The 72089-nt window shown below is 31.6% G+C and overlaps 7 protein-coding genes, 1 long non-coding RNA gene and 3 other non-coding genes across 12 annotated transcripts; 7 read left to right on the top strand and 4 right to left on the bottom strand.

Moving 5' to 3' along the window:
• The first annotated feature begins 12778 nt into the window (after window positions 1-12778).
• Window positions 12779-14781, top strand: LOC112422543 (uncharacterized). The gene is made up of 2 exons (XR_003012924.2): window positions 12779-13265; window positions 14509-14781. It is a non-coding gene; the product is annotated as an uncharacterized lncRNA (long non-coding RNA).
• A 12892-nt stretch (window positions 14782-27673) lies between these two features.
• LOC11420090 (arabinogalactan protein 21) lies at window positions 27674-28168 on the top strand. Its single transcript, XM_039835130.1, has 2 exons — window positions 27674-27971; window positions 28017-28168. The coding sequence occupies exon 1, from the start codon at window positions 27781-27783 to the stop codon at window positions 27958-27960; it is 180 nt and encodes a 59-aa protein (XP_039691064.1). The 5' UTR covers window positions 27674-27780; the 3' UTR covers window positions 27961-27971; window positions 28017-28168.
• A 2001-nt stretch (window positions 28169-30169) lies between these two features.
• On the top strand, window positions 30170-30301 carry LOC112416140 (small nucleolar RNA U19). Its single transcript, XR_003006454.1, has one exon. It is a non-coding gene; the product is annotated as a small nucleolar RNA U19 (small nucleolar RNA).
• A 175-nt stretch (window positions 30302-30476) lies between these two features.
• On the top strand, window positions 30477-30561 carry LOC112416146 (small nucleolar RNA snoR138). Its single transcript, XR_003006459.1, has one exon. It is a non-coding gene; the product is annotated as a small nucleolar RNA snoR138 (small nucleolar RNA).
• Window positions 30562-31087: 526 nt separating this feature from the next.
• Window positions 31088-31168, top strand: LOC112416139 (small nucleolar RNA Z122). Its single transcript, XR_003006453.1, has one exon. It is a non-coding gene; the product is annotated as a small nucleolar RNA Z122 (small nucleolar RNA).
• A 2060-nt stretch (window positions 31169-33228) lies between these two features.
• Window positions 33229-35139, bottom strand: LOC11414497 (uncharacterized). Its single transcript, XM_003618905.4, has 2 exons — window positions 34368-35139; window positions 33229-33628 (listed from the first exon to the last, which is right to left on the bottom strand). Exons 1-2 carry the CDS (start codon window positions 34932-34934, stop codon window positions 33509-33511), a joined length of 687 nt encoding a protein of 228 aa, XP_003618953.1. The 5' UTR covers window positions 34935-35139; the 3' UTR covers window positions 33229-33508.
• A 2186-nt stretch (window positions 35140-37325) lies between these two features.
• LOC11412534 (5'-adenylylsulfate reductase-like 5) lies at window positions 37326-43353 on the bottom strand. 2 transcript variants are annotated; one of them, XM_003618904.3, is made up of 4 exons: window positions 42994-43353; window positions 38896-39077; window positions 38217-38341; window positions 37326-38058 (listed from the first exon to the last, which is right to left on the bottom strand). In XM_003618904.3, the coding sequence occupies exons 1-4, from the start codon at window positions 43324-43326 to the stop codon at window positions 37637-37639; spliced, it is 1062 nt and encodes a 353-aa protein (XP_003618952.3). In that variant the 5' UTR covers window positions 43327-43353; the 3' UTR covers window positions 37326-37636. The 2 variants fall into 2 exon arrangements, with proteins under 2 accessions (XP_003618952.3, XP_024642436.1); XM_024786668.2 differs by having other exon boundaries at window positions 38217-38344; window positions 42994-43334.
• A 2621-nt stretch (window positions 43354-45974) lies between these two features.
• On the top strand, window positions 45975-50678 carry LOC11413020 (eukaryotic translation initiation factor NCBP). Its single transcript, XM_003618903.4, has 6 exons — window positions 45975-46204; window positions 48197-48289; window positions 48381-48485; window positions 48621-48698; window positions 50049-50168; window positions 50257-50678. The coding sequence occupies exons 1-6, from the start codon at window positions 46052-46054 to the stop codon at window positions 50386-50388; spliced, it is 681 nt and encodes a 226-aa protein (XP_003618951.1). The 5' UTR covers window positions 45975-46051; the 3' UTR covers window positions 50389-50678.
• Window positions 50679-60512: 9834 nt separating this feature from the next.
• Window positions 60513-64537, bottom strand: LOC11417511 (superoxide dismutase [Cu-Zn] 2). The gene is made up of 7 exons (XM_003618899.4): window positions 64382-64537; window positions 63781-63885; window positions 63416-63511; window positions 63278-63309; window positions 62833-62908; window positions 61179-61232; window positions 60513-60743 (listed from the first exon to the last, which is right to left on the bottom strand). Exons 1-7 carry the CDS (start codon window positions 64473-64475, stop codon window positions 60715-60717), a joined length of 486 nt encoding a protein of 161 aa, XP_003618947.1. The 5' UTR covers window positions 64476-64537; the 3' UTR covers window positions 60513-60714.
• Window positions 64538-65555: 1018 nt separating this feature from the next.
• Window positions 65556-69234, top strand: LOC11416880 (tubulin alpha-3 chain). The gene is made up of 5 exons (XM_003618898.4): window positions 65556-65706; window positions 66544-66761; window positions 67206-67405; window positions 67736-68244; window positions 68803-69234. The coding sequence occupies exons 1-5, from the start codon at window positions 65594-65596 to the stop codon at window positions 69107-69109; spliced, it is 1347 nt and encodes a 448-aa protein (XP_003618946.2). The 5' UTR covers window positions 65556-65593; the 3' UTR covers window positions 69110-69234.
• On the bottom strand, window positions 69183-70416 carry LOC11417172 (ethylene-responsive transcription factor ERN2-like). Its single transcript, NM_001424634.1, has one exon. The coding sequence runs from the start codon at window positions 70336-70338 to the stop codon at window positions 69397-69399; it is 942 nt and encodes a 313-aa protein (NP_001411563.1). The 5' UTR covers window positions 70339-70416; the 3' UTR covers window positions 69183-69396.
• Window positions 70417-72089: the final 1673 nt, after the last annotated feature.

Raw genomic sequence — 72089 nt, 5'->3', positions numbered from 1 at the left:
ATGTGAAGTAAGAAAAAAAAGATGGATAAAGGTTTTTGACCTTTTGGTGAATATATCTTAAATTATATAAAAAAATGTTTCTTTAATAATTAATTTAATAGTTTCTTTTAAAGATGTTGCATGTTTCTTGTCTATAAATTCAGTCAGTTACAACTCACATTTTCCATTCATTCATCCACTCCTCCTCTCTTCTTTGCTTTTACTCTTTTTTCATTTCATAGCTATTCTCTCTCATTTTTCACTTTTTCTTTGTTGTTCTTTTTCTCCCATGTTCATTATCTTTTTTTAAATTCTATATTATTTTTTCTGTACAAAAAAGAAACCATTCCTATAATGAAATTCTCCAAAATGCTCATAAACCCTCATACACTCTCAAACAAGTTCTCATTCTCTAGATCTTAGAAGTCATCTAGTTCTTATGGGAAAGAGATGAATTTATAATGTAATAGATTATATTAGTTCAATGCGTTGAAATTCCGTTGATCTTTTCCTTAGAAAGTATAGAGTCTACATTATGGAGATAGGAAAATGCAACTGACATTATTTTTTATCTCTAGATGAAACTATTTTTCTAGGGAATGGTTGGAGGAATTTCATCATTTGAACTATAACAACGAGCCAATTGTGCGAAAGTTGAACAAAAAATGCTTCAACAACTTGACAAGAACTAGCACATTGTAAGCCGACACACATCAGACAAACATATATCTTATTAATTCTCTTAGATTGTTGAACTTTCTTTTAATTTCCTTTTTGCTGTAATTTTCTTTTTAAAATTTGCACATTAACTTTGTACATCATATTGATACCTTGATTAAGTTGTTCACATGTTATCTTAATTAGTTTCCATTCATGACATCATTATGTTGCTGTTCCTATATCTATTTCTTCATTACATTTAGTAAGTGTATATTGTTAGAGTAGCCTATGCAATAATGACTTGGGAAATCCTTCACAAATAAGTTCATTTATTAGTTTGAATTAAGCTGAAAGAAGCTTTTATCGATTAAGAGTTGAGTTGTGCTTTTAACATCATTTTGTCCATTGTATATTTGTATTGCATCGTTTTTATATGGATTAAAGAAAAGAGTGTGCAATAAGTTTGTATTTTACTATTAGAATTATATTATTTCTATATATTTCCTGTAAAATGAGCAAAGAAATTAAAAAGGATAACAACAGCAATATGGCATTTGTGCATTATTTCTATGTTTGATGTGCTACCGTCCGGGTCATAAACAATGGAGAAGCTAATATATTGCAATATGATCCATTGCATAGAAAATAAAACAATTCGACAGAAACTATCTTTTAGAACATACAACAGTTGTTCAATCATTTTGAAATATTTCTTTATAAACTACATTTGAAGTGGTTAGTAACTTCAGCAGGTGCGGTTGCGGCATCGGAATTGACAATCTTTTTCTCAAAGCCTTTACGCTTACGTTTTCAGCAAATAAAAATACGTATGTATTGTGTAAACAAGATAAAAGACCAAGATCATTGAAGGATTGATTGATGCAGTAGTAGCGTGAAACAAATTCTGACCACGAAAAAAAAGGCTCGACGGAAATCGGCATGATATCAAAATAAATAATACTTGATTTTGTTCTTTATGTTCATTAAATGGCTAACATTTTTATCAAGCAAAAAAGCATAGAAACACATGAGTAACACTTTCAATGATTAGATTATTTTTTGTGTTATCTTGCGCCGTAGATTTGTCTATTCCATGTAGTAGTAGCATGAGTAAAAAGAGGAAATATTTAGTTTTTTTTTTTTGACAAGAGGGAAATATTTAGTTAGTTGCCAAGTTTATATATATATATCATGAATGAAAGGTGAAGATAATGTTGCTGATAAAGAATAGAGAATCAGTGAAAAGAATTGACTATCAAACAGTTATTATTTGTCTCAAAATGAAAAATATTTAGTTCGGAACTATGAGCATATTCATATCTGAGCAACATCTCACAAAATATTTATCCAATTGCATAGCTTCAAAAAAACATAATATGCTTGGACTCTCAATAATTTGGATAGACCGATTATTACAACCAAACATCACAAAAGTTGAAAGTACTAAAAAAAATACACCATTACAATTTACATCACATGACAGTTGACAAAATTTGAATGCAAAACACTATACAATTAGGTGCCTCATTCAGTTGAATTCTTTTTAACACACACTATCTTCGCATGTTTGGTATAAAAGCTGATCATTGCACATTGCACATTCTCAGCTGATCATTTTGTTCCAGATTTATAATACCAGTTAAAGTGATGCTAGCCTTGTCATTGGAATCACTACATTCTATGCCTTCCTGAACATAGTATGGTGTATTAAGGTTTTAAAACCAAACAGTATGAAAATGCATACGAAATGCTTACAGAACATTTATACAATTTATTTGTCAAACTTACCAATAGAGGAATCTTATTTTGCAAAGTTGTTTCTTCATTGTTGGACTCATCGTCATCTTCTTGATTGCAAGTCTATTTGATAACAATTGCTTCAAATTTATGAAGTTTTGGATCAATCAACGGGACACAAGGTTGGAGTTTGGAACCAAAATCCTCAATCAACAGACCAGGAATTTCCCTACAACAATAATGAAAAGAATGAGTGTTTAAAAAAGCACTTACGTTGGTAGGATCAAATTCAACCGGATATGTTCTGAATCTAAGTTTGAGTGAGTTGATAAAGATGTCTCTATCGGAAGTGGCAATGTGGCTTGAATGGGTGCTAATCACAATTTACATGGCTTAGCATGCATTGATCTTCATAGACTATATACATCAGAGACCTGATATTCAATCACAATTTACATGGGTGGATGCAAAATGGTTATTGGTTACTGCCATTCGTTCATAGCATGCAAAACAAAGAGAGACATTTTTGAGTTAGATTGATCTCATCAAATACATAATATATATGAAACCAGAATTTATTTTTAAACCGTACAAACCTCTTAAACCGCTAATCGACAGAGCCTTGTTGACACCAAAATTATCCATTTGCTGAAACGTAATTGCTGGTTGTGACAGGAAATTCACAAATTCAACCGATATATACGATGGTATGAATATAATCTGATGCAAATGAATTTCGATGTTAGTAAGAAGGATATTTATAGGAGGTTCTCATCTAATGATATGAATCGAATAGGTTGGTGGTTTATGTTAAATTTGGTGGTTTACCATAAATACACTCCAGACATCTTTGCACATTTAGTAAGAGAAAAAAAAAACTTATAGAAATTAGACACTGAATTCAATAATATAATATCTCAACCAAATCTTTACATTTGAAACTTCATATTTGAAACAATCTCTTGGATAGAAAGATGTATGCAGGCATAAGACAGTAATCAATAACCACATGAAAGCATTATTCAGAGCACATAATAAATCAAATATAGGTTCTAAACGTGGCTTAAAATAAATAATATAAAAGGAGAGTTCCAAATCATTGTTTGATACTAATTTTCGTTCAAATCACTACTGGTTGGCAATACGATTACAAAAGCAAAGTAGCACCAAGCACCATCAATCTCAAAATCATCTTAGAGGTGGAGAGTGATTAGACTCAAAACACAATTCAATTCATAGAAAGGGAAAAGCTATTACCTTGAGAGAAACTTTGCAAAATTAGCAAATCTGAACAGTGATGGGTTCTTTCTCTTTATCTGGAGTGGAAAAATTGTGCTGTTCTTTTTGTTTGCCTGGCTGATACGATGCCGCAGACGACAACGACGAAGGTGATGTCGGAATCGAGAGCATTGGTGAAGGGCGACGACAGAGAGAGCGGCGACGTTAGAGAATTTTGTTTGAATGTCTGAGAGTGAGGTGGAAGATGAACAACTTAAAGGGAAGAGATTTTTTTGAGTAAAAGCAATTTGAATTCCAACACATAAAGAAGGAATAATGGGAGAGGAGAGAACTTAAAAATGAAGGAGAAAGAGGTGGACATCGATAAGTGTGGAGTCAATTTGGAAATTGGAGGATAACTAATGAATCAAAACTTGGATAGGTGCATAGGAAATATACATCAAATTTGAAAGTTTGAAAGAATGAGATGCATGCTTAGCCAAATGATGAGATCCAACGGCCTCCCTTGTTTTGGAGCCAAAACCATTTAGATTTAGGGTTTGCAAAGTCATTAACAATGTTAACAAAGATTAGATATAAGTATGATATGATATGATAAGTTAGGACCCGTTGACACCAGATGTAAGTCATAAGACTTACACTAAATCTCAACCATTAAATTTAGTTAATCGAATAGTTCATAATCATCTTCAAGTTAAGACAAAAAAACACCATAAATGACTTACACATGATGTCAACAGATCCTATATATATATATATATATATATATATAGGTGTACTAAGAGAGAGGCTTAAAGCGTTACATCAAAGTTTAACAAACACAATAGAAATAGAAAAGGAAAAAATAATCATTCACCCCTAAAAAGAGTGAATACTCATTCTGGTCTAAAACAATTTGATAAAATGGTTGAGCGGGACACACGTGATGGATTCATGTGTTGGTCCTTCGCGAGAAATAACATTTTTTTTTCCTTAAAATGTTCATCAACTTTTGTTTTTCAAATTTATAAGTCTTAACATAAATTGTTGTTTTTCCCACTTCAGAATTTGCTTCACACATCGAAAAATTAAGCAATTTCGAACCACGTACAATTAGCTGTCATTAGAGAGTAATTTCTGAAATGAAAAAAAAAAAAAAAAAAAACAATTTTCCTTAACACAAGCGATTTTCAGATGTCCATGTGTGTGTATATATATATATATATATAGTTTCTACGGTACACCTTTAAATTATGGTGTACCGGTACACCTATTTCATAAATCAATAAATTAACGATAATTTTTATGTAATAAAGTGATATTTATTGACTTTTATATTTTAGAAAATATTATCCTATAAAAAATAACATCATTTCATTCTTTATAAGAATTATACTAAATTTTTTAACCTTTTATTAAAAAAAATAACCAATATTCACTATTATGAGTAACAAAAATTAAAAAAATTTGAATTTTGCTTTACCGACACATTTGAGAAATAAAATATAGTTATTATAATTTTAAATAATATAAAATGTTCATTTCTAAAGTAAGTAATTCATTAAACTATTCATTTAAATACACGGATGTAGCGGTACACTCAAAATGTTCGAGTGTACTGAGAAATTGCCTATATATATATATATTGTCTCCCTTTTCTGCCTTCTGGCGATGCTACTTGAACCCATGGATAGTATTAGAATATAAAATATTGTATAAATTATTAATATATTGTATAATAATTAGAGATAATTGAGGCACAAAATATCAAGGCTAAAATATGATTTTAGTCCCTGTAAAAAAAAAATTGTTTTTCGTCCCTGCAAAATTTTTGTTTTAGGAACTATTTTCAAAAACAAATAATTTTGCAGGGACCTTTTTTAAAAACAAAATATTTTGCAGGGAACAAAAACTATAAAATTGGTTCAGTTATAATGTGTCACGTATGCAAATCATCATAAAAGTGGGGTCATGGACTATTTTCAAAAACAAAAAATTTTGCAGGGACCAAAAACAATTTTTTTTACAGGGACTAAAACCAAAACGAAACATATTTGCAGGGACTAAAACCATATTTTACCAAAACCATATTTATAATCCATTGGATTGATTTTTCACAATGTATTTCTTAATTGGTTATTTTTGGGATAGGTCTAATGTTCCACCAATCTATGTATCTCTTTCTTTTTATTTTTTTATTTGGCCTAAAAAAATCAAATATTTACCAAAACCTCTGTTCTTTATTTCTATATAGTTTAACAATGAAAGAAAACAAAACCAGGTGCAATCCTATTCACTTCATACAATGACCATGATCCATGTGCGTCCTCCCACTTGGGTAGCACTTTGGTGATATTGGGATGTCAATGTCGTGTGATATTGGCCAACCACAATATCTTTTTACACATTTGTGACATTGTGGTTGGCCAATGTCACACGACAATGTCACACGACATTGACATCCCAATATCACCAAAGTGCTGCCCCTCCCACTTTGTTGCATTATCCACATGCCAAAGAATCTTTTCTTCAACGTTTTTTTTTCTATCTTCAGTTTAATTCAATTCATCTTTCTCACTTACTTTTTCACCTTTTTCCATTTTCGTGTCTCATCTCTAACAAACAAGCACACTATACTATTTCACATTCATCTTTGGCGTCTGAAGTAAGAAAAATAAAATAAGTTTCTTTAATGATAATGAATTAATTTATAAGTTTGTTTAAAGTATGTTTCATGTTTCTAGCTTGTCTATAAATTGAGTCATTCACAACCCTCATTTTCCCTTCATTCATTCCTCCTGTTTTCTTTGCATTTCATTTCATATCCCTTCTCTCTAATTTTAACTCCATTATTTTTCCTCTCAAACATCCAAAGAAACACTCTAAAAAAACATTAAAATGCTCACAAACATTCATACACTCTTAAACAATATCTCATTATCTAGATCTTGGAAGTTACCTAGCTCTTATGGGGAAGATATGAATCAATATTTACAGGTTATATTAGGTTCAAAGCGATGAAATTCCTTCAGCTACTTTCTGGACAAAAATAGAGTTTACATTTTTGAGATAGAAAAATGCATTGGTAGCATTTTTTTATATCTAAATGTAAGACTATTTTCACTGAAATTGGTTGGATGAATTACATTTTTTGAACTATCCTAGCATGCCAACCGCGAGAGTCGAACAAAAAATCTCATGCAACTAAAACAAACTAGCACATCGTAAGCCGTCATAAAACAAATAGACATATATCAAGTTAATTCTCTTAGTTTAAGATATTCACATCTTGTGTCTATGAAGTTTGTTGAACTTTCTTTTTTAAACTATAGTTTGTTGAAGTTTGTTCACGTCTTCTTTACTAATTGATTAACTTTATACCTTGTTTCCATTCATGACATTTTGTTATTTGGTTTTGATTTAAAATTTCAGAAGCTTCTCCATTTTTGTTTAGTTGCTGGAAAAGAAATGATGGACATAGACAATAATGTGGACAGAACTCTATGAGTTATTATACCATTGTCATTTATGTTTCCTCATGCAGGACTAGTTTAGAAGCATTTCAGTTAAAATTATGGCACGAATTTTAGATGTCTAGTTGAGTGTTAACTTAGATTGCTGGAAAAGAATTATGAAGAATTTCATGTTTCCTAGTGTGCTGGTCGCTAATATATACATACAAATGAAATATTGAACGTTCCCACTCTTTTCTTAGAAATTGAAATATAAAGTCAATTAAGTTTTCTTATTGAAGGAACAATCTGTTCTCGTATCTCTTGTTCTTCGATGCAGCCTTTTCACATTTTTATTTAACTTTGTTATTATATTTTTTTTTTTTTTCAAACATATGCCTCCAAATAACTAAACCACTACGGATTACAAATATCTTAGTTATATTTGGATATGAATGTTTTAATTAACATATTTTTAATCGGTGTGGAAATTGATGGCAACCACGCCACCAATCTCAGGTCCTCTCGTGCGGCCAACCACACCAGGAGAAACTACATCTCCGTCATTTGGAGCCTGAGTGGATAAAAATACACGCCTAGCTTTTGTGATTTAGGTAGAGTTTCTTCTTTGAAACATCTATTTTTGCGAGTTGCTTCCTAATTTTGTTAAGGGCTTCTTTCTTGGCTTTCAACTCTCTCATGTGAGTTCTCTCTTGAGTTCTTATGGTATTCTAGATTTTAAGTAAGTTCAAACAAATCTTGTACATTAAAAGGGATATGATTTAAGAGGAAAACCTCAAATTCGCGGAGCCATGATATTTTGCTCTAAGGTGTTTTCAGCTAAACAAGATATCAACGAAAGATACATCGTCACTCTCCCCATTTATCATATGATGATAACGATTATTAACGACCTTGAGAGAATGGTAAGTTTAACAAGGATACATTCAACATCCTACCTTGGAGCTATTTAAGGTGGAATGTTGGTTGCATCCTACGCCAAAGCTTGCAGCCCTATTAAGGTCACTATAAATCATATCATCTCATGGATGAACGGGAAAAGGATTGTGTTATTTTGGTTGATCTCATGTCTACGCTGAGAAATTCCTTTGGAGCAAAGCTATCATTGATCAACGAGGTTAAGGTTTTGCTCTCAAATCACATCCAATAAGAACTCAGATGAAAGAACGAATATCCAATAAAAAAAATTCTCAATAAATCAAGAAACCACTAACAGAACTGAGCTCGCAAAAGATTGTAAGCATGTAGTTTTCTCAGCTCATGCTCTAGGTGGTGGCACTATTACATAATTTACATTTTGTTGCGAAAAGTTTTGCGATAATAAGTGATTTCACTTATGTTAGACATGTAGTTTCATAGAACAATATCTCTATATTATAATTTGATAATAACAAGACTATTAATAAAGGAACAATTTGTCTACTAATTTTGTCTATGAGCATGCATGTTAGTACAAGACAAATGAAATATTTATTGTCATTCTCTGATCTAAATGCAATGGTTGGACGTCAAAATATAAAGAAGACAAACAACTATCTTTGAGGTAATGATAAAGTGGCGTCCACATCAACATTGACCTGGTCAAAATTGACCAGGGGTCCCAAAACTGTAAAAGGGGCAGTACTTAGAGGGCTAAATTGTATTTTATTCTGTTAGGGGGCCAAAATCGTAACTCCGTGATATTTAGAGGACCAAAAATCCTATTAAGCCTATTAACAAGTATGCAAATCCTTTGATAAACTTATTGTCAACAAACACATAATCTATGCCAAGTGTTCAAACCATCGTATGGACTTGATGATCATCTATGTGGTCAGTGGTATTGAAGCCTACTTCATCATCTGACCTAACCCGAATTTGGATGGTTGGGTTATTATAATGGCTTAATTGCACTTTTCCCCCCTTTAGTTTGCCAATTGTGCGATTTTGCACCCCATAGTTTTAAACGAGCGATTTTGCCCCCTATAGTTTTCCCCCTTTCTGATTTTATGGTCTCATGACATTTAGTGCTGATATGTTTGTTTTTTATCGATTAATGTGTGCCACGTGTGTAATTCCATTTTTTAAAAAATAAAAAAATGGTATTTTTCAAATTTTGAGAGAAGGGGGCACGTGATTTTTCAAATTTTAAGAAGAAATATCACGTGCTATTATAATATCGAATAATCATCCAAGATCAAGTACTGAATATCACATGCATAGCTCTAACAACGTTGAAAGGTACAATATCTTCAATTACAAAAAGGAGTGGATCTTTCATGCTCATCAAGTCAGAGATGTCATTTCAAGGGAATAAAATTTGTGTATATATCCACATGCGGAATTAGTTTAGAAACATTGAATATATGAGTTGGTTGTTACTCATTAGAATTTTGGTCGAGCTTTTAGATGTCATAGTTGAGTGTTACCTTAGATTCTGGCATTCCTAAATCTCATAGTTGTGAGAACTGTCTAAAACAAATTTTTATTGTTCTTTTAGTCCACTATTAAATTGGGTGAATTTTTTTTATTCTGCTGCCCAAATCTGATGCATGTTATAATTGTTATATAATTGTTCTCATTTTTCTAACTGAAACCGTAAACTAATCTCTACATGCACGCCATACTTCTACACGAATATTTGTACCCTCAATTCAAGCCTAAATTCTTTTGATTTTTTTTTTTTTTTTTTTTACTTCTTTCATTGGTTTTCTTTCATAGATAGACATATTGAAGAAACATCCTGTTCTCTCAAGAAGTCTTTCAGATTTTTATTTAGCTTTCTTGTTTTAATTTAATATTTTGTATTTTTTAACGTATGCCTCCAAATAACAAAACGACAACATATTATAAATATCATTTAGTTCAAGCATGAAGCATAGGTGTATGTATATCAAATATCAAATACCGTTAAATATTCAAATTGATTTGAGGATAGGAAACTTGTTTTATTATGTTCCATTTCCATACCTAATTAATTTTGGATATTCATTTCATTTTTCAATTTTGTTTTTGAACTAACATATTTTTATTGGATTTGTTTTACAAGGAAAATGTGAACAACGGAAGTGGTGTGGGTTGGCGGAGCAGCTTGTTGCAGTGTAAAATGTTAGGTCCTCCACCATCAATATCCACCATAGTCAACCATCTCAAGAGCAACATCAGCCATATTTCCTTCGCTTGGAGCTTTGAATAGAGAAAAATACAAGTATATGAAGCTTTATTTTCTTCATTTGTTGCTTCCATCTTCAGCTTAATTCAATTTCATCTTTATCATTTACTTTTTCACCTATTCCATTTTTGTGCTTCTTCCATTGAGATGTTTCATGTTTCTTGTCTATAAATTGAGTCACTCACAATCCTCACTTTCCATTCATTCATTCCTCCTCTTTTTGTTTGGCTTCTAACTGTTCAGCATCACATCACATACTTTTTAATTCTATTAATTTTTTCTGTTCGAAAAAAAACTATTGTTTCGATTAAATATCCAAAGAAACACTAAAAAAAATCCAAATGCTAAAAAAAATAAACCACCAAATGTTCATAAACACATGCACTCTTAGACAAGTTCGTCCCTACATCTTAGAAATTAACTAGCTCTTATGGGAAAGATATAACTTATATTCTTTAAATTATTTTAGTGATCATCCTTTCCCTATTTATACACAATCACTAGCCACATGTCCATTTATCTCAACCAATTATATTTTTCAATGTGTATTTTCTCATGTGCTATTTTGAATCATAACATCATCTGTTTATTGTTAAAGTAGCCTGCTTGGGAAATCCTTCATAAATAAGCTGATTTTTGAGTTTGAGTTAAGCTGAAATAAGCTTTTACAAATAAAGAGTTGAGTTGTAGTTTTTAACATCTCATTTTGTCCATTGCATTGCATATAATATCAAATAGGAAATGATATGAACAAACGTTAATAAGTGAAGACAAATTTTTATCTCACAAACCAGTTTTGTAAGGATTAATTAGGCTCAATATAAATAAAAACCTAAGAGGGATCATATTTGGTTTTGATTTATAATTTATAATTTATGAAGCTTCTCCATGTTTGTTTACCATATCTTTTAAAGAGGCATTTTTATGATTTGCTAAATTAAATAATCTACTAAAATGATCCCTTATTTTTTTTCTTCTGTTTTTGATAAAGATTGTGTCCTCGAACTATTTTTATGTGGACTTTATCATCTAATTATTACCATTTACATAACTTTTAAAATCATTATATTTTTAGAATGATACAATTGCATTAAGGTAAGGCTAACAAATCCTTTGCTTTAGACCCACCAACAAAAAATCATGTTTCATTAATTTTTTAATCAAAAATACCTCATATACAGATACAAAGAGATTGTATATTAAAATTTGATTTAGCTTTCATTGAATATTGAAAATGATTGATTACAACAAGCATTCCACCTTAGTGATTGTGGGAGGTAAAAATAATTAGACGATTATGAAGGAAAATCTTAATTAGAACTTAATCAGCAAATATGCGTTGGCAATTTTTTCTGATCAGTGAACGATGAGAGGAAGAACTTATTAACAAACAATTATATTTGTTGTTAGTACTGTTTGTTTCTATTTATACTAGTGGTTATATTTTTAATCATACATGGTCACTAGTATATATATAAATGAATAGTAATCATATTAAAAATAATTGTTCACCATTGTTTCTTTCTTTCATTATTTCGCTAATTAGAAAATTTTGATTAACAATTTTCTCTGATGAACTTCTTGTTAATCTTGGATGTTGTGAGTTTGTTGTTGGCAGATTCATCTTTTACGATTTTAACGACGTTGATGATGTTATTCTATCTGATGTATTCTATCAATTTGAATGAATGAATATTATTTTTGTCAACAAAAACAAACACATTCCTCCGAATAAATAAACCACTACAGATCGCAAATATCTTTTTTTTTTTTTAACAAGAGAGGAAAAATCATATCAAATACTACTATTAAAATATTCAAATCGGCTTTGAGGTTGGATAACACCTTTTTTTCCATTTTTTCCCTATTATATTTGGATATTCATGTTTAACATATTTTTAAACGGTGTAGAAATTGCAGCGGCAATTCTAACGCCAACATCATCACCAATGGTACCAGATGACCAACCCGTGAGTGGTGACAATTTTTGTAAAATAACATAATCAAATGGTTGGTCGATACCTGTAACAACATTTTAGTGGCGGCTATGGTTGTGATTGAAGATCATTTTAGCACTCGAACTTGTATCATGAAAACATGAACGCAGGTTGTTACTCATGATCTAGTTAGAGCGGCTATATATATGGTTAATCATTAAGTCCTAAACTTGATGCCAAATTGTATTGTTGATGTTATTGCAAATGATATGAGATACAATGAAGAAATGTAACTTTGAATATTATGAGAATGAGGAGGAATTATTAGCATTTAATTAGCAATCCGTAATAATCTTCAAAAGCAAGCAATCAAGTAGTAGTTTACACTACTTTTTCACCTTTTCCAATTTTGTGATTTAGCCATTAAATCCAACGGGTGTACCCTCTTTAGCATGTGAAGTAAGAAAAAAGATGGATAAAGATTTTTGACCTTTTGGTGAATATATCTTTTATAAAATAAAATAAGTTTCTTTAATAATTAATTTAATAGTTTCTTTTAAAGATGTTGCATGTTTTTGTCTATAAATTGAGTCAGTCACAACTCAAATTTTCCATTCATTCATCCACTCCTCCTCTCTTCTTTGCTTTTACGCTTTTTTTCCATTTAAGAGCTATTCTATCTATTTTTCACTTTTTCTTTGTTGTTCTTTTTCTCCCATGTTCATTATCTTTTTTTAAATTCCTATAATGAAATCATTCCTATAATGAAATTCTCCAAAAGGCTCATACACCCTCATACACTCTCAAACAAGTTCTCATTCTCCAGATCTTAGAAGTTACATAGCTCGTATATGGAAGAGATAAATTTATATTGTAATAGATTATATTAGTTCAATGCGATGAAATTTCTTCCATCTTGTCCTTAGAGAGTATAGAGTCTACATTATGGAGATAGGAAAATGCAACGGGCATTATTTTTTTTATCTCTAATTGAAACTATTTTTCTAGGAAAAGGATGGGGGAATTTCATCCTTTGAACTATAACAACGAGCCAACTGTGCGAAAATTGAACAAAAAATGCTTCAACAACTCGACGAGAACTAGCACATTGTAAGCCGATACACATCAGACAAACATATATCTTGTTATTTCTCTTAGATTGTTGAACTTTCTTTTAATTTCCTTTTTGCTATAATTTTCTTTTTAAAATTTGAACATTAACTTTGTACATTATTTTGATACCTTGATTAATTTGTTCACATCTTGTGTTTATTAATTGATTAACTTTTCACATTATCTTGATTAGTTTCATGACATCATTCACAAATATAAGTTCATTTATTAGTTTGAATTAAGCTGAAAGAAGCTTTTATCGATTAAGAGTTAAGATGTTATTTTAACATCTCATTTTTTTCCTTTTATTTTTTTTAGGGAAATCTCATTTTGTCCATTGTATTGCATATAATTCTAAGCATGTACGTTTGTGCATATAAGGATTAAAGAAAAGAGTTCAATGGGCAAAGATATTAAAAGGATTATTGCCACAGACATTTGTGCCTAAATAAAAAGCAATACAAGTTGACAATATAAAGACTACACCTTCAGGCATCATTTCTCGTTCCTTTCAAGAAAAAACAAAACACTCTATTTCTTGTCAAAAAATGTTAACAACTCTATTCATCATCACTAACTGTTTCTTCAACATTAGTTTTTTTTTTTTTTTTTTAAGTTTCTTCAATATATTAATTCTTTCAACCATAGCTTTTAAATTGAAGCTATAAGGTTAAATTTTCCTTATAATCTCCTTTCTCTTCATGTGGTCTTCTCACTAATGACCACATTTATCTTTTCAAGTTGTTCCATGATTTAGTTAAGCTCTTCTTTATTAATGTCTTTAGCTCTCTCATTTGAGTTCTCTCAAGTTCTTATGGTATTCTCACTTTAAGGCTGGAAATTTCTTGTGCATAAAATCGAATATGATGCGAGATAATAGCCTCAAATTTGTCAAGTCGTGATATTGTGCTCTAATGGAATTTTCAACATAAACATGAGATCTACCGAAATAATTTTTTTATCACTATAGACCATTTGTATGGTGGTACAATACTTAGCAAACCTTAAAAGCACTGCAACATATGGTGCATGTGTTGCAGCTTGTGTCCTACCTTGGTGCTATTCAATGTGGGATGTTGGTTGCAAAACATACATTATTGGTGTGGTGCTATTAATTTGTACTTAGAATTGTGTGCCATCATTGAGAGTGTTACTGTTAATTTGGTGATTCTCATGTCTATAATTATTATATCTACAAAAGTATCATGCAATTATTAATTTAAAAGGTCAATTGAACAAGGTGTTGGGCAGCGGAGTGGAAGCCGACAAAATGTGAGGGCTCCTCCAGTGTGTGATGATGATGCGGACGACCCCTATGAAGTGTATGGTGAGGGCGAAGATGATGATGATGATGACGGGCTCGAGATGGATGATTGATGCTTATGATGCTTGTTGTGTGTTTTCTTTACTATTATGTTATGGTTTGTATGACTTTGGGAGGTTTTCCATGCTTCCCGACACAATATTTAGTTTCCTGCACGGTTTGTAATATTATTAAGTACACTTTCTATTTCATGCCTATTAATTAGACTTAGTAGTGTTTGTGTGACTAAACTTTATTTTTATGCATTTAATTGTGTTTTAAAAAATATTTTAAATTTTTTTAATTAAATTGATTTTTTAACCATTTAGTTGTATTTCAAAAACAATTTTTTAAAAAAAAATCGATTTTTAAATTAATTTAAATATATTTTATTAATTAATAAAAAATTCGTTTTGATAAATATAATATTTAAAAAAAAAAATATGGACGTTTGCCAGGGGTTAAACCCCTCGCATGTCCCTGGTTTTTTGCTGTTCTGACTTGCTTTCCGTCAGTCACTTCAGAAACTAAGTTAAAAGATAATTTGTTGTTTGTTTTAGAAACTAAGTTGCAAGAGTAAAATTTGAGAGTAATAAGGCGTAAAAACGTTGGAATTAGAGTTCCTTGATTAAGCGTCAAACATAACCTAATAATCACATATATGGATTCTAGCGTTTTACCGATATTATCACATATCGCTCAACAAGATTATTCGTGTCCAAATAATCTTGTGAGATCAATTGTATTGTTCAATAGTTGATTTCCCAAACTATTAAAAAATCCAATTGTCGATCGTATCGTTTAATCGACGATTTCTCAATATATTCAACGATCCAAAAGCTTTACGTATCGATACCTTGTGTGATTATCAAAACATCAATCCTATGTCTAGAATCATTGTTTTGATAGATGAATTATTCTAAACCTAGATTCAAAAGTACTTTTCAATAACAATTAAATCAAAGATGGAAATGAATTGCAAGAATAACTTCAATATCATGTAAATTGCTAGAATCATATATTACAAGATTAAAAGATTACATTCTAAGCTCAATCAAGTACCTTTAATCCCAACTAAAGAGATTTATTTCATCATTGTCATGAGAACATTACAAAAGTGGAAGGAAAGTTGAGAATCCATGCAAGGAACTTTATTTCTTCAAGAATCTTGATGAATCCACACTCAATCACTATTGCCCAATGTAAACAGTGTATTTCGCCCAATTCTCTCTTCTAAAATGTTATAAGATAATGTCTGAAATGAGGGAAATGAGCTTTTATACATATGCTGAAAAAGTAACATTTCGCCTGGCGACTTGAGCTTTCTTTGCCAGTGGGTTTCTGCCACGTCACAAGGATCAGATGAAACCGCCTTATTTCACCTGGCAGGACTTTTTCTCGCCATGGCGAAGTGCTCTCGTCCTGATTTTCCAACTTTCTGGAACTGCTCGCCCTTTGGCTCGCCATTGCTTCGCCATGGCCATCTCTGTGGCAAAGGAGCCTGGAACTCTCTGGAGTTGCTCGCCATGGCGAGATGGCCTTTGCTCAATTTTGTTGTTATTGATTCTTGCTTGATGTCTTGACACTCAATTCCTGCACAAATGGGTAGAGTAAGATGACTAAAGCGTAATAGGTCAAAATTCACTTTTCTCTCAGCTTTTCCCTAGATAACTTGTGAAACAAGTAACAAACGTGCCGTAAATAAGCATTTAAAATACTACTTCCTGGCACTTATCAGTCAGTTAATTTAAGTTTTAAGAAACAATTATGTCCAAACTCAATTGTGAAGTTTACGAAAAGACAATCTAATGTTGTTTTCTTTTAGGGAAAATAGCACTTGATCTAATTAGGGCAGCTATATATATGGTTAATCATTAAGTCCTCAATTTGATGCCAAATTGTATTGTTGATGCTATTACGAATGATATGAGATAAAATGAAGAAATGTAACTTTGAATATTATGAGAATGAAGAAGGAATTCTTAGCATTTAATTAGCAGTCCATAATAAATCTCCAAAAGCGCAATCAAGTAGTAGTTTGATTAATCCTATTGATCAAAGTGCATTTTTCTTAGCAAAAGAATATTTTCTTTTTTGATTGCAAAAGAATATTTTCTTCAATGGTTGTTTTCCATTTTCAGCTTAGTCCAATTTCATTTTTCTCATTTACTTTTTTACCTATTCCATTTTTGTGATTTAGCCATTAAATCCAACGGTTGTACCCTCTTTAGCATGTGAAGTAAGAAAAAAGATGGATAAAGATTTTTGACCTTTTGGTGAATATATCTTAAATTATAAAATAAAATAAGTTTCTTTAATAATTAATTTAATAGTTTCTTTTAAAGATGTTGCATGTTTTTGTCTATAAATTGAGTCAGTCACAACCCACATTTTCCATTCATTCATCTACCCTTCCTCTCTTCTTTGCTATTCTCTCTAATATTTTACTTCTCCTTTGTTGTTCTTTTTCTCCCATGTTCATTATCACGTGTTTTTAAATCTTTTTTTTTTTTTTTAATTCTATGATATTGTTCTGTACAAAAATGAAACCATTTCTATAATGAAATTCATCCAAAAATGCTCATAAACACTCATACACTCTCAAACAAGTTCCCGTTCTCTAGATCTTAGAAGTCACCTAACTCTTATGGGAAAGAGATGAATTTATATTGTAATAGATTATATTAGTTCAATGCGATGAAATTCCTTCGATCCTATCCTTAAAAAGTATAGAGTCTACATTATGGAGATAAGAAAATGCAACGGGCATTATTTTTTATCTCTAAATGAAACTATTTTTTCACGAAGAGGATGTGGGAATTTCATCATTTGAACTATAACAACGAGCCAACCGCGCGAGAGTTGAACAAAAAATGCTTCAACAACTTGACGAGAACTAGCACATTGTAAGTTGACACACATTAGACAAACATATATCTTTTCAATTCTCTTAGATTGTTGAATTTTCTTTTAATTTCCTTTTTGCTGTAATTTTCTTTTTAAACTTTGCACATTATCTTGATATCTTGATTAATTTGTTCACATCTTCTATTTATTAATTGATTAACTTTTCACATTATCTTTATTAGTTTCCATTCATGAAATCATTCTGTAGCAGTTCCTATATCTATTTCTTCATTACATTTAGTCAATATATTATTAAAGTAGCCTATGCAATAATGACTTGGAAAATCCTTCACAAATAAGTTCATTTATTAGTTTGAATTAAACTGAAAGAAGCTTTTATCGATTAAGAGTTGAGTTGTACTTTTAACATCTCATTTTTTCCATTGTATTGCATATAATTTTAAGTATGAACGCTTTTATATGGGCTAAAGAAAAGAGTGTGCATTAAGTTTTTATTTTACTATTAGAATTATATTATTTCTATATCTTTCCTGTAAAATGAACAAAGAAATTAAAAGGATTATTGTCACAGGCATATTGTAACTAAATAATAATGCATTAAAATGACATATGTGCATTAATATGACATATGTGCATTAATAATGAACTAAATAATAATAATTCAAATTCAACCCTTTCAGACTATAAGATTAAGCTCTTACCATTGAGCTACCCCTTCTAGTGTACTCTTGTTTTATTTTAAGAGTTGTTTATGTTGAATTTTTCTCATAATCTCCTTTCTTTTTATGCAGAGCTACTATCCATTATTTCATCGAGTGTTTAACCCTTATTACACTAGACGTAATCCTATGGAAATTGAGATTCATATGTGAAGTTTTCTTTCATAGATAGACATATTTGGGACAATATGCTCTCTCTCATTTGAGTTCTCTTTGAGTTCTTAGAGCATCAACGGTGGAGACTCCCATTTTTTATTATTTAAATGGATCTCACATGTGCACATCACTTATTTATAATTTTTCAACGAGAGTATCTAATAACCACATAATCCCTTCAATCCAACATCTCATGCAAATTTGAGGATGGTACCTCAATTATCAATTTTATATCATTACATTTCAAATTTTTAATATTAAAAAAACTGGGTCTTATAAGACCAAAAAAAAATTCCCCATAATAAGGATATCTAATAGGTACCAAGTCTTCAAAATGTGATACCATCCCATTGAGGATGGTCTTATGGTATTCTCATATTTAAGTAAGTTCAGAAATCTCTTGTGGATAAAATGTTGAAGCATGATATTTTGCACCAAAGGCATTTTAGGGTAAATATGAGATCCATCAAAATAGAATTATCACTCTAAGCCATTAATATGGTGTTACGATTCTCAGATCATTTAAAAGGAATGCAAGAAGTTCCCGCTAGACTATAATTTGCATCCTACCTTGTTGCTATTCAAGGTAAGATGTAGGTTACATTTGATGCGCGAAACTTGCATTCCTATTAACACCTACTTAGATCGGTACCATTGTAGAGATTGAGAGTGATAGTGTTATTTTGGTGAATCTCATGTATTACTGATAAATGCCTTTTGAGAAAAAAGATCATGTGTCAACGAGGACTATTGTCTTCAACTACTTTCAATTGTTTCTTTGATGAATTTACGCAGGACTATACTTTGTTATAGCCCATAGGAGATTTCATGGTGTTGATGAAAGTTAATTTAGTTTTAATATTTCATTTTGAAATTATTGTGTAGCCTGATCTCATAAATATAAGTAAACAATTTAAATCGAAGTGAAACAAGCACATTATTTTGATATCTCGATTAATTTGTTCGCATCTTCTGTTTATTAATCGATTAACTTTTCACATTATTTTGATTAGTTTCCGTTCATGACATCATTATGTACGTCGTTCCTATATCTATTTCTTCGTTACATTTGGTCAATATATTGTGAAAGTAACTGTTGTGAATTCGGACAAAATCACACTAATGAATAGCGAAGATGTGTGGAGCAAAGGAAGTGGTAATCAATAGATAAAGTGTCTCCAAGCAACAACAACAAAAACAGACCTAAATCTAAGTGTAGAGCAACACCACAAGCATAATCAAAGCAATAAAGATAAGCAATGAAAGAAAGGAACAAACACACCAAGATTGTTGACCCAATTCGGTCCAATATGACCTAATCTGGGGGAGAGAGCAGCCCTCCAATCCACTATGATGAAAGTGTTACAAAAAAGTTACAAGAAATTAGCTTATAAGCTTACAAAAGAACAAGACCTAATTTCTACCCATTTTGTGTCACCCACACTCAATGAATCCTAAGATAAAACACAAAAGGAAGCTTTTTGATCCTTCCAATGGTCAAATCTCACTACCCAAGGTGAGATCCTCACTACAAAGACACTCAACCCTAAAGTTACCTCCTTTGTAATCCAAGTTTCTCTCTCTTAAAGCTCTCCTTCAAAATCTGCACAAGAACATATATATAGCAATCTTCAGCTGTCAAAGTCGTGTCACGTTTGTCCAAATCGTGACACGATTGGTGCGTACGACCCAAGGTACGACCAACCTTATCCTGAAAACGTAATCAGCAAGTTAAAAATCGTATCACGTTTTCCCAAAATCGTATCATGATTGGGCACCCTGCAAAACAGCTCTCGACATTGCAAAATCGTGACACGCTGATGAAATCATGTCACGATTTTTCTGTTCTTTCAAAACACAAATTTAAAGCCAATTAACAACAATAACCTATGCAATAATGACTTGGGAAATCCTTCACAAATAACTTCATTTATTAGTTTGAATTAAGCTGAAAGTTTTTTTTTTTTTTTTTTTGTGTCTAATAAATGTCAAATATGCTAACTCTATGTTTTTTTTAGTAATAACTTTCTCTAGTTCATGCAACCTATGAGAAAGAAAAAAAATTGCTCAATTTTCTTAAAGTTATTCCCTGTATGAAGGATTTGTAGCAAGAAACACGTATATTCATGTAAAATCAAATATGCGTTGTTCAATAACTTTTATAAATTTTAGAAATGAAAATATTTAAAGTTAAAAGGTTATATGGATTTTCTGACAATTAAAATTGTTGGCAATACCCCACAAATCCTAACACGATAAAAAATACTGAAATTGTTTGGTCGAACGATGTGATCAATTTGAACTCCAACTACTGTGCTTGTGGGTGTGAATTCTCAAATGGCTATTGTCGTTTCATCTATCTAAAAAAATTGTTTGGTATAGAATAAAACTTTTTTTATATTTAATGATAGAGATTTTCTCATAGCATCCTACTTACTTCTTGTGCGCTTTCTTATTTTTAAATTCTTCCCCTCTTCGAATTATATCATCCAAATCATACTAATTTAAAAGCTTTGCCTAACTTCCATTTCACATTTCTTCAATTACAGATTTTGCTCTAAAATACTCCCTTGTCTGTTGTTTTACAATTTCAGAAAGTTGCTTAACAAAATCATTTCATTTATTTTGGGATGACAATGACTTAGCCTTCATATACATTTCTTTAGGAGGTACTTTGTCCTACAACTTAATCAAACTTGTAATAATTGTTTATGATACAAAAGCTTATTAAGACCAAACATATTGTTAGACCATATTAGCTGTTTTAATAAATTATCTTGGAAAACTTATTAAGATGAATTGAAGAAATTATGAACAAATCATAGGCCTCTTTTATTTACTCTTTCAAACAAGTTATTTCAAAGACCCTTAAAAGTTAAAACCTCAACAAAGATTACGCTCTTTGGCGTGTGAAGTAGGAAAAAAGATGCATAAAGTTTTTTGACCTTTGGTGAATATCTTAACTTATAAATTAAAATAAATTAGAAAAATAATTGCTACTACTCAAGTGTACTACTCAAGCATAAGTTAAGATATCAACCATGCCCTAAGTTATGATTCATATTATTATGTACATTGATTACTCACTTTAATTTTTATATATGTTGATATGGATTTTAATTGGATTATGCAATATATTTGTGATTTTTGTTATGTATGGTTAATGAATTCATCCATACCCTTTTCTTTGGTAATTACACAATGTATTCTCTTATTCTCTTCTTGTTTATGATGTTTTTAAGGCTTAATTCAATTTCTCATTCCAAATCTAATCTAAACCGTGAACATGTACAAATTGAAATGGAGGATTGAATTAATGTAGGATTCATAACTTGTGAATCATGAGAATTTTCATGGATAATGTAATGGGTTTTGTTAGAAGCCACCCATAAAGGTGTCTTTTAGCAACTCACACCTCAAGGTGTGATTTCCACTTTTTAATTATAACTTTGTTAAAAGACACCTTCATAAAAATTAGTTGGTGTCTTTTAACAAATATTCATAAAATAACTTGTTAAAAGACACTTTCATAAAAGGTGTCTTCTAGCAAAAACTCAAATCTAATCTAGTCATTACATGTAAATTATGAAACAGTAAAGAAGTATCTCTATCCAGTGAAGCCTTTTGTCATGTAAAAAAATATCTTTGAATTTTAAATGAGATGTTCTATTGGATTGGTGCCCTTGAACGATCGATGGATTGCTAAAGTTAAGTTTAGATGGTTGGCCTTATAGTCCAAAAAAAATCTTTTCCCTTTGTATTTTGTCAAGATTGTGAGCTTTTTTCAAAAACTAAATGTATCCCTCACGTGCAACCTTATAGATTAACTCCCGTAAAGTATCTTGTAATATATTTTTTTTTTTAACTACTAATCTAATGACTGAAACTCACCTTTTAAAAGTGAATAAAAGAGGTGTTCGAAGTTCAAACTCAGACTCATGCATATATTACGCAATGTCTCTTTCAACTGAGTTAGGATCGTGCAGATGAATTGATGGACTCACACTTAAGGGGGAGTGTTGTGTGCAAGTGTGAGTTAGAGGTCCCACATCGGATAGAAAAGTAAAGGTTGAACACCTTATAAGTAAGAGGACCCATAAACTCATTGCCTTAAGGTTTTGGGTAAGAGTGTGGTGTCTCTCTCACTAGTGTGGTTGTTCTAGCCTCGATGTGGATAGTCCCCCAGGCTCCCCTTGTGACCCAACTCTTGTATCAGAGCCCCGGTTCGAAGAAGGGTACGACCGAGGCCGCCGGTCAGTTGCGCAGAAAGTAGCAACGACGGTACAAGCAGCAAGTGGCTCATTGTGCAACAACGGCGATACAAGCAAGTAAGAGCTTCCGCTTGAAGGGGGAGCATGATGAATTGATAGACTCGCACTTGAGGGGGAGTGTTGTGTGCAAGGGTGAGTTATATATCCCACATCGGATAGAAAAGTAAACGTTGAACACCTTATAAGTAAGAGGACCCATAAACCCATTGCCTTAAGGTTTTGGGTAAAAGTGTGGTGTCTCTCTCGCTTATTTGGTTGTTCTAGCCTCGACGTGGACGGTCCCCTAACTATCCTCAATGACCCAACAATGGTATCAGATCCCCGGTTCAACGAAAGGTACGACCGAGGCAGCCGGTCCGTTTGCGTAGAAAGTAGCAACACGGTACAAACGTGTCGGTCCGTTGCGGAGAAACCATCAACAGTGATACAAGAAAGTAAGACCTTCCGCTTGAAGGGGGAACATGATGAATTGATGGACTCACACTTAAGAGGGGGTGTTGTGTGCAAGTGTTAGTTATATGTCCCACATCGGAGAAAAGTAAAGGTTGAACACCTTATAAGTAAGAGGATCCATAAACTCATTGGCTTAAGATTTTGGGTAAGAGTGTGGTGTCTCTCTCACTAGTGTGGTTGTTCTAGCATCGATGTGGACGGTCCTTCAGGCTCCCCTCGTGACCCAACACGTTCGACTCTTCTAACAATTGTTTTGCCATATGCATCGATTACAGATCAAACCATTGATCCACGGATAACCATTTGGATGTCAAGATTGTGAGTTTTGGTTCCTTGATAAAATTTGAATTTACCCTTTTGATCTCTAATAACTCATATTTAGAGCCCGACACATCTTGAATTTTAAATAAGATGTTTTATTGGATTAGTGCCCATTTTGGAGATGTGTCAGACTTTAAATAAAAGGTCCTCTCTGGCTTGATCCAACTATTATTCGTTATGATTGAACTTTTTAGTCAACTCATTCAATTTTGAATCGACCGAAACTTTTATCAAAATAAAAAAGGTAACAAGTGTCCTTACGACATTGTTTAAGTAGTCAAAAAAGTGACTTTTGCATTGATAATTGTGTATTTGACTTGCATTTCCAAATGTTATTTTCCTTAATGCATTTCTTAATCAATATCTTTATGACACTTGTTAGCATGATCTTATATAAAAACGGTTCCAACGAAATTAGGATAATTGAATTACACAAATAAATAATTAGAATAATAGTGGTGAATGCATAAATATTTAATTAGCATAATTTGACAAAATCAATGTTTTTTAGGCAAAATGAAAATTAAAATAAATTAAAAGAAAGATACAAAGATTAGGGGCATAAAACCTGATCCACGTCTAATTTTGAGTCAAACTCAAAATCAATGCTATCAAAATGCATATCACTTCTCCATTGGATCCAAGTGCTTCCTCCACCAAGTTGCAAGTTGCATTCTCCATCGTCGATTAATTGATATCTAAAGGCTAACAATTATCATGAATCCTTATTGCTACCGATCACCACTCAACAACAACAAGAACACGTGCAAAAGAATCTTTTAATTTCTTCAATGGTTGTTTCCATCTTCAGTTTAATCTAATTTCATCTTTCTCATTTACTTTTTCTCTTCTTTTTTTCCATTTTTGTGCTATACAACAATTAAAAATCTTGTACCCTTTAACGTGTGAAGTAAGAAAAATATGGTTAAAGACTTTTGACCTTTGGTGAATATATTAACTTATATATAAATCAAATAAGTTTCTTTAATATTAACTTATAAGTTTCTTTAAAATATGTTTCATGTTTTTTGTCTATAAATTAGGTTTATCGCAACCCTTGCATTCCATTCATTCAACCCACCTCTTCTTTTCATCATCAAGTGTTTATTAATTCTATTATCATTTCATCAAATATCCAAAGAAACTCTCAAAAAACATCAAAATCCTCATAAACAATCATAGACAAGTTCTCCTTCTCTAGATCTCGGAATTTACCTAGCTCTTATGAGAAAGACATGAATTAATATTTTGTATAGATATTATTAGTTCAAAACGATGAAATTCGTAGCACTTGATCCATGGAAAGTATGGATTCTATATTCAGTGATAGAAAAATGCTATCAATAGCATTTTTTGTCACTATATGAAGAATTTTTTGTGGATTTGGGTTGACGAATTACATCATTTGAACTATTACAATGAGCCAACCGTGCTAGAGTCCAACAACAATGCTTCTGCAACTTGACAAGAACCAACATCTTGCTTAGTACCATGCTAGACAAGAACTAGCACATTGTTGATTCTCATAGGAAAAGTTGTGTTCACATCCTGTTTCTTTTAATTTTCTTTTTAGCTAAAGAAAGAGAGGATGATTGCTACCCACACATAATGTAGCTAAGGTAATAACTAAAGCAATGTCATTTGTGCATTATTTGTCTTATGGTCTCGTTCATCTGTGTAGAGGAAAATACATGCTTATGGAGCCTTTTACAAGTTTGGCAGAGTTCATTCTTAACATCTATATTTTCAAGTTGTTCCATGATTTAGTTGTGTTCTTCTTTCTTGGATTTAAGCTCTCGTTTGAGTTCTTTCTTGAGTTCTTATGGTATTCTCACATTTAACTAAGTGCGGAAATCTCTTGTGCATAAAATTGGATATAACACTAGAGAAAACTCTCAAATGTTGAATCATGATATATTTTGCTCCAAAGACATTTTTAGGATAAATATGAGATCTAGCAAATTAGAACTATCAATTATTTATATGGTGCTACGATTCTCAATAGACTTTAAAAGGAATGGATATGTTTTGTGTGAGGTACAACCTGCATCCTACCTTGTATCTATTTAAGATGGGATGTTGGTTGTAGTTCAGGCAAAACTTCTATTCCTATGAAGACATGTTGAGTTCAGTATCATCATGAATATTAAAGGTGATAATGTTATTTTGGTGGATCACATCTATAGCTGAGAAACGCCTTTTGGGATGAAGGATAGTGTCAACAAGAACTATGTCTTTAACTACATTATATTGCCTCTTTGATGACTTTATGCATGACTATACTTTGTTATAGCCTAGGAAATTTGTTGGTACGTACCGGTGAAAGTTTAGTTTTAATAGTTTATTTTGAAATTATTGTGTAGTTTTTTATCTCATGAATATAAGTAAAAAAAGATTATTGCTTTAATTTATGGCCCAGACTAATTTTGTGTTTTCTTTATTAGTTTGTTCAAAAACAAAAACTTCATAGTTAGTTCATCATACCTTTATATACCGGCAACGTATATGTTAAGACTTAAGACATTAGACATGTAAATTTAAAAAACGAAAGTTGAGCAACATTTTCAAGAGGATATAGGATGTGTTGACACCAGATACCAAAATTTTTTAACATTTTTTTTAACTTTTCAAAAATTATAAATGTAACACTTTTTTATTGTTACTAATGATACAAAAAGTGTTACAATAATGTAACATTTGCGACACTTTTAAATTGTTACAAATAATACTATAAAATGTAACTAAAACTTTTAGTAACACGGACTTTACGTAACAATTATTTGAGTGTTATTAAATTTAATTAGTAACAATTTTGTTGATTTAGTTATAACTTAAGTGTTACTAAACGTCAATATTGTAGTAGTGTGAGAATGACGTTAACCATATATTTTCCAACCTTTCTCAATTATCCGTGTCTTTCATTATAGCCTTCTCAATGCATAATAAAAATTAAAACCAGCATGCACTAACTTGATGGAAATTTCCAAAAAAAAATTAATCAAGAAAACTTTGAATGAAGAAGTGTTGGCTTTATCTATCTATTTCTAATAAGTGTTGATTTTATCCATTTGTAGGATCGAACGTCAATCATTGGCTCATTGTACCATTGATCCTCTTTAGATATAGATTTTTACTAATATCAGTTCTTAGCATCCATTTAGATATCGATAAAGAAACCTCTATTTTCATGATAATATGTTTTTTTTATCAATCTCTTTCAACACTGAATAATATAATTATATAGATAGACTGGTTTACTATAAAAGAAATAAAGAGTGAGATTCGCCTTCACCAAAAAAATTGAAGATTTCTTGAGATCTTAAATGAATAATTATGAGCTTTTGATTAAACATATATTGATAGTTGAGATTCAGTGTTGATATAAAGTTTGACACATGATTTTAACGATCTTATCTCTTTAAAGAAAACAAGCTATTACAAACGAAGGAACAACACTTATTTATCACGTGTGATCCGGTCAACCACAACTTTTTTACTTTCATTTATTTCTTCCAATCTTCCATGATTGTTGATCCGTTCGTGATTGTTGCACTCGTTGTATATAGCATTACTGTATTTTAATGGGTTTTTTTTTTTTTTGTTACTTTTAATGGGTATTTTAATGTTCATATTTTGTTAACCCTTTATATAATTTACATTATATTCACTGTCTTTCATATTCCCTATTTCATATTATAAAAAGATTTAACTTCTTCAATGATGAAACCGGATATACTAATTGAATGCAAAAAATAAAGTAATATATAAACTCGATTATTTTACTCAAAGAACTATTAAAAAACCTTGGAAAGGAAGAGAACATTAAAGAAAATGAAACAAGAGAGATGGGCTGTAAATTGTTGTGACACTCTGTCCAACCACCAACCGGGCAGCTGTGGATGACTGAAAACTTTTGATCGAATTTTTTTATAAAAAGGAATAAAAAAATTGAATTAGAGTTAACACAAGTCTAGATCCGCTCCGATAGTTAGATGGTTAGTGTAGGCCTCGATCGTTCAAACACCTTTGACTTTTGAGTATATATTGTAACACAGGTGAATGATTAAGATCAGAAACAACATAACAAAGAGGCATGTGAGTTTCTGCGTTGCGTTCAGTTAATCGTCTCAAAAACAAGAAGAATGAAACCACCAAAACTTATTTCCTCTCTCATCAACAAGACAATTGTCATCATCCTTGAAATCCTCGAAAACAATAAGTTGAGGCAGGCTGGCCATCAAAAATTAAATAATCCCAAAAATTTGCTTTATTTTATTTTCATCCTCTATTGCAACTATATAAAGTCGCATAGACATACACTTAATATTCATCCACTACCTATCCTTGTCTTTGCCTAACCACTTCTCTCGATTTCTTTCCTTGCAAGAAAAGAAACAAAATTTCCAAGAAAATTTTCAGAAATGGAAGCATTGAAGATGAAGCAATTTTTTGCTATGCTGGTAGTGGCCATGATGATGGCAGCATCAAGTGTTTCAGCTGCAGATGCACCAGCTCCAAGTCCAACATCAGATGCTACTACTCTCTTTGTCCCAACAATAATTGCTTCCTTTGTTGCTCTTGTCTTTGGACTTCTTTTCTAAATTTATCAACAATGAAATTACAACATGAGTATTTACTTCTCTCAAAAAAAAAAAAAATGAGTATTTACAATTACCATTCTTATGTACATTGATTCCTCACTTTAATTTTTTTTTTATGTTCATATGGGTTTTTAATTGGATTTTGTAATATTATTGTGATTATTTGTTATGATTAATGAATTCATTCATGCCCTCTTCTTTGGTTAAATATATTCTCCTTTTATCTTCTTGTTTATGTAGTTTTTAAAAAGGCTAATCCAATTTCTCATTCAAAATCTAATCATGAACATGTAGAAATTGAAATGGGAATAGGCATGGGAAAGTAGAAGGATTATTTCATCAAAATGGGAAGATTGAATATAGGATTCAGAACTTGTGCATTATGAGATGGGAAAGAAGTATCTCTTTTTTTTTTTTTATTCAGGGAAAGAAGTATCTCTATTATTGGTGAAGAAGTATTTCTATCATGAACTTGTTATGTGAGAAAGATCATTTTGAATTATAAATAAAGATTTAACTATTAAGTTCACATTAATTTCTAACAAAAAAAATTAACTTTTTAATTTTGGGTCTTGTTAACTTGTGCCCTTAGGACACAAGTTAATAAGGTAAAAATGAAATTAAAACATAAATTTTGTCTTGACAGAATAAAATTTTAAATTTCTAAAACATGAAATGCACAATCCAATAAAATATTTCTATATTTAGTTTCTTAACTTGTGTCAAGTTAGCATTTCTCTTTAATTTTTTTTACTTTGTGTTAATGCATAAAAGGAGTGAAAATGGGTTAAAGAACCTCATTGTAGGCTCAATGTCAAATGAACTTTCAGGTTTCGTCAAACCATTAAAAAGGTCAAGCTAACTTAAAATGGGTCAATAATAGATGATAAATTAATAATACATACTAAAATACATAAATTATCCAACGTAAACTTGACTTGGACACAAAGCTTGACATGACTTGACTTGTTCACACCTCTATTCGGAGCATTATATTGAGGAATATTGCAACAACTTGAATTAAAAGATAAATATAATGATAACAGCGGTGGTTTAACGTATTTAAATCGGGTAATAGTCATTTTAGTCTTTGAATGTGTAACAAGTAACCACAATAGTCTCTCAATGTATCGAAATTTTAAAATAGTCTCTGATTGTGTATTTTGTTAATCAAAATAGTCTCTGACATTAAAATACTTTGTTAATATTGTCATATTAGTCATTCAATATACTTACTTATTTGTCATATCAGTCCTTATAATTACTTACTAATTGTCATTTCAGTTCTTATATGAAAAGAGTTATTGCGAATATTGAGAGATTATTTTTAACGTTAGGACTATTTTACCTAACAAACTGCACAATCAGGGACTATTTTAGAATTTTGATACATTGAGGGATTGTTGTGACTACTCCTTATACACCCAGAGATTAAAATGACTATTACCCTTATTTAAATCATGAGTCTCATACTACGAAAAATATTATAAACACTTTCTTTCTAACCCTCTATGAACACTCATTCTTTTATTATATGAAACTCATATTAGTCTAGTAACATTTTCAAAGTGTGGGAGTCATGAGTTTTATTCAATAAAAAAGTGATTGTTAGAGAGACGTCAAAAAGTAAGTGTTCATATTACTTTATCTTTCGTTAACTTTAATTTACAACAAATTCAAGTGGTAAGATATTTAAGTCTCTTAAACAGAGTTTAATCACCGACTCTTGTTATAATATGAAAAAAATTTAATTGGAAGATGAGAACTCATATTTTGTGTCCTACATGTTTTTTTTAAGAGATTAATCACTATATAAAGGTTTTAGTTAAGAAAATAAAATTAGGTATTTTGAGAGGAAACCAAACCATGAAGTTAAAAATATAATTTTTGAAAAATGTGGGATGTATTATAGAGTAATTTCTCATATTTAATGTTACATGGGCTTCTTGGGCTAGTAACCCGTATTCACTCAATGGCCCATCTCTCACAACTGCAACAAGAAACCCTAATATTACCCTTCTGCGCCGCATCATACTCTTCATCTTATAAATTTCATCTCCCACTTCAACTTTTTCATTTCTCATTCTTTACCTTCTCTGCACTGTATAGTTTCAAACATTGCTTTAATTTTGATAATTATTTTCATGAATATAATGTCAGTATTGATTATGCCCTTTTGAGTAGTACTATGAAACTTTATCAATTTCATACATGACTTAGTTAGGGGGCAAATATTAATAGAAATCTAATGTTTATTAGATTTCTCTCAAAGATAGGTTGTTTATTGAAGGAACAATCTGTTCTGTTGTATTAGTTGTTCTTCAAACACCCTTTCACATTTGAAATTTTTTTAAATTTAGGTTATTATCTTTACATATCTCTGTTGTAATCTGCTGCTGAAAGGCATAAATTTCACTTTATATAAATCAATTGTGAAATGTGTGTCATCCACTTTGTTTGTTATTTCACAGATTACAATCTATATCAGATTTAATTTTTTTTTTCTTGTTGTAACATATGCCTTCGAATAATTAAACAGCTATACAGTAGTATAGATGTTGTTTAGTTCAGACAGAGGCAAATATCAAATATTAAATATCTGAGTAAATTTTGAGAGTAGGGAACTAATTTTATTCTGTTCCATACCTAGTTATATTCGGATATACATTTTTAATTTTGTTTGTGAAAATCATTTAGCTGTTTTTTATGACATTGTACGATAATGATTTTTAGTTGTTATGTATTTGTGAAATCAGATGAATTTATTTGATATTTGATTTGTTTGTTGTGAAATGGCTTTGTTTTGCAGCCTCCACCAAACAGCTGAAGATCTCTTGTTAATAGGTTTTTCGGTTCGCACGGAGGCTAAAATTATTAGGGTTTTACTCTCTGAATCTTGAATCTTCTTGAATGAAAAGGAACAACAATTTAGTATGATTGTTCTTTTCTCATCTAGTTTCAGACATTGCTTCTTGTTGTTATAATCACTTTCAAGAATTTCATGTCAGTTTGTAACATCTAGGTTCTGTGGGTTTGATTATGCCTTTTATTTTTTGTGTATGGATACTAATTAGTTGTATGAAAATGTGTATCTTTGTATGGTTTTTTGTTTGAAAATCTCTCAAGTTTTGGGAAATGATGATAATAATGCTGACAGAAGCACTAGCTCTGCTGAATTATATTATTTGCACGTCAGTCTGATCCTAAATATTCATATCAACTCTAATTTTAATTTTGTTTTCTAAATTTTTTTATACCATCTCTCTGCGCTTTTGTAGATTATCGTTGAAACTATTAGCCAAAACAATAGATTATTGACTTATATTTTAATATTTGAGATGGGAAATGTGACACGTGTTTTTTAATGTAAGGTTTTAATGCAATTTTAGGCCTCATATTTTGCAAAAACTGTAATTTTTGTCTCTATTTAAATTTTGACCAAACAATTTGATGATTGGTCGGTAATTGTTCGCTTCCAAGAACCTCGTCATTTCAATTGATTTTCTTTTTGCTTGTGTATGGCTTGGTCATAGCTAAAACCCCCATTACTAGTTTTTATTTTATTTTATTTTATTTATTCATTGATTTGTTTTTTAAGCCGGAAGGTTACGATACCTTGGAAGGAAAGTATTCTGATCATCATTCGCAAATTTTACATGATGCGTAACATATTTTGATTCATTTTTGTGTTTTGTAAAATTTGTGAATGTCGATCAGTAATTCCTCCTTTCTTGGGTTTCAAGGAAACCTTCCTAGTTTTTTAAACTGCATTAAACAAATAAATAAATAAAAAGAGCAAATCCTAGTAATGGAGTTGGGGAACCGACTTCACCGATTTTGTTGTTAGAATCTTTGAATTATTATTGGAATCTTAGGCAGCCCATAAACAGTAGAAATGGTGTATGTATTTGAATTAAAGACATCATTTTCACTCTAATGAAAATTTGGCACTACTCTACAAAACTCACTCACTACGTCATTGATTTGACAATGAAACAATTAACATCGTGTGTGTGCCATTGTTATCCGTCCATGTGGGCAAGTCATTGTCCCCCAATTGAGTCACGTCTCAATTAATTTCATTTGCTTGCTTGATAGATTATTGGATTTATTATGTTGAATTTTGTACCAAAAATTCAATCCCTCTTGGAGACAGCTCTCTACAGTTGGGACATCATTCATTCATAAAGTTGAGATATTGATCATTGTTTGATTAAGATTGTTCGGTTGATATCTTGAATTGCAAATCTAAATTCCGTTAAACCATTGAATATTATTTATTATTTTGAATGGGGGTCCTTTAGGGTTAGATAATTTTTTATTCTATTTTTTTTATTGTTTTTGTTAATCATTTGGTTCTTGAGGAAAAATGGTTTTGATAATTTGGAGTTCACTTGACACATAAGTAAAATCTAATTAAGAATTGTTCTATCCAGAAATTGAACTGAAGTTATTCTAACCAAATTGTCTGGTTATTTATTGCTTTAACTTGTATGAAAACTATAAGTAACAAAATACTTTTAAACATAAGAATTGTTTAAACTAAATATTTATTGCTTTATGAATTGTTCTATCCATAAAAATATTAACAAAAACAAAATACTAACAATAAAATATTCTTCTAAACTATAAGAATTGTTCTATCCATAAAAATATTAACAAAATACTTTTAAACATATTCTCTCTTATCCTTCAAAACTATAAGTAACAATGTATATATATATATGCACTAACTGAGTAAACATCTTTTACACATGGATAATACTAGTTCTCCCGATAGAAAACATAGCGACAAGTTCCACGAATGAATTTTTACACTAAACATAATTGTCTTAATTACAATACCCTCCCATATTTTCCGCCAAAAACACTGTTACTTGACAATTTAAGCATGTCGTGATGTTATTTAGATATATACATGCAGTTACCTGGTTGGCAGTACATGGGCAAGGTTCTTTCATTAGATACGTATGGAAAAGAGAGAAGTAACCCTTCCCACTTGGCCTTGACAGATTTAGAGGTAGATGGATGGAACTAAAAAAGGGGAACACTCAAAAATAGAATAGGATCCTTCCAACAATAATTAATACAATTCCTGAAAGACTTGCAGTAATTTAGGTCTAAGATTTAATCTATCATTAACATTTCACCCACTCCTGACCCATTTGGATTAGTCTGATAGCATTGACTTGAGATCTGGGACTCTGATTCATGAGCAAAACTTATCTGATCGCAAGCCTGAATTTAATGTATTTAAGCACTCACATATTAAAGTGAAAATTATGGATTTGCATTTAGACACACTTGACAAACACTTCAAAACTATCAACCAAATAATAATGTAAAATCCGCTATAGTTTGTGAATTAATTTACAAGACCATAGAGATTATATATGGTATATATACAGTACAAGGATGAGCATTAAGGGAACAGCATAGTGCATCATGTTATTTGCATTAATACTATATGATAAAGCAAGACTTATGCCACTTGTTCCCATTATATACTCCAAAGACCAATGTTTCATGAAGGAACTTAATTGATGCTTCAATCAAAGAAATCATAGTTTCCACCAACTGTTATGTGAGCTCTTGTTATTGGAACCCCTCTTACAACAGAAATTGCTTCATTCAATTTTGTTGCATGCTGCACCACTTGCTTAATCCTCTGAAATCAAAACCAAGGTTTAGTTCAATATACAATAACTCATAATCAATTGAATATTTAACCAAATATAGTCAAGTACAGTATTTTGAAGAAATAGTAAAATTCCTTCCTTTCCACAAAGTTAAAACTTTTTTACTGTATGGTATTTTTTTGAATAAATAATACAATTGTGATTGATGAAGTCAATTGTAAGTGGCATAGTGATTTTGCTGCCACGACTAAGATTCAACTTTGATTGTTTTGATTTGAAAAATAAATTGAGGTATCAATTAGAGTATTCAAATTTCATTAAGTTGGAGAATTCATGCAGTCACATAGTCAATAAGTCAAATATATCCGATCAAGATCAAATAACTACGAATTTCATGGATCTTCATCGGATGATCCAGACATGCTAACTATGACTCCACAAATTCCCCAACTCTAAAGAATCCAGATCAATCAACTAACAAGGTTTCATCATAACAAGGTTTCATCAGTCTCCAAAACTACCATGTAATTGCAACCTTACCAACATAATGAGTAAAACTATAGCAACATAAACTTCTTTTGTCTATAATATTTTTCATATTTTCAAGGATATTGGTGTAACCTCAAGATCAATTTAACAACCATGACATAATTCTATACTAAATCAGGTTCTTCAACAAACATTAGTCATCGACAAAGTCGATAGATACTTCGTACTATTAATCAAAAAATTAATTTATATGATTTGAAAACCAAGAATTTTACTAACCTTGTCATCAGCATAAATTTGGAACCTATTCTTCTGATCCTTCTGAAGTTTTTTCCTTTGTTGGCTTCCAAAGAACAAAACACAAATAGAAGCAGCAACAACACCAAAAGTGCAAATAGCACCAACACCACTAAGACTCCATTTCCATAAATTGAAACCACTATTATTCTCTTCTTCCCAACTTGAATCCTCTTCTTTGTCACCAAAATCATCTTTCTCAATAATCATTCTTGGAGAAGTAATAAACTCTTTGCTACTACTTGACTTTGGTGATTCAATTTTCATGTCACCAATTTCATTTTCCTTAATCTTAAAGAAAACTTGTGACACATTTTCTTCTTGATCATCTTCAAGAGATTGATTTTTTGTGATATCTTTCAATAAAACATCATTTGAGGTGTTACCAATTTTGAGGTCTAGTGGAATTTGTAAAGGGACAAGTTGGTTTTGTTTTCTTGGTGGTGAAGGATACAAATATTCCATGTCAAGAGCACTTTTTTTCTCACCATCTTCATTGAAATCAATATAGCCATCATTAGAGATTGATTCCCATTCATCAAGATCCATCTCCAAGAAGGTGATTTTGGATTTAGAAGAGTGATTAGAAGCTAGGATGAGTAGTATAGTAAATTGGAACAAAAAATAAATAAGTAAATAAATAAATAAAAGTTGAAGTTTCAAAATATTAGGTGAGGTTTTATTGAATTAATTAAAGATGGAGGTGGTTTTCTAGGAATTTTGCTATGACTTGAAAGAGCAAGCAACCATCAAGGCCATGAGCTACATGACATAGTTTTGAGTGCTTATCTACATTAAAGATGACAAAACTAGAAATGGTCCATGTGGTCCCACCAAGGAAAATTGCTTCTTATGATAAGATTCAAAGATATTTTTTTAATATTCTTTGTTTCATAAGATTTTAATTTTCTAGTGGGTTATTTATTTTTAAATGTAAGATTACTATATGGGTGGTTTGTTACGGTTAATTTTGGATGAGACTCAACTTCATTAGTGAAATTATCATGTGTGTGTAAAAATTGAGGAATTAAATTTCAAAGTTAATCCCTAGAGTGTTGGACCTCACTACACTAGTGTCACACAAAATTTGGGGGTTTCTTGCTTTTGTTTTTTCAATGAAAAAAATAGGAGAATTAGGTTTTAGAGTTCACTAGGATAAGATTAGAAAAATCTTCAAAGCTCAAAAAACAAATCACAAAGATATTTACATATTATTTAGGATATGAGTTGAATGGCGTGAATCATGCAATATTTTGGTGCTTGAAAAAAAATATATAGTAACTTAGTCTGACTAGAATATTTCTTTAGAAAACAATTAATTAATTTAAAATTAATGAAAGACCTTAATATTGTCTTGAATAGGTTTTGGTTGCGTGTAAGTCAAGTCAAGTATATAATTTTTAAAATTACTATTTTAAATTTGGTAAAAGAGGAATATTAGCAACACTCTCTTTTGAGCACTCTCTCTAACACTCACTTTTTTATTGGGTGAGATCAATGTAGGACCTACACTTTGAAAATGGAACCCACATAAAGTGGCGGGACATACATTGATTTCACATAATAAAAGAGTGATTGTTATAAAGAGTGTTCAAAAGAGAGTGTTGCTAGCATTCCTCTTTGATAAATGAGGAATGCTAACAACACACTCTTTAGTAAATGAGGCATTCCTCATTATAATGAATGTTTGACCATATTTTGCAATATCAAGAACCAAAATGATGATTCACTTATGTTTACAAAACGGACATGTCTAACTTTGTTTTTTGAGGGGAACAAAATTAATGTATTTCAATGAATAAGTGATGAATTTAATCTATCATTAGATTAGATATATCAATTATTCAATCATCTAAAAAATGAATCGTCTCCTGTAATAAGAAATGGAGATGATGATCTTTTTCACTTATTATTATACAAATCCAATTATTACATATATGAAACGAGTCTTTCTCAAATACACGATTATTATTTCAGAACTAACCCTTATTTAAAATAATAATATTTATTATTGTAGAACTAACCCCAAACATAAGGGCATTATTGTAGAAATAGCAATTTGGGATGCAATCAGGATATGCAATTTCTGGTGGAACATATGGCACTTGCACTTCCAACAAGGATCATTGCAAGCAACCAAAAACACCACAAACTTCAATGTCATTTTCAACAAAGCTTTCATTATAATTCAACGTGTTTTGCAAAGAAAAAAATGGTTAACTTCTCATAGAATGTTGAAGCATGTGTGGCTATTTATACACCTATTGTGAAATGAATCTTTTTTTTTTTTCTTTCCATAATATAGAATGAATCCTTAAAATAAACATAACAATAACTGCACAAATTTGACCATTAGTTTTAAGAATATCTTAATTGTTTGTCACATTAAGTAAATTTTATTCATGGTCTAATTTCAAATAACTATTACTTCGGTCTCGAATATAAACAAAAATGACAAACAAAGTAAATGTATCAGGTTCAAATTTTTAAACAAATACATCAACTTCAAAAGATTTTTACTACAAATTCAGGGAATGAAAGTTTACAAGAAACACAGCCATGGGATTTCGCCATAAACACCTAGTGATCAATATGCTATAAACGGCATGAGTTCCATTGAAAGATTAATATCACTCACAATGTATTTCATCGCGCGTTTTAAAAACCAAACCAAATCATGTAGTTCAACTGGTTGAACCTCAGCCTTTACTATGGTTCTTCAGTTCGACCCAATTTGATCAGTTTAAGCCGATTGAACAATGACTCATAAGTCTTGTTGGTTCAATGTTAGTTCAATTTTTTAAACATTGATTTCATGAACCTTTACTACTATCTATATTGTTTACCCATTTTAGTTGTAATTTCCCTCATTCGAACACCGACAGTTTCTTTTTCAAGACTTCAGAAACAATGGTGTTAGTTGAGGTTCAAATCAGTGTATGAGAGAAGGGGAAGGATGCTCATATTACAACATGTGTCTATAATTCCATTAAGAAACAACTAATTTACACAAAAAGGAAAACAGTTCTCAAATTTACAAGCCTGTTCCTTCCTCACAAAACCCAACTCAAACACAAACCAACATTTGCCTATCATCTCTACCAATAAAATCAGCAAGAGAGAGAGAGAAAGAGAGAGAGACTATGTAATGCAAGCATCACCTACAGCTTGAAGATATTATATGATAAAAGTAAACTCTTAACTTCCCTCATAACGACATCGTAAGGTTGTTAATTCAAACCTTGGAATGATTATCTAGCTGATGATGACTCACCCAGAGAAACAGAAGCCAAAGACGAAGCCCAAACCCGAGCACTCCTAGCCCTCTCGTGAAAATTCCTCGTCTTGCATAGTCCTAGCTTTGTCCAAATCCTCCTCACATCAATCACTTGAAGCACGCGTCCCATCACTTGGCTTGTCTCGCCGAATATTTGCATGTTCAGATGAGGAATACAGGAAACCCAGAAAGCTCGGAGACGTGATAGGATCTTGGGAAAGACAAAAAGAAGTATCCTCAAACAAATAAACATCACAGAGAACACTAAGTAGGGTTCTCTTCTTAATGTTTCTTTAAGTGACAGACCCATCAACGACTTCAGGTTCAGGCTAAAATTCTCTTCGCTCATCATGCTGCTTGGTTGATCGATAGCAATATTACTACTTGCTTCAAATCCTGAGACAGACACACAGGTAAATACAGGTGTAAGTTTACATTATAAGGCTGTTATAAGTCACTGAAGTTTCTTAGAATTCACGCGAGTTGTTGCTCTAAAAATGGCTGTACAAAATAATGCATTGTAAGTTTTCAAGCAAGAATCAGGATGTGCTTACTTGTATTACTTTCGTAAAACTCCACTAGAGAGAGAATATCATTTCGACCACGATATCTCAACCTTGAGGTCTGGTTCACGAGTATAATTGAAGGCAGACGATGGATTCCATATTTTGAATATAAGCTGCTAAGAGCAAAACAAAGCAAATTTAGGCATCAACATTTATTTATAACCATAGCTAACTGAATAGTGCCATAGGTTCTACTGAAATAAAATTCACTTACAAGATACAAAGTAAAAAATGAAACAAAGTGTAGTTAAAACAATGTTTTAAAAACCAAACCAAGAACCGGCCAGTTCGCTAACTGATTTGATCCCAGTTGTACAGCAATCTGATTGTACCATGGTTGGTTCATCTACCTTCTTTTTAATACTTACTTACTCGTTTATTTATTTATTTTTTATCATCATCAAATTCAACTGTGGTTGAGATTGAACCAATTGAATCATGGTCTGAATTTCTCACTGGTTCATTCTTCAGTCCGGTTTTTAAAACATTGATTAAAAATTACTTAATGGCTTCATTTAGCCTAACCAAATAGGAAACTCAGGTATTGCTGAACCAGTATGCTATATTTTTTAAAACCAATCAGATATAGCATACCATACAACACAATAAATTGAGTTCATAATTATTATCCAGGAAATTAAAAATAGAACGGGGATAGCTTAAAAACCTTGGTAAAGCTGATGATTGCTCAATAACCAAATGCTCTATTTCCGGAAACATGGAACTAAGAGCTTCAAATTTAGGAAGCATTCTGCAGGAAAATGGGCACCAGGAAGCATAGAAGAGTATAGAGACAGACTCGATCATCTTTCTACCAGATAGAACTTCGTCAATGAAATTTCCATCCACCTGAATAAATCAAATGAAAAGTTAAATACTTTTTTCATCAGAAATCAGAATATGCAAACTAGCATTAGTCAGCAAAACATAACTCAGTCAATAAATCTATGTAACTATTTGTCCAAATTACGAGATGTTAAACTCTAAATCGCAAAAACGTAATGACAAAATACAATAAATTAAAATTAAATAAAATGCCAGACATGGTATGGTATTTATTTTTAGAAAAGTTAAATTAACCAACCCAAATTGGCACCAGGGAGAATTTAACCCGAGACCTTGAGGAAGAGCACGCTACAACTCCAAGGTCCCAAGCCAACACCACCAGGCCAGCATGGTATGGTATATTAATTGTTAGGAACCAAAAAATTGATATGAAAGGAACGAACAATTTTATTGAAAGATTGAGAAAGGACAAACGAGAATAGGAGAGATTTCTCTCCTCCAAGGGTTTACCCTTCGCAATAGCGTCACTACTCTATTTACAAATCTTTATAATATTAAAAAATTATCCTTCTAACTCCAAAACCTTCCTATTGATACATGATAATCCTAACAATCCCATTAACTAATAACTTCCCTAACTAAATGAGAGAAAAGCAAAGCATGGCGCATGGAAAGAAAACAAAAGCCGCAGAGTCCCACCTTTGATTTTTACACCACCAAAATGAACCAAAAAATACACAGTTCCAAACCAAATCTCTCTCTTTCTCTGCTTTAATATGGTCACTCCAGTCCACAAAAAGAGACCATTTGCTTGAACTCAATAACCAATTCAAAATTCCAATCTCAAATAAATCTAATACTATTCAAAGGAGAAATTCTTGTCATTTTCAATACAGTCCGATAAACATTTCAAATCCAGCCAAATCATTTTGCAATGAAGAAACAAGGACAATTACGAACTCAAGTCCCTAACCCCCAAATAATATTTAAGACAACAATTTCCTTTTCTGATTAACTTCTAGGAAAGCTACCATTAAAACAAAAACAATCAGACAAGCAAGTTTCCTATCACTAAAAAGGTCGTCTGGAAAATAGAAGAACAAATTAAGAAATCCCTTATCGGAAAGGAATTGACTAATTGAGGACTATAAAAGTGAAATTGCACACAAACCTAATAGTTTAAGGTTATAGATCATGTTGAATATTGCCAAACCCACAACTACAGTTCCATGCTAAGCATATAAAAAGAAGACCTTCTTAGCATTTTGAGCTTGACAAGACATGCAGCCTAACCCAATAAATTGGCAGTGCGACCTAAATGAATTTTAAGTCTGTGAATTCAGGTTGTTGTTAGTCAGGCACAGGGTGTAATGGGATAGGGATTTGAGTAGTTGCGTATTATTCATAGTGAATTTTTTATTGTCTATGGTTCATTTTGGCTTGACTGTTAAATTTTGCATTGATTCTTCTTCTTAATTTCAGCTGTTGGCCTACTTCTTTACTAGTTACCTTCATCACCTAAGCTTCATGCACGACCAAATAGGCTGCCATCATGTCTCTATTTCTTCCTCGAGAAATTTCCCCTCCCATCTGATTTTCACTCCTGCGCATTTTTATCCCTTTCTTGCTAAATCCATTAAAACAGAGCTTCCAACTATTAACTCAATTTGGCACGCCACACCAAAATAAAAGTTATAGAAAATGGGACTACAATTGCAGTTTGTGAATGACTCATTGAAATAATCAAAATCTGACCTATTTACTTGACAAAAAATATAATCATTTATACAACTCACAGGAGTGTTATTTCTTTCTTTCTGGAAGAGAGCGGTCTAATTGTTGTCATTTGTCACATGATTCAGAAGATAATAGAAGTTAACATCATCTTATTTTCCACAAAAGGGTAACCAGTGATTTTGGTCCTTACATGTGTTAAGCACTATCACAGATTCATAATAGTCATAAAATGTATCAAAGATTCAAAATTGCAAAAACATGTCTCATTAGTTAGTTTAGTCGTCGAATGTGTCTACTGTTACTCAATTCGGTCCACAAAATTACTAACAAGAGAGAGAGAGACACTGGGGGATGTTTTTGTAATTTCAATAAATATTCATTGACTGTCAAGACAGCAACTCACATGGTTAGGGACCAAAGTTACTAATTACTCTCCACTGGTAAGGCTTTATTAAATCCTCAATCATGAACTCAGAAAAATGACATCTCTAAAAAAATTAACTTTCTAGAACTAGCCAACTTCTGCTTTTCCAACAAAACTGACCCTGATAGAACAATTGATACAAAAAGCACAAACAGTAAAGCAGTACAATAATTGAGTCCATTCTAAGCAATAAAGCATAGTGATGACTACCCTTCACTAAAGTGGAAACAAAAAATCTAAAAAGTCCAAAGAAAGGACACTACAATAAATTCAAGTGTTTGCTATAAAATAGAAAAGCATTTCCAAAAAATTCCAAACTAAAAATATTACATGAAACTACCCCAACCTGCCTTTACTCCAATACTTATGTTATTCCCAATTCTACAAAATCAGAAATCTTCAAAAATAAAATAAAATGTGAATTGTATAATTGGTTCCATTTTTAGAGGTACCAAAATTGATTATAAACGTGTAGAATCGATTTTGACATTTTTGTATGTTTTACCAATAAAAATTGACTTTTCCTTCTGAATTGATTCTAACTTAAAACTATGATTTGTAGCAGTTTTTTTTTTTCAAATTTGATTTTGACATTCAACATTTAAGTTTCAACTCACTTGTAGTATTTGATCAAACATAAACCACTTTACAAGCAACTCAATTTTAACTAATATCAATTTTACAAAACCAATTCATTCAAAATCAACTTTTGTCACCGCAAAACCAAACACACACACATGTAATCTATTTTTCCATAGTGGTTAATTTTGTTAGTTGCAGAGGTCGAACTCTAAATCCCCTACATAATACTCCTTCGGCATTCCAACATATACCAGCTAATTATTATCCATTTTTAAAATAAAATTTTGCCACAACAAAACCAAACACTCGCTGAATCTACTTTTCCATAGACTGACAAATATTAGTGCTTAGTTTTGTAAGTAGCATAGATCAAACTCTGAATCTCCTAAATAACACTCTTTCAGAGTCCCCAACCTATTATTATCCATTTTCACATACTAATCAAAATTGAAACATAAACCACTTTTACATTAACTCAATTCATTCAAAACCAATTTTTGTCACTGCAGAAAATTAAAATCAATTTTTGTCACCGCATAACCAGACACACATTAAGGGCCTGTTTGGAATAGGCCTATTTTGAGCTTATGCAAATAAATAGGCTTTTATGCTAATTTGTAAGTTCCCACTAATGAAAATTGTATCTATAAATTATTTTTTCATAAACTACATTTACAAACTTATGAATAATACATAAAAGCTTATTTATTTGCATAAGCTCAAAATAAGCCTGATCCAAACGGGCCCTAAATCAATTTTGCCATAGGCAAATATTAGTGATTAATCTCATTAGTAAGATAAATGATAAATCAAACCCTAAATCACCTACACAATACTCCTTCAACATCCCAATCTAAACCACTATCCTAATTATTATCCCTTTTCACATAATTAATCAAAATTTAAACAAAATCCACTGGAGTAAATTAATATTTTGTGTGTTAACTGTTAACCATCCGATTCTCAGGAAAGTGGCCCTGATAATCCAGAGTTCAGCCGGAAGGTCAGTAAAGTCTGATAAAAAATTATTCCGTCCACTATCGAACAAATTACTATCCAATTTCACATAATAATAATAATAATAATAATAATAATAATAATAATTAAACATAAAAAATCTAAATATCTAGAAATTAATTAATCAATAAACAGCAAAATTGATCCAAATCATGAAAATTACACCAGCATAAAAAATCATGAAAATAAGATAGAAAAATTAGGGTGAGGAAGAGGAACCTGAAGAGGAGGATTGGATTGGATGAAGGTTGGACATTGAGATTGAAGATGAAAGAGAAAGGAAGGTGGTGGAGGGATGCAAGCGGAAGCGGAGGTGGATTGGAGGACGGAGAAAGCGGTTATGGAGAGAAGAAGAGGAAGAAGCGGAGAAGCCATGGAAGGGTAAGGATGGGAAATAAGTGAAAAACGGAAGGGTAAAACGGGAATAAGGTTTTTGTTTCGGTGTTGTGTTGTGTGTTGTGGCGGTGGTTGAATTTGATGGTGATGAAAAGGAAAAGCAGTTTGCAGCTTAGTATAATGGGAATTGAATTGGGAAATGGAATATGATGTCATAATTTATTCTATTCTCTTTTATTTGAGCTTTTTTAAACAAGGAAAAAATAATAATTTGTGGAATATGTGGTTATGAACTTATTATGGTTATGTATTTCCTTAGACCGGTTATAAGCATCGTATACTTGAGCTAGAAATAAAATGTAGGAAGTGTTAATTGTGTATGAATTGATTGACCTTACGTCCTACCGATATAGTTGTTTTTATTTTTGGTGGTCTGAGTTTGAACTCCGAACTTTACATATATTATGCATTGTCCATACCAACTGAGCTAATCACTGATACAGATAGTTTTGAGTAAGAGAAATGATATTTAAACAACTATTTTTTGATAACTTTTATGACATTTTTTTCTTTCATTCTCACATCATGTTCTTGTTTTCTTTCTCTTTTGTTTTGATTTTGTGCCAAAACCTACATTTCTTTGTATATTTTAGTTGTCCCACAAGTTATCCAATAAAATAGTTGTTCAAATAACATATCTCTTTGAGCAATAACATATGTTTGATATTGGTTTCTTTGTACACATTCTAGAGTATTGGTGACTGGATTGTCGTTAGAATTGGATTGCATAACCTCTAAATTTTTGACTTATTGAAACTCATTTTGAACAATGGGCTTCACGAAGTCAACAAGTTGTTTAGTGAATTCATACTTGATGTTATGTATCATCATGTCAGTTTGTTGTCTAATGACAAACATTACCATTATTACTAGAGTCTCAATGGAGTTGTTTCCTCAAAAACGCCAGAATGAGTCATAGAAGTTGGCATTTTCAATGTTTGCGAAGGCTCCTACAAGCGATATTGTTTTGACTTTAAGGTTGTTGAAGATGACAACCGTGTTCATACTGCTGAGACTATTTTCAAATCTCAAGTGCATATGATTAACGTATTGTCCCACAAAGCGTGCCAATTTTGTTGATGGAAGCTGAAAATAGTTAAGGTCAGTTGAATCTTCTCAACTGTGATTTTCTTGGCTTCAAGCGATTAACGCTGAGAGAGGAACTATATCCCTTTTTTTTAAGAAACTAAACTAGCTCACACAAACTGACATCGGGAAGAATCGAACGTGAGACTTTAACGAAGAGCACACACCAATGTCTCACACCAACACCACCAGACCTACGGGGGTGGGTTAACGAACTATATCCCTTAAATGTGGGTTCCCTAACTTCTCAATCAAAGTGTTATCACGATTGTTTTTTGGTTTTTTAAGCTACACTAAGAAATGGATTAAATAAAGATAAATGAAAAAAGCTAAATGGATAAAAATGCAACAAAAAAACTTGTTTAATTGGTTGGATGTGTCTAATTGATATGTGATGTGACATTTATATTAAAAAAATAAGTTTATTAGTCAAATGGCATGGCCTACAATGTAGAACCTTTACTCAACTAATTGAGTGGGTTATGCATGTTAGCTCCCTTGTTAGTGGGATCATGGCGAACCATGTTCGACTTCGGTCTTCTTTTTCTCGGGATGATATGTTGACATAATCGTTGGTGCATAGCTCTAGCATAGATCGTGTATTCTCCCATAGCTCTTAGCAGTTAGTGGTGCTAAGAACGAGTGATGCGAGTTTATTGCATCACTGCACAATCCCACTATGTTTTGATTCAGTTATGATGCTCTAAGGACCCTTGTTCTAAGTTAATGGTCTTCAGAAAAGTCATTCGCTCGACTAATCTAGCATTGTTTTACCTTCATTGGACTAAGAGACTTTCTCGTCTTTTACCTTCATTGGACTAAGAGACTTTCTCGTCTAATAGTCTAATCACTTGTTTGTTGAGATCGACTAATAAGATGATTATTTTTAGGTGGTATATGCAATTTTGATTCCTATGTTGTTATCATTTCATTTTTAAAAATTGGTGATGTGATGTATTAAATGACGTGATATATGATCTAGTGATGAGAAGATCAACATCAATGAAATTGTATAAAACTTCCCTTGAAAATTTCATTTAAAGCACGTCATATCACCATATTTTAGATCAAGTATTTGATTGAGAGGCCAACATTATCAATTTTTTAAAATAAAAGGACCAATTTTATAAAATGGTAAAAATAGAGAGACAAAAAATACAATTAAAGTTATCAAATAAAAAATTGATATAAAAACACGAACGAATGACCATAGATTCGAACACTATGAGCTCATTAATATATCCTCCTTTCTCATCCTTTCATTAAAATCTCTCCATTTCCCTCCTCTCTCGAACGGGACCCGAAAGGTGGTGGAGAGTCGATGTAAAACAACTTTATACTAACAACCAATAAAAACACTCAAAATGGGAGAAAACACTTACACAACATCAAAATTGTTTGTTTTTTTTTAATATTAATTTGATATTGTAATTCTGAGTATTTTTATGGATCGTCTCTGTAAAGTCATCACCTTATAGATGACAACCAAATTACAGACTAATTCATGGGTCACGCCTTTTACCTACCCACAACTACTTATTATATTAGTCATTATCTATCTAGTTGTGTTAACCTATTATAAGAGTATCATGTTAATATTTATTTTACGTCTCGATCGATTTGTAGTTTGTCCTAACGACCTTCTTTTTTTTGAAATAAAATAAAGAGAAAAAAAATCAAAAGATGGTAGCACATATATAAACCCTACCAACCCATTTGACAATCTCCCTCTTTATCATTTTAGTCTATAAAATCAACGAATCAAAAAGGGGATTAGGGTTTTCAACAAACAACAATGGATTTCACATCATCCAAGAACAACAACAACGCATCAGAAAACAACACCGAAAACACTCACCAAATCGTCGATTCTTCTGATTCTTACAACGTCAAAGAAACCGAAGAACGACAATCTCGTGAACTCAAAGCTGGTCTTCACCCTCTTAAGGTTCTTCAAAAAAAAAACTCTAATTATTATTGATTATTATTATTAATTTGTTTTTTTATTAGGTTAATTTTGATACTGATTGCAATCTTTGTAGTTTAATTTTTATCTTTTAAAAAAATTGTGATTTTTTTGTGGAGGGATAAAAAAATGGTGACTTTATATATGGGATTTAAGTGGGTAATTGAAATTTGAACTTGCTGATGTGATGTGAATAGATTCTGATGATTTGCCCTGTAAGTACAATTAGAATTTTTAGATATGATAGGATAGGAATTGATTCCGACAATTTGTCGTGTAAGTACAACTTAGTTGGTAGCTGCAGCCTGTGGGATAGTTAATGTGTTGGACCCAAAAAAAATGATTTTGACGATTTAGATCCGTTTTATAGTTTCACTTAAAAAAAAGATTTAATGGGGTAATGAAATTCGAACTTATATATGTGATAAGAATAGATTCGGATGATTTGTCCTGTAAGTGCAACTCAATTGGTAGTTGCAAGGACATTTGATGTGTTGGGGCCTAGGTTCGAACCCTGAATTCCCCACTTGATTCTCGCTACTAGGCCATTCGACACAAAAATAAAAAAGATTCCGACGATTTAGATCCATTTTGTAGTTTCTTTCACCATAGAGTAGATTATTATATTGATGAGTATGGATGATGTGCTCTTTGTGTGTTAAGAAAGATCAGCACAATTTATTGGATATTTTCCTTAATATTAACTCATTGACATGCTAAGGTGCAATTTAATGATTAGGCTGAAGGTTTTGGGTTGTGGGTATTTGTTATTCACCATTTTTTGTGTGATATGCGCTCTTTGTGTCAAAAGAAAGTTCAGCACAGTTTATTGGATTGTTGCATTATTAACTTATGCAGCATCTACACTTCAAATTAAAGGCATGTCTAATGTACGACTTGTGTTAGACTCGGAGTCCAACACCGACACATGTAGTTACATAATCACTTTCATTATCTCAAATTATTACCCGTGTGGTGTCTGTATCTATGCTTCACAGGCATTAACTCAGATATGTTGAGGTGCCATTTGATGACCAAATTGGAAGTTTTGGGTTGTGGGTTTTGTTATTCACCAAAGTCTGCCTTAATATTTGGGCTGTGGTTATTGTTATTTTTTATGACAAACTTAGTGCTCTTTAAAGATGGTGAAGAAATTAAGATTTAGGGTTGTTTTTTACTTTTGTTGAGGTTTTGAGTAAGAGTAGCTTGCTTTGATATATCATTATGCATCCCAAAAATTTTCCATTTGACCTTTGAAGTTGATTGTTACCTTAGAGTTTTTATTTTATTTTCCTTTTTTAAAAAATAAATAAATTGTAACGTCATACGTATACGAGATTTGAGTGGGTAAATGAATTATGAAATTCGAATTTGTATATGTGATAGAACTAGAAGTAGATTTTGTTGATTTAGATCCACATTTTAGCTGCTTGCACCATAGATTATTTTATGAATGATGTGCTCCTTGTGTGTAAAGAGATACAACAAAGTTTAGTGGGTTCTGACTTAATTAACTCATTGACATGTTGAGGTGCAATTTGTTGACAAAATTGATTTTTTTTGGGCTGCGAGTTTATGTTATTTACCAAAATATGACTTAATATTTTGGTAGTATTATCATCACATAAACTTGGAGCTCTTAGAAGATGGTGAAGGAATTAAGATTTAGGGTTGTTTTGTTGAGGTTTTGTGTAAGAGTAGTTTGCTTTGATATATCACTATGTCTCCCAAAATCGTGCAATTTGACTTTTGAAGTTATTTTGTTTTTGGATTAATTGATTGAGAATTATATGTTTGCTGTATTGGGTTGTTCTTCATTGAGACAGATATGTTAAGATAATTATTTTTCTCTTAATGCTTGAATAATATTGGGCGGTTTATGTCTCTCTCTCTCTCTCTCATCTTGTTGGGAAGGGCTCTTAGTGAATTTTGACATTTTGGTTGATTTATTGTGTTGGTGATTTCCTTGATCAGAGCAAATTTGTGTTTTGGTACACTCGTCGGGTACCTGGAATTCGAAACCAATCATACGAGGATAACATTAAGAAGATTGTTGAATTCAGTACGGTAAGATGTTTGATGTATTGTGTTGGATTTATGTTCAATCTTCATTGTAGATTGTAGATTTTCTTACTGTGACAATTATTTTTGTTAATAGGTTGAAGGATTTTGGGTCTGCTATTGCCATCTTGCTCGTCCTTCTTCTTTGCCTATTCCAACAGATTTGCATCTTTTCAAAGAAGGAATTCGTCCTTTATGGGAGGTAGATACTTTATGGCTTTGGCTTATATTTCAATTTCATGGTATTGATAATTTGTTCTGTTCTGGAGGGAGAAAGGTAGAAGTTTGTTCGAATGTTGTTTAATTTGCTTTGACTTACTGTGTGCCTTTTTTGAAGGACTCTGCTAACTGCAATGGTGGAAAATGGATTATACGATTCAAAAAGGCTGTCTCAGGTCGCTTTTGGGAGGATCTGGTTAGTGAAATTTGCTGTGATATATAAATTTTCGATGCCAATGATAGATAGAATATTCAAGTATTTGAAATCCTCGTCTATAGGTCTGAAATGTTAGTCTCGTTGCTTTTTGCCATAACTGAAACTGAAGACAACAACATATTCTTATATTCCATTCCAGTTTATATATTTAGAGTGTTGTCCTTGAATTACTTCATAGTGCACTGGTTTGATGTTGGCAAAACTTCAGTTAAACAGATTTGTGTTCAAGTTTAAAGGCCCTCCTCTATATGAAGTTACTGAAAAATTAAAGTAACAAAATAAAAAGTTTTTTTAAGATAAAAATGTATTATAGTTCATACAGATCTGCATGTGAACCCTATGTCAATTGGAACAGCTAGGCCTTTATTTGTGTTGATTGTTGAAGGTCTGTGGGGATAATGAGTGTCATTTCAAACTTCAAACAATATCTGATTTCACCATTGTTAAACATTTTCCTAACACTGTCTTCAACAAGTTTATTTTTGGTTTTGTTATTGTTTGTCCTATTTTGTTGTGTAATATACATTTTGAAAGGGACATCAAGTTTTCTGGTTCGTAGATCTTTATTCTATTCATGTGTATGCTATGTAATAATAATATTATCTAAAGCAACCATTGTATTGTTGGAGTTATTATAAAACTACTCACACCTAATCCATTTAGAAACAGTTGGGATGGTTGGTTGCTCTTACATTTTTCATCATTGATCTTTTAGTGAAATTTGAGTTGCAATCGTAAAAAAAAAAAAAAGTTGCTTGGCCTTCATTAATTTTAATCAACGTTCGAATTTCTGTAGATTACATTTCTTTTATTTTCCACACAAATGTTAACTCTTCACTATATGATGTAAACCAGTGTTGTCCAAATTGTGGGGAACCTCATAGGCCATGCGATAACTAGAGCTGTGTCCCCTTCTGCATGTTGAATCAGTGCTTATGATTTTTATTTTATGTATAAGTGTTTATGATTTCCTTTGTTTAGTGAAGAGTTCACTGCATAATATGCTCTTGGTTGTTTATATTTCCTGGTTGAATAATGCTGGTTCTTTGGAAGTTAACATTAAAAAGGAAAACTGTCGTGTCGATTTACCAAATGATATTTATTATGATCTTTATTTGGTTTCGACGTGATTTTGTTGATCTAAAGTCCTTCTTGCTCTGTTTTTAAGTTTATTTATTTATGTTAGTTATGGATCAGCCAAATTACCATTTGAAATCTCTCTTGCTTGGTGAATTCGATTTCATCATCTATGCCCTGGATTAAAATTACATTTCTGTTTTTTATTGTTGGAGACTTGAGATTTGTAATATTATTTCATGCCAAATGCAGGTGCTTGCCTTGGTGGGTGACCAACTTGATTATGGTGATAACATTTGTGGTGCAGTACTAAGCATTCGATTCAACGAGGACATAGTGAGTGTCTGGAATCGCAATGCCTCTGATCATCAGGTTGGCATCTTCACCGACCCTATACGTGTGTGCGTTATATATTTGTATTCATACCTGTCCTTAATAACATTTCTGGTTTTTCACGCAGGCTGTAATGGCTTTGAGAGATTCGATCAAGCGTCACCTAAAGCTTCCTCACGGCTATGTTATGGAGTACAAACCACATGATGCTTCTCTTCGAGACAATTCATCTTACAGGAACACTTGGTTGAGAGGCTAGAGATACATCTGTGTTTGTCCTAGTCCCGTCGGTTGATGCTATTGTATACTATCGCAGCTTGTGACGCTGCCTTTTGAACATTGGCCGCAACCTAATGTTGTTGGGTGTTTCAGGACTGGTTTCGACTTTTGAATTAAATTTCCAGACATCAATTTTATGACTGATTTATGTTAATTTCGTTACTTGAAGATTAATTTTATAATTTGTGTTTTGTCTTGGTTATTGTAAATAACTTTACTCTTGTTGCTTTTCACCTTGCTGAAGGAAAGGATCATAACACTTTTCATCCATATGACAGATTGATCAATCCATGAATGTGGAGAAATACTAATCTACTATTATAGTATTAACGTTTGTACCGGATTAGTTTTAAGTTTTTTAGTTTCAAATTGATCCTTTATGTTTGGAAAAGTAAACAAGTTAGTCCTGTAATTTCTTTTTTAAAACAAATTGCCTTTTTTCTGCCGACATTGAGGTGGAAGGTTCAAAAAGTATTTCTCATCAAACATGATTATTTACATGCATTTTCTACTTATTGTTTTCCAATTCAATTCTATTTTACATGTAAATATTTCATCAATAACATTATTAATCAAGTCATTGATAAATTTGTTTTAAACTAAGACTGAATAATAGAACCTAGTTTTGAGAGCTTGAATTTGAATGGTAATAAACATTCATAAGCACTTTTAATTTAAGTTGATGAAAATAAGGTAATGGTGCATATATTTTATGACTTGCTCACTTTTTTCCTGACATAAATGACCGATTTGAAACTAAAAACTAAAATGACTAATCAGAAGTACAAACATTAAACTTAAAAGACTTTAAAATGCATTTGATCTATTATAATTATAAACTCCGTAATTCTTTACCGACACCTCATTGCTTTGTACGTCACATAATATTATTTGTGCCACATCATTTATTTTATGAATTTGAACCTTCCAAAACATATTTCTTCTGTTTTGCTTCCATTACTTCTTTTACGTAACAACTATATTTTCACTTGCCCATGTACTGTTATTTCATATATGTTTCCCAATTTCAACTCCAACTTATCTCTCAATTCAATTGATCCATCAATATACTTCATAGCTTTTGTAACTCATCAATGCTTTTATTTCAATAATATAACTCATACAACATCTTCAAAGAATAGTTCTATAAATTCATCTACATACACATATGAAGATCCATCCACTATTTTCACTCTTTCCTATATTTAGTCTTTCATTCACCACATCATCTATTTTTAACCTTGACCAATATGTAGTGTAGCAGATGAAGAGTTTGCAATGGACTGAGGATTGAAAGGTACACATCCAACAACAAACAAAATAATCTATGTTTTTTTATTAAAAAATTAAATATAATACCTAAAGTTTTTATATTAATCACCTTTATTTTATCTATAACACATAGCTATAACATACTTGTCGTTGACTAATTACTATATGAATTCAAGTTTTGATCCATAGCATGTTGCTTTCACAAACATAGTATTACACTGTTTATAAATTTTATACACAAACATTATATTCAATTCTACCAAGCAACACACAAGTTAGCATCTAGCTAGGAGTTATTAACATGAGCAAACAATTGATATTATGAATACTAGTAAGTTTTAGAGAGCATGCCAATAATGTTCATAATATGAATTGTTTGATTCTTGCATCATTTAGTTGCAAATACATTATCATGAAGGGTGTTAACAATAATTTGGAGTGCAACCAGAAAGGCTTGTTGGTTGTACACCAAATGATTGCTAAAATCCTTTATATTATGAGCACACTTTCATATTATGAATACTATTGTCTTTGATTCTTGCATCAAGACCCTCTCACGTAGATCGTGCCAGATCAAGAGCTTTTACAATTTCGATCTTCTTTGTTTTTCCATGTTGTAAATTCTCTTTTGAAGAAGAAAGTCATTCATCGACAATGTGTTTCTGTTCAACAAAATTAACATTTTTTGTTCTAAATTTTTGTCTTTTGGTACGAAGACGGTCCACTACGTCAAGAACGATAACATTAGATTCACGAGTTTCATCAAACATATCAATCACAACCTTGATGATGGATACATTATCATGAATGATGTTAGTAATAATTTGAAGTGCAACTAGAATGGCTTGCTGGTTGTACTCCAAATGATTGCTAAAATCTTTCATGATGATGTATCCACCACCAAGGTCGTTGTTGATTTGTTTGATGTAATCCATGAATCTTATGTTGCCGCTCTTGATGTAGTGGACCGTCTTCATATCAAAAGAAGAAAAGTTAAAACAAAAAGCGCTAATCTTGTTGAAAGAGAACACATTGTTGGTGAAAGAATTTCTTCTTCAAAGGGGAATTTTCAACATGGAAAGAGCATAGAAGGTCGAAATTATTAAAGCTCTTGATCTAGTACGATCTACCTTTGATGATCTTGCTGCAAGAATCAAAGATGCATATAAAAACGAGTGTTCGACTTCGTTCTAATCTCGACTAGCAAATGGAAGATTTGTAGGTTACTTATGTCAAGAAAGAATACTCGAGACAAGCATGTGCTAACATCCAATCGCTTTTAGATTTCCATTAATTTTTATTTTCTTCATTTTGTAAAAATGCAAATGTTTCAATCATCATATCGTTCTATCTTTAATATTGATAAAAAATTCTCTTGAATGTTTACAAGTCACATGTGCACAATATACATTTATGGTAATATTTGTACACAAGACGTTTATAAGATAGTATTCAAATATGTTGATTGATGGAGTTGAGCTTAGCATCAAGCTGAGTTAGGGCATGCTGAATGGCAGGGCTAAACTAGGGATGCTGAATAGTGGAACTGAGCTTGACATGACATGAATAGTCAAGATGAGCTAGGCATGTTGAATGGTCAAAGTGTAAGAGGTCACATGGTATGGTCCACCATACCACTCCACAATCCACCAAACGTCAAACCTGTTAAGGGGTAAACATTTGTTCTTGTAAGGTCGACCTAATATACTTCATAGCCTTTGTAACTCATCAATGCTTTTATTTCAATAATAACTCATACAACATCTTCAAAGAATAGACCTATAAATTCATCTACATACACATATGAATATTCATCCACTATTTTCACTCTTTCCTATATTTAGTCTTTCATTCACCACATCATCTATTTTTAACCTTGACCAATTTGTACTGTAGCAGATCAAGAGTATTCTAATGGAGTGAGGATTGAAAGGGAGAAGACCACCTTCAAATATATCTAACAACTGTGAAATATAGATTCTAAAGGTACACATCTAACAAAAAAAAATGTTTTTCTTAAAAAATTAAATATAATACTTAAATTATTTATATTAAAATCACCTTTATTTTATCTATAGCACATCTCTTTTCTTCTCATCTCTTATTTATAAAGCTTAATCTCTCAAGAGTATTCTAATGGAGTGAGGATTGAAAGGAAGAAGACCACCTTCAAATATATCTAGCAACTGTGAAATATAGATTCTAAAGGTACACATCTAACAAAAAAAGAAAACTCTGTTTATCTTAAAAAATTAAATATAATACTTAAATTATTTATATTAAAATCACCTTTATTTTATCTATAACACGTCTCTTTTCTTCTCATCTCTTATTTATAAAGCTTAATCTGTCAACTTATAGTTAACCCTGATCCTAACCTAAAAATTTCCCTCCCTTCTTCCATGGCATTAAATCTATGCTGATTTGTACCCCTAATTTGAATTTCAAATTTTAAGTTTCCCTCCTACAATTCCCACATCATAGCTTTTCAGTAATAGATGCGTCATTGATTGATATTCACACGCCACCCACATTTTTCATCCTTTGCCTTTCAACTTTCCATGCAAAATTAAGTTTAACACAATTTCCAGGAATAAATTCACAAATGTTACTTTCAACTGTGCGTGTGTGTGTGTGTGTGTGTGTATGTATGTATGTATATATATATATATATATGCGCGCATGCTATCTGATTGCTTTGCTACATCCCTTCAAACTCCATATTTCGTTTGGTTGTAAATTGTAGGAAAAATTAGAACATAGAATTATATAAACTAATAAACCAAAGAAATAATAGCACAAATAAATTAACTCATAATAAAATAAACTATAGAATATAGAAACTTATCGGATTTGACTGAGGCATGCAAAATGCACTGGGCTTAAGAATATTTCACCACCTCGGATTGGTTACCCGATGCAGTATGTCTCATAAGAACCACTTTTAAATGCTCAGAGGAACTTAATATATATTTGTTATAAAATGTAGTGATGAAAATGGCTAACATATATGTTCTATCATGCACTTTGTACCTTGTGCACCCAAACCCACCTCTTATATTATACATATAAAAGAAGGCTCCTATTTAAGTGGAAATTGAAACCGTACGTGCAGTTATGAGTATTGACTTGGTAATACAACGTTAAAATAGGAATGAAAGAAAAACGTTTTTGGCTGCAAAGTGACCAAGTCAATATATATATATATATATATATATATATATATATATATATGTATATATATATAATAATAATAATAATAATAATAATAAACTTTTTAAATGAATAACTAATAATCATTAACTTTAAAATAAATTCCAAATAAAATACAACAATCCCCCACAATTTATTTTCCTCCCTTTACGAAAAAATTCTGATGGGGATCTGTATCGCCTCAGATTTTGGCCCAAAACATTACTTGATAATAATCGTTCTTTATAAAATTAAGCATTTTTTTCCTTCAAAAATATAATTTCCTATCTCACTAATTTACTAAATATTTGTTTATTAACTTGTGGTAAGGAAAAATAATATTCATAAAATAGCGTGAATAAAATTCTCAAATTTATTTATATTAAAGGCTCAACGAAATTTTATTTTTGAAGATAAAAATAGCTTAATTTTTTAAAGAATGATTATTATCAAGTAATATCTTGGGCCAAAATTTGAGACGTTACAAAATGGTATCAGAACAATAATCCTCAGACAAATATTTTTTGGGATGAGACGACTTTTGTTTGACGCACGCTTATGTGAAGTATGATGTTGTATTTTGAACGATGATAGTTTTGAATTGTCTTATATTGTTATTCTTGAAAAGTTTATAATATAAGTTTAGGTTCTAGCAAAGTTACATAGCACCCCAATAATTACTTTAGAAACCGCATGGCAGGAGTGTGGTGTAGTGCTGTAAAAAGTTCACGTGGGAGGGATTTTGACAAGGAAAGCCTTTGTATTTAAGAGGTCTATGTGATCCACCTCTCTTTCCTGGAAACCCTACTGTTGACTTTTTATTGTGTGAATCGGACTTAATGTTTAGTAGGAACAATAATAATATCTTTTTACCCAAGAGTTAGAACTAGAGCTTAGAATCTTTCTAAGACAATGCATGCTATGGCACCCTGAAGAGCTGTACCTACCTCCCCCCAAAATCGGAGTTGATATGATGGCAATTATTCAGACAATGCATGCTATGGCGACTGCCATGACCCAACATAAACGGTCAAAAAGAAAAAAATACTCAAAAATTGTATTTTTTATATAAAGGTTTTAATGGAATGTCATGCATGCTCCTGAGAACTAAATGATCCGGATATAGTCAGCCCGCCACTAAGGCGTCACACAGAATATTAAACCCGCCACATAGGCACCACACATAAATACACATGCCATGATGATCAAAATGAAATAAAATTCCGCCACATAGGCACCGCATAGAATATTTATAATTAACACATGTATGTAGCCAAAATCATAATATTTGAATATAAGTCATTTGTCCATTATTTCAGACATTAACAATTTCACCTTATTAGTAAAGGTCCAAAATTTAAAACAGGAATGATGTGTGATTCGTATAATCATTAACCACATTTCATTTTTTTTTGTTCATCCAATATTTCTTTCTCAAACATCAAAGAAACGTATAAAACATAATAACAATCAAAACCATCATCACATATCACATACTCATGCAGAAATAAGTAAAATATAATAAGAATATCACTTTATAAAAGATTAAATATTATCTTATAAGATTGTGTTTTAATTTCATTTCTCTTTAACAACGAATATGAATCATACTTTTTAAATCATAATTCCTAACCATTAGTTGTAGCTATGACAAGTATGGGAAAGTGCCCTTACCTTGGACGCTTTCCTTCCTAGCCAAACTCTAGAACAAGGTACTCGCAAGGGAAAAGTAACAGATCTTCAAGAAATATATTTCTAGACTTAGAAGATGAAGTTCAGTAGCAAGGGGTTGTGGATGGCTCGAGGGAGAAAAATGATGAAATGCTTTACATTAGCGACTTAATTTATAGGGAGTTATTCAAACATTTTGATGACAACTAGGTTTTAACTCTACATGGTAATAACCACGTTTTTCTTTTGTCTAAGTCAGCAATTGATTTTGATAAATCAAAGTCAAAAGTAAAAACTATTTGATGTATTTATTTTGGGTGAGAAATTTAAGCACCGACCAACCTTATTACCTGAAGTAAAACCTTCCATGCATTATCAGATGAAGCACATGGCATAGTGTTTTGAAACTCTACCAACCTTAGGACGGTTGTGCAAGAACTTCAAAAAGACACATGCTTAATAGGAATATAGTGGGCGGTGATAGAGTTTCAAAACACTATGCCATGTGCTTCATGCGATAATGCATGAAAGATGTTACTTCAGGTAATAAGGTTGGTCGGTGCTTAAATTTCTCACCCAAAATAAATACATCAAATAGTTTTTACTTTTGACTTGGATTTATCAAAATCAATTGTTGACTTAGACAAAAGAAAAACGTGGTTATTACCATGTATAGTTACAACCTAGTTGTCATCGAAAAGTTTGAATAACTCCCTATAAATTAAGTCGCTAATGTAAAACATTTCATCCTTTTTCTCCCTCGAGCCATCCACAACCCCATGCTACTGAACTTCATCTTCTAAGTCTAGAAATATATTTCTTGAAGATCCGTTACTTTTCCCTTGCGAGTACCTTGTTCTAGAGTTTGGCTAGGAAGGAAGGCGTCCAAGGTAAGGGCACTTCCCCATACTTGTCATAACCAAAACTAATGGTTAGGTATTATGATTTAAAAAGTATGTTTCATATTCGTTGTTAAAGAGAAATGAAATTAAAACACTATATTATAAGATAATATTTAATCTTTTATAAAGTGATATACTTATTATATTTTACGTATTTCTGCATGAATATGTGATATGTGATGATGATTTTGTTTGTTATTATGTTTTATATGTTTCTTTGATGTTTGAGAAAGAAATATTAGATGAACAAAAAAAAAAATGAAACGTGGTTCTATTAAAAAAAATGATTATACGAATCACACATCATTCATGTTTTAATTTTTGGACCTTTACTAATAAGGTGAAATTGTTAATGTCTGAAATAATGGACAAATGATTTCTATTCAAAAATTATGATTTTGGCTACGTACATGATGATGTGTTAATTATAAATATTCTGTGTGGTGCCTATGTTGCGGGATTTTATTTCATTTTGATCATCATGGCATTACATTTCTGTGTGGTGCCTATGTGGCGGGTTTAGTATTATGTGTGGTGCCTTAGTGGCGGGCTAACTATATCCGGGTCAATTAGTTCTCAGGAGCATGCATGACATTGCATTAAAACCTTTATATAAAAGAAAACAATTTTTAAGTACTTCTTTCTTTTTGACCGTTTATGTGTTGTATGATTTATTTTATAATACTATACCTTTATGTGTTGTATGATTTATTTTATAATACTATACCATATGTTTGGTTTTATTTGAATGGTTTGTGGTTGAAGGAAGCTGATCCCATACACCAACATTTTAGGTACCAAAAAAGAATTCCAAGGTTGATGATGTTTGACAAGTTGAAGCACGTGCGGGGGCAGAAATAGGGTTTTACAAATAAAAGAACTCTTGTTATAAAGTCTGTAGTACTACTTATCTCATTTTGAATTCTTAACTTCTTATGTTGTTTTTAAACGGAGAGATGGTTTATCTTCTGATAGAAATAAATAAAATTTCGTTGAGACTTTAATAAAAATAAATTTGAGAATTTTATTCACGCTATTTTATGAATGTAGAAATGAATGTTATTTTTACTTAACACAAGTTAATTAACAAATATTTAGTAAATTAGTGAGATAGGAAATTCTATTTTTGAAGGATAAAAAACTTAATTTTATAAAGAATGATTATTATTATCAAGTAATGTCTTGGGCCAAAATCCAAGGCGTTACATGATCAAACCAGGTACCTTATGCTTCCAATTCACAACTGTTACCACCAAGACACTAGTGTTTTTAATGACATGTGATTGCTTCAATGTTATCTATTCAACACAAATATTGAGTCCTATTTCTTTCAATCTTGCAATCCCTAATCCCTTTTTGGCGGACCTAGTTAATTTTTATGAAAAAATAGGTCCGCAAGGAATTGAATCAAGTAGCACATGAAAAAATCATTTTTTTTAAAGTCACCAACACCATTTCAATTCCTTTTTTTATCGGAGTTCCTTTTCATTATTATTTTTTCTTTCAATAACCACATAACAGTTCCTTGTTATTTTTTTTTTTTCCGGTTACCACATAACAATTCGATTATCACATAATATTCAACTCATTTACTCTTCTAATTTCAATGCACAAGAATTTTAGTAGATATTTTTTTTCTATCAAAAATGACTTAATTTTACCAAGGGCATATAATATTAACGTACAATGAGCTCGACTATCCCATTTATGCATATATCAAATTATCCCACCAACAAAATATTTTATAGATCATAATGTGCCTCTAAGTTGCAAATAGAAACTGAAATTTGAAGATAAAGATGGATGAGAAACAATCCAATGAAATAAAAAAATTTATCCTCAAATCCTAACTCTCGAAGAACAAATATTTGAAAATGTGTAGAAATGGAAAATAATGGATGAAGAGTGAGAGAAAAACAAATGATCAAGAAATGGAATGGAGAAAGAAAGATGAAAAAGAGGCAAAAAAAAGGAAGAAAAATAAATGAGAGAGAGAAACTAAACCATGATAAAGTGATAAGTGGAAGAGAGGGAGACGAAACTGAGATGTCAAGGAAGTCAATGGGAATCAAGGTTGCAATGACCATTAATAAAAGTCAGGTGCCATTTAGTTTACACCACTAAAATAACACCTTGTAACAACTTTTTCATCATAAGATCCGGTCCGTTAGAATAAATTAATAATATATCAATGACTTATTTTGAGGTGGTGTAAGTTGGAGCAATCTATTTGGTGGTCCAAACTATACTTTACCTAAAAGTCAAGGACAATCACTTAAACATGTCAGAGTATATCTTCCAACACCAATATTCTCATATGGTCAATTATATGTTGCAATTTCAAGAGTGACCTTAAGAAAAGGTTTGAAGATATTATAAACAAAGAAGATGGTGGAGATGATACCGTTACATCAAATGTGCTTTACAGACAAGTTTTTAGAAATGTGTAATAATTTATATCTACTTTTAAATTTTAAATGTTGTTTATGTTTCTCACCGACTATAAGTTCAATATGAACAACATTAATATTTTTATGACTAGACGTATACTCATGCGACGCACGGATTGGGTCTGATGTAATACCTAATACTATGTTGTGATTCAAGTGTTCAAGAAAAAATTTCTTTTGAATGTTTGTAGTTTCTCAAATCTCACTTGTCGGCCAATATTTAATTATGACCCAAATTTATGCTTTGAATACAATACATATTAGGCTTAATTGCACTCCCCCCCCCCCCCCCCCCCCCCCCCCCCCCTATTTTTTGCTAATTGTGCGGTTTAAACCCCCTCTTTTTTTGAGCGATTTTGCACCCCATCTTTGTGTTCAATTGCACTTTTGCCCCCTATCTTTTTGCTAATTGTGCGATTTTGCACCCCCTCATCTTTTTTTTGAGCGATTTTGCACTCTATCTTTTGCCCTCTTTTAATGATGATTTTGAACAAAACACAACTGACAAAAGATGGGGTGTAAAATCGCTCATAAAAAAAGAGGGGTGCAAAATCGCACAATTAGCAAAAGATAGGGGGAAAAGTGCAATTAAGCCTACATATTATTAGTTTGTATTCTTTCGACAATAAAGAAACTATTTATAAATGACCTGAAAATTGTATAAGATCAAATGTTGAAACTACTCAAGGGAAGGCAAACTAAGGTCGCCTTGGTCGAAACCATTACGCATAGAACAACTTGATAATGTAGAACTTTTTGACTAGTCATTATAATTGCTATAGATGTAGAGAAATCAACATACATTGTAGTCCAACTATCCTAAACAGATGACTGGAGTCCAATGATACCTGTTCAGCAATCAGCAATTGTTAGACTTCAACATATAAAGAAAGAACCATAAGGTCATATTAAACTATAACTTGGGTCCTCTATATCGAACATTTCTGTCTTAAGCTAACGGTCTACAGCGGCTGCACCAGCTATAGAGAAATTTGGCTGGAGAGGCTGCATAGGGTCCAAGTTAACCTACTTCATTTACTTATTGAATTGTTTGAAATATTGTATGGTATGAGTCAAGGAGGATCTTTCATCCTGACATAAACTCGAACTGTGTTTCTATGATCATATACCAATCTAATATTTTGACAAGAAAATGATTCATACAATAGAGATACTAAAGCTACAAACTAATCATGTATGCAATGGACTTGACTCCTAGAGTACATTATGATTTATTGATGGAAATTTCTATCCATAAATAATATGAATAATGGAAGTATTACCGCATGCTACTCTTGCACCTGCATTTCCAGTAGTTTTGCTCAGCTCATGTCCACCTGTTCCAGTATTAAAAAAATAGCTCAAAATTGGTATAAGATACAAAAAGATAGCATTGAAGATTGTTGTTATGAATCCAAAGAGACGAAGTAGTAAATTGATAGAAACAAACGAACAAAAAATATTTTTTTTATTGAATGACTGAGAATAGGAGAGGCATTTCCTCTAATAATTCCACCTTCCCAAAGGATTTCTCCTTTTATACAAACTTCTTAAATTAACAGAATAATTCCTTTCATTTTTATTTTTTCTATTGATGCCCTTCTAACTACATAGCTTCTCTAACTTGGTCTAATTAGTAAATGAATACATTCTAGTTGATTAACTAGATTCTCCGTCTGTCCTAACCGGTATTAAATTATAAATGAAGGCTAAACATGATATGAAGAACCGACACAAACATGAACATCGGACATGACATTGACACGTTAACACCGGTAATACCTGAGAAAATAGAATAATTGAATATAATCACATGTGTTGGTGTCCGACACCGGATACATCTTCAATGTAAAGTGTCGGTGCTATACAAATAACATGTTAATGGGAAGTAATGAACAGTTCAAAATTCCAAAGAAGCTTAGAAGAAAAGCATATTTCTATTCTCTAGTCTCTTAGCACAAACAAAACTCAGCCATTGGAATTACTCTCCATTTTCAGTTAAGTCGCTAAAACTTACCTAACAAGTTGGGACTTGGATTGAGAAAACTTGTATCAGGTTGGTCCTTTTTTGTATCTCAATTCAGTCTTTATCAAGGACTAACTTGATATGTATTTGGAAGTTATTCAAGGATTATCTCATACATAAATAAATTCAAAGATTAAACTGAATAAAGGATAATTCTAGAGATTAAGTAGCCTATTTACTTGTCATGAATATTGTGTTGATGCAGAAACGATCAACAAACAAAAGCACGAGGTTTGTAGAATACAAATCAACTCATGTTTGAGGTTTACATAACACATCATGCACATATATGGTTTTCAATTCGTGGAGTTAACCGGCCGGGGAACTACACAAGATATCAAGGGCCGAAAGAGTTGAATCATTTTAAGTATAACACCGATAGTCATTAGATCAGTGAACTAATCTTATTAGAGGAGTCAAAAGTTACTCAAAAAACACCTTTTCTCTTCCTAAATGACAATATTCTTTATAGGAAAATGTCAGTTGTTGATATGTTATGCTAGTAGTCAGAGTTTGAACCCTGGACATCCTTTTCAATCTCCTTCGAGTGCCGTAGCTCAATAATTAGAACTACACCTTGGGAACGGTTCATACTAAAAACTAAGCATTTGGCACGAGGAGGAAATATACGAAGCCGAGCTATGTGGTAGAAAATATAAAGGTGTATTTTTCATGGACCAAATTTATCAACTTGGAACATACAAGTAATTTGCACTTTAAGCTTTTAATATCAAGAAATAATGTACTCAAATTCAATTGAGTATAGCTTTATCATAGAAAAACTACTCCAATGAGTTACTGTATAAAAACTATAAGAATAGAGGAAAACAGAATCTACGTTTCAAAGTGGAAAAAAGAGGAAGCCTAATCAAACAAGTTCATTGATTCTTGGTTCAAAAATTAAATTTTACCTCTTCCAAGATCATCAGGATCGGCATGAACAACGACAGCCCTTCCGAGTATGGAATGAACTCCACTTAGTGGAATCTACATATTTGAAGTGAGAAAGGAGTAATTACAGGGTTTTCAATTGTGAATTGCAGAAAATAGTGGATTGTTCAAATTCTACTACACGACAGTGCTATAGTGCCACTATTTAACAACACTTCGTACTGAATAGCATATCAAAGAATAATAGCGATTGTTCAAATTTCGTTATGTTATATAGTCTTTTAATTTACAACACTTGGTAAGTACAGTGCCTCGAGATCCAATTAAACTTCATTCAGAGTTATTAAATAAAAATATCAATTGTAAAATTGACATTAGTGCCACTTTAATTAACAATAAGCGGATCAAGTGACATGGTTCTAAAAGCAAAGAGATAATGAAACTCAACGAAGTTCAGTTCTTTACCTTTCCATCTCTGATAGAAATCTCAGCAACTCCTGCAAAACAGAAAACTCTCAAGGAGATTTCCCAGGGGACAACTTATACATTGTTAAAATCTCAAAATAAATATATAAAAAAGACGAAGAAGAAAGAATGTAATACCATCAGGGCCTGCAACAATGTTACCCAAATCACCGGCATGTCGCTCATCATCGGTAGGAGCTCCGTGATCCTTCTTGAGTGGATTGAAGTGAGGACCTGAGGTAAAGAAGTCAAAGCCAAAATTGAATCGAAACACTTGCATGTTTGATTATCTTATTTTTAATGAAATAATCAATGTTTTTTTCTTCAAACATTTGGTTCTGACTTCTGACCACACGAGCTTGATATATATATCCGGTTTGAAAAAATAGAAGTGATCGAAGGTAAAGCACATGTGGCAGTGTCGTGTCAGTACAAATTCAATCCGAAACGTTGGTGATACATTATTGTTAATATATTGAATAATGAGAAAAGTGGAAACCAACCAGTGGAGTTGCAGCCATTGGTGGTGTCACCAAGAGCATGAATATGAAATCCATGAAGACCTGGAGACAACCCTGTTATCTTTCCAGTTACATGTGTATAATTCCCTGCACAATCACAATCATAATTACTATTTGAAAAACTCAAGTCTCACACCAAAGAGAAATAAAACCTGAAAAGAGTTAACACAAACTGGTTTCGTAAAGTCCCACATTGAGATAACATCCGAAAAGAGTTACCAAAGAGGGAGACCCAATTACAAGCCGGTTTGGTAAGAATGAATTGTGCCGATATAAAAAACCAATTCACAGTTTATCTATTTGACAGTGCTTGATGTAAGGGGGTGTACTTAAAAAACCAAAGTCCCACATTGAATATAAATATTGTCAGACAAGAGTTTATAAAGAGCGAGACCCTATTTCACTTACGGTTTTGTAAGGATGAACTAATTCTAATACAATACATAATAATAATTACCTACAAATTATAATGAAACATAACATAATAAATATTTGAAACTAACATGAATAACAGATTAACAATATTTCATGTTTCATAACAGGCAACAAAAAAAAAACAATATAAGAAAGAGAGAGAGAGAACCATTGGGGTGTTGAAGAAAGTGAAGAGAACCTCTAACGTTGTTATCTCCGATGATGAGAGCCACGCCTTTCACTGTTCCCTTTCCACCTTCCATCTCATACACTCTATGTTCTGTTGGAAAACAAAAACAATTGGATAAATTAAAAAAGACAAAGTGATCTATTTTATAATTATTATTATTTTTCTTTCAAGTTTTGTATATTCCAACATTATATTATTGATCTTTCAAAAAAAAACATTATATTATTTATGTTGCAGATAAACACAAGTGATTTTTGTTTTTCAATTACCAATCCAAATATAAGAATAAAAGTGATAAGTTAATAATTTGAATAGTGTTGGTTAAAGTTATTAGTTGAATTAACTTATAATGACATAGAAAATACTATATGTTTAATTAATATTGATTTTTTCAATTAAGATAAAAGAGTAAAATTTAGAGAAAAATGATAAGTTATAGGCTACTTGAATTGATAAGCTATTAATTAAAAAAAAAAAAAAGTTCATGAAAAAATGTTAGTTAACAAATGAGTCCTTTTTAGACATATGATTTGATAAGCTAAAAACTATTAGAGAAGCTAACTTGTGTTTGGCAAACAAACCCTCAATGTATTTTTTTGTGACACACACTTTCGATGTCTACTCTATTACTTGGGTACATTTTAAAGTCTATTTTTAATTTTTTTTAGAAAAATGTCTAATTTTAATTGTTCACTTATCTCCACTATACTAAGAAGAGAGAAAACAAAATGATCGAGCTCAAGTGAACAAAACTAAATTTAAAGATGAGGTCCAATCTGAATAAGGACGTGCTTTTATCCACAATATAAAATCCTTAATGTGTATTATATACAACTAATAAATGTCCATTTACATTTATTTTCCTTTCATTCTTTACAAACTAACCAAACAGTTGTTTCAAAATGATAGGCATTAGATTAATACTAATCCAATACCATTCATTAATTTAAGTATTTAATCAACGGATTAAAACATAATAATACTTTTGGCATTTGAACATCATGCACTCTCATAATCAAGTTTTCTGTTAATTGCAACCTTAATTAAGAGAGGAAAAGAAATAAACATAAAAATATTCTTGTTTCTTCTTGGTTTTCTCTATTTTTCATAATTTTCCTCCTCCTTGTGATTATTTTTTATGATCATTGTTTTCCATTGTTATGCATAATAAATAAAATTAATACAAAGAAAATGAGAGAGATAATAAGCATTCATATTGGACAAGCTGGAATTCAGGTTGGTAATTCATGTTGGGAGCTATATTGTCTTGAACATGGCATTCAACCTGATGGAACCATGCCCAGGTTTATATCCTAATTTTTTTTCTTTCTTTCTTTCTATTTTCAATACATTATTTTGTTATTATGTTTCAAGAATTTAATACGTACATTAATTCCATGTGCAATTGATTGCAATCTTAGGTTATGTGAATTGTGCAACCTTGAGTTTTTCTTCAAGAAATTTGGTTAAATAATAATGTATATAAATTTTAATTTTTTCATGGTCTAGGTGAAATATTATTGTACCTAGGATTTTCCGACGAATTTAACCAAACAATTTACAATCATTGATACAAATTATAACATTTCATAGATAGATAAAAGATTGTGTATATGGGATTTATAAAGAATTGATCGAAGGAGAATGTGAGAGCGAGCGAACTCTTGTTTGGTGTGTGCTTTTATTTTTGCATTCCAAATTTTTGTTCGATGTTCTATTCAATCAACGTCGATCATGTTAAATCTTGTTTGCACGAACTTTTCACTGTATCATCATTAGTTTCCGCAGTTGCACGCGGTAATATTTTGGGGTATTACAAGAACTTTCATTGTATCATCCTAGTACCATATAATAAGAAAGCTTTATTTAATCTACTTTCAATTGTGCTTTATTTCTCCATTTAATGCAGTCCTTCATTGGACAAGTCTGAATAGAATTGACCTCGAATTCCGTAAGTAAGATATAAGGTTTGAGTCTTCTGGATGGAAAAAATGTGGTTGAAAGAGAGATTTCGCTAAATGCGACCAACTATATTTCTCATAAGAGATCAATCATTAACAAAGTTGATCGATACTTCACGACAATATTAGCATGGTTCCGACAAATTCTATCTAATAGTTTGTCCCTTAATCTTTTTGCAGTGATGAATCAAATGTGCCAAAACATGATGATGCTTTTAACACATTCTTTAGTGAAATTGGAAATGGCCAATATGTTCCAAGGGCTCTATTTGTTGATCTAGAGCCTACTGTAATTGATGAAATTAGATCTGGTCCTTATAGACAACTTTTTCATCCAGAACAGTTAATTACTGGCAAAGAAGATGCTGCTAATAATTTTGCAAGAGGACATTACACAGGTCAGTCAACTCTTATCATATGCTGAAATAAATTTGGTATATTTTAGCACCAACACTTTTGATCGAAGGTGTGTCTGGTGTCCGGCATATGTTAGTGTACAACATTGACACAGAACGACACCAACACATGTGATTACTTTCAATTATTTCATATTACTAATGGTCTTTTGTCCGGTATCTGTGTCTTTCTCAATGGTTCATACAAATAGGGCATGTTTGGATCGATTTATTTGGTTTGTCTACTGGCATAGGCACTTGTGATTATGTTTATGAGAACTTTTGAGAACATTTTGTCCATGGTTTTAGCTTACTTCCATAAGTTATCCGGGATATCTTATGAAATCAGCTTATAGCTTGTACCAAAACAGTTTGACTTTGTTATATATTTTTTTTTATATACAGCTTATACATAGGGGCTTATATGATTGTCTACATATGATGCAGTTGGAAAACAAGTTGAAGAACTATGCCTCGATCGAATCCGAAAATTAGCTGAAAATTGCACTGGCTTGCAAGGATTTTTGGTTTTTAATGCTGTTGGCGGTGGAACTGGTTCTGGTTTAGGATCATTACTTCTTGAGAGATTATCTGTAGATTATGGGAAAAAGTCAAAACTTGGCTTCATCATCTATCCTTCTCCTCAGGTTAGGGCTAAGGAAAATTAGAACAAGGCCATATTTGGATTGGCCTATATGAAATTTTCTACTAGCATAAGTACTTGTCAGATTGTTCGGGCGAGCTTATGGAAACAACTTATGACATGTTCATGTTGATTAACTGTTTTCAACTTATTTTAACAAGCTTGCTAGCATAGCTTATAAAGACAGCTTATAGCTTATATGAAATTAGTTTGCCTTTATTTCACCTATTGTTATAAAAATAGCTTATACATAAACATTTATATGATAAGTACTTATGCAGTTTGATTTTTGTGGAATTGATGCCCTAATGATAGTGTTATCATGAACATGCAGGTGTCTACAGCAGTTGTTGAACCTTACAACACTGTTCTTTCCAACCATTCTCACATTGAGCATAGTGATGTAGTTATTCTTTTGGACAATGAAGCAATCTATGACATTTGCAGAAGATCATTAGACATAGAAAGACCAACGTACAATAACTTAAATCGCTTAATATCGCAAAGTATTTCGTCTTTAACAACTTCATTGAGATTCGACGGTGCAATCAACGTGGACATTTCCGAATTCCAAACTAACCTTGTACCGTATCCTCGAATCCATTTCATGCTTTCGTCTTACGCGCCTGTTATATCGTCAGTGAAGGTCTATCATGAACAATTATCGGTTCCTGAGATCACTAGAGCTGTGTTTGAGCCGTCGAGTATGATGGTTAAGTGTGATCCAAGACATGGAAAGTACATGGCATGTTGCTTGATGTATCGCGGCGATATTGTTCCGAAAGATGTCAATGTTGCTGTTTCACATATCAAGAAAATGAGAACAGTTCAATTTGTTGACTGGTAATTAACTATACATCCTTTGAATAATATCATGAGGTTTACAATTTGGATTGCATGAATTTATCTACTGACATAAGCACTTGTGAGACTGTTTGAAAGAGCCTATGAAACCAACTTACGACATATCCATAAGTTGTTTTCATCTTATTTCCTTAAGCTCTCCAAGACAGCTTATAAAAACAATTTTAACTTTATTTTTTGTTATAGAAATAACTTATACGTAAGCACTAAGCACTTTATATGATAAATGGTCAGTTGCACCGACACTGCTGATTGAACGTGTGTTCGACACTGACACAACACTTGTGATTACATTGAATTATGTCATTTTCTCAAAATTTTATCGGTGTCAACGTGTTTGTGTCATGTCTGGTATCCGTGTCTGTGTCCGTGCTTCATAAGCGCCTATGTTATAAATGCTTAGTTAAGTTGTTTAACCAAACTAGACCCTATTCAATTCATAGGAGCTAGCACATCTCTTTAGAAACTCATAATCATCTTTAACAAAAATTAATGTGAAAAAACATGATATTGATGACCAATTAAATTTTTGTTTAGGTGTCCAACTGGATTCAAGTGTGGCATAAACTTCCAACCACCAACAGTTGTACCAGGAGGCGATCTAGCCGAGGTGAGACGTGCCGTTTGTATGATAAGCAACAACACAGCTGTATCCGAGGTATTCTCTAGGATTGATCACAAATTTGATCTTATGTATGCAAAAAGAGCATTTGTGCATTGGTATGTTAGTGAAGGAATGGAAGAAGGTGAATTTTCAGAAGCTAGAGAAGATCTTGCTGCTCTTGAAAAGGATTATGATGAAGTTGGTGAAGATGGTGTAGATGAAGAAGTAGAAGATTATTGAATTTGATTAATGTATTTATCTATATTTCAATGTTGTATGATGTGTTTTTTGTTGTGATTTTTTCAAATTAATGTGTGAAAGAATTGTGTTTAATTCATGTAATATAATTTTGCATACTCGTATTTAGACGTCACACAATCTTGAAATACAACAACGTTAAAACTATTGAAAAGAACTTTGTCGTTTATATGATCGTATCTAACTCGAAATATTAGTCTTTGCACGAGAATATACCTAATTTATACAAAAAGAAATATTTAAACTTCATACATGTTTGAACAGAAAAATTAGCACAAAGGTGAAAGATTCCATTGAGCTTCATTGCAATCCTGAACATTTTTCATGTACTCTTGAACACCATTAATTGCATAAAGTGAAGCTGATATTTGCCTTTCAACTTTCATCCTTTCAAATTCTGAAACTCCTTTATCAACCATATCACACAATAATCCATCATTGTTTGTCATATCCAACCATTGATCAAAAGGAAAGTTATCAAAAATAGGTCCAAAATCCCATGAAACATTGGACTTATAGGAACTTGACTCATATTCATTAGTTAAATTGCTCATATCTGGCCTATATGCATCCTCAAATAAATTTGGTTTTTGCATCGTTGTCGAACTAGAAAGCAAGCTTTCACTTTTGTCGTTGACGTTGGTATTGCTCGAATTAGTACTAATATCAGTACTAGTGCTAGCCACACCGCTAGCACTAGTACTAATATTAGTACTAGTGCTAGTCACACCGCTGGCACTAGTACTATTAATAGCACCACTGGCTGTGCCAATACAGTTAGTAGTGCTACTAGTACTACCATCGCTAGTAGTATCATTAGTCGTGTCAGCATGGCTAGTGGTGCTACTTATACCATTCATGTCTTGCTGTTTGGTACCTTTTTTTCGGTTGTTGAGAAGATGTCGAATCCGAGAAGCGAGAGGGGAATCATAAGAAACATGTGTGACGAAGTTGGTACGAGTTTTGGAACCGCGAAGAAGTGTCGCGGCTTCATCATAAGCTCTTGCTGCTTCCTCAGCTGTTTCAAATGTTCCAAGCCACATTCTTATGTTTTGTGTTGTGTCCTTTATCTCAGCAACATATCTACCTGATGGTCTTTGTCTCACCCCAACAAACTTGTCTCTTGTTTCACTCTTTTTGTTTCTCCCTTTGAATTTGTTAACCTTTTTTGGTCTCAAACTCTTCTTTGGTTCATCAAATTGAATTTCCATTGAACAGGAGAAATTAATATGTATGATCTAGAAACTTTTATAGTGCAAAGTTTATTCCTCAATTTTCATGTTGCTGCTAGAAATTTGTGAATCATATATGATATATATGAATGAAAAATGGTGTCAAGTGGGATTAATTTAATATACCATACAAGCATATTTCTTATAATTTTTTTTTTAATAAATATGTTAAATTATTTCTTATATTTTTTTTTAATAAATATGTTAAATTATGAATGATGAAGACAACTTGACATTTTCATATTCAATTTCTCCTAACTTTAGTACAAAATGACCGATATATCTGTCTCATTTGTTGGCATGACATTACTATGACAAGGTCAAGTTTTCAGTTTGGATGTTGAACCAAAAAGAGAATCATTTTGATGTAATTTTAATTGTACCTTCAATACTTTTTTAAGCAAGTCATAGTTTAACATTTAATTTATAACATAATTGTGTATCACCACCACACAAATAAATAAATATGTAGAATTGAATAAATTTCTTAATTTAAAAATATATATAAACCTTGTTTTAAGGTACAATTTAAAAAAATTATTTGATTAAATTTACAAGTATCTTTTTTATTTTAGACAATTATGTTTGATATGGACACAATAATCAAAATATATATTGGAGCAAACTTTAATTGATCAATCTGATTTAACCTAACATTTCTATTAGGTCAACTTTATTGAAAAAGAAAAAGATGAAAATTTATTAGAAAAGAAAACATCTTTTAACCATAATCCTATATATAAATGGCCAACAAAAATGCATTATATGTCAATATCAAATTAAGAAGGTTCTTAAAGCTAGAGTGAAGAAGAAGAAATAAAAAATAAAACAAAAAAAGTTAGTGTTTGTCCTCTAATGATCCCTAAATAATTTTTCCTAGGTCAAAGCATATGAAAAATTGTAGTGATATAGCATGAATATATGGTCTCCACATGGAGGCTCAAAATTGATTTCTAGATGCATCCAAATACTAGGACTTGAAATTTTAATGTCTGGCACGTAGTTGGACCAAGTCATTTTTTACCTATATTTCTATGGCCACATAAATAAATATATTACATTATATTATAGTTTTTATACATATTATCATGTCGTGTGGATTGGTTTGTTGTATCTTCACGTCATTGACAACATCACTTTATTCTTCATATTTTTACTCTTTTCCTACCATCTTCAACTAATTCAATGTTTATGATACATAAGACATTGTCATTGTCTTCTTTGTCATTTGACTAAGAAAGGCAATAAGAAAACAACAAAAAGGATTTTTTCTTTTATTTCATTTTTCTTTTTAAATAATTTGTATGATGAAATATGTTTCGAAGTGATCTAGAGAGTTTGTCGGAGAGTAGAGTACGGTGGTGTGAGATTTCCTATAGACTGACTGGACTGACTGTCTAGAAGCACTCTAAAGCTCAATTCAATATGTGATCTGAGTTGGAAAATGAGGTAAAATGAATGTTTACCTTGCTCTTGAGAATGAAATCCTCTTATGAGAAATTCTTTTGAGGGTGCTATTCGAATGCATGGTTTTCATCGTGATGTTTGAAGATTCTATGCGCGAGTTGGATTTGCGACATTGAAGTCTAGTTTGACTTGTCATCGTCCTGATTTCATCGATCCGGGCGGTATGCAAGACATTTTTCCCTTTGGACTTGATAAATCTTGAGGAATGTAGTTTTTAAGAAATTAATAAGAATATCCCTAAAAAAAAAAAAGAAACCAATAAG

This window comes from Medicago truncatula, chromosome 6 (assembly GCF_003473485.1).
Source record: "Medicago truncatula cultivar Jemalong A17 chromosome 6, MtrunA17r5.0-ANR, whole genome shotgun sequence".
Classification (NCBI taxonomy): domain Eukaryota; kingdom Viridiplantae; phylum Streptophyta; class Magnoliopsida; order Fabales; family Fabaceae; genus Medicago; species Medicago truncatula.
The sequence above is the reverse complement of the archived record's forward strand: the minus strand, read 5'-3'. Positions and strand labels throughout refer to the sequence as shown.

Bases quoted from the DNA above. Each gene is read 5' to 3' on its own strand.
- LOC11414497 (XM_003618905.4), bottom strand. From the start codon at position 34,934: ATGGATCTTGATGAATGGGAATCAATCTCTAATGATGGCTATATTGAT. The intron at 33,629-34,367 runs GTTAGTAAAATT...TTTTGATTTCAG, and splicing joins AAATTTATGCTGATGACAAG to AGGATTAAGCAAGTGGTGCA.
- LOC11417511 (XM_003618899.4), bottom strand. From the start codon at position 64,475: ATGGAAGGTGGAAAGGGAACAGTGAAAGGCGTGGCTCTCATCATCGGA. The intron at 63,310-63,415 runs GTATTACATTCT...TCTGTTTTGCAG, and splicing joins CATTGTTGCAGGCCCTGATG to GAGTTGCTGAGATTTCTATC. The intron at 61,233-62,832 runs GTAAAATTTAAT...ATACTGGAACAG, and splicing joins TCCTGATGATCTTGGAAGAG to GTGGACATGAGCTGAGCAAA.
- LOC11412534 (XM_024786668.2), bottom strand. From the start codon at position 43,326: ATGACATCATATTCCATTTCCCAATTCAATTCCCATTATACTAAGCTG. The intron at 39,078-42,993 runs GTTCCTCTTCCT...TGATTTATTCAG, and splicing joins AATCCAATCCTCCTCTTCAG to GTGGATGGAAATTTCATTGA. The intron at 38,059-38,216 runs GTAAGCACATCC...TGTCTGTCTCAG, and splicing joins GTTTTACGAAAGTAATACAA to GATTTGAAGCAAGTAGTAAT.
- LOC11417172 (NM_001424634.1), bottom strand. From the start codon at position 70,338: ATGGAAATTCAATTTGATGAACCAAAGAAGAGTTTGAGACCAAAAAAG.
- LOC11420090 (XM_039835130.1), top strand. From the start codon at position 27,781: ATGGAAGCATTGAAGATGAAGCAATTTTTTGCTATGCTGGTAGTGGCC.
- LOC11416880 (XM_003618898.4), top strand. From the start codon at position 65,594: ATGAGAGAGATAATAAGCATTCATATTGGACAAGCTGGAATTCAGGTT. The intron at 65,707-66,543 runs GTTTATATCCTA...ATCTTTTTGCAG, and splicing joins CCTGATGGAACCATGCCCAG to TGATGAATCAAATGTGCCAA. The intron at 68,245-68,802 runs GTAATTAACTAT...ATTTTTGTTTAG, and splicing joins ACAGTTCAATTTGTTGACTG to GTGTCCAACTGGATTCAAGT.
- LOC11413020 (XM_003618903.4), top strand. From the start codon at position 46,052: ATGGATTTCACATCATCCAAGAACAACAACAACGCATCAGAAAACAAC. The intron at 48,699-50,048 runs GTTAGTGAAATT...TGCCAAATGCAG, and splicing joins GTCGCTTTTGGGAGGATCTG to GTGCTTGCCTTGGTGGGTGA. The intron at 50,169-50,256 runs GTTGGCATCTTC...TTTTTCACGCAG, and splicing joins GCAATGCCTCTGATCATCAG to GCTGTAATGGCTTTGAGAGA.